Here is a 72,089-nt window from a genome sequence, read left to right as displayed (position 1 = left end):
ATAGATAGGAAAAGCACCTCTGGTACTTGCCAAATCCTAGGAAATATGTTGATTTCATGGTTTTCAAAGAAACAAAATTGTGTTGCATTATCCACCACTGAAGCGAAATACATTTCAGCCGATAGTTGTCGTGCACAAGTTTTATGGATAAAACAACAACTTTTAGATTATGGAATTGAAGTTAGTACCATACCTATCAAGTGTGGCAATACTAGTGCTATTTGTCTCACTAAAAATCCCATCCAACACTCTAGAACTAAGCTCATTGAAAATAGACATCATTTCATTAGAGATCATGTCACTAAAGGAGATATAGTTCTAGAATATGTTGATACTTTACATCAATTAGTGGATATTTTTACAAAACCTTTAGATAAAGAGAGATTTTGGACACTTAGAAGAGAATTAGGTTTAACTAACCTACCTTGACTTAGTGTTTAAAATAATTGTAGCACTTTTAATTAGTTTTGAAAAATGCTTATAAAAATAATATTTTTGATTGCATTCGTTGCTAATAGTTAGGGGAGTTTATGATTCTTAGTGAAAATTAATTGTATGTTCAAATAAAATTTAATGATAGTTTTATTTGATTGAACATTGTTAATTTTCGATCTTTGAGTTGCCAATACCAATAGAGCTAATTAATTTAGCATTTTGAGTGTTTAAAAAAATGGATTTTAACATTTTTGTGCAGTGTGCATCGATACACTATGAAAGTGTACCGATGCATCCCTTGAATATGCATCGATACACTATGAAGGTACATCGATACATTATTTGAAATAAAAAATTTCATCAAAAACATAATATTTTTCAAAAAAATTTGAAAATTTAGAAATAAAAAAAATTTTCTTTTATTTTTATTAATGTTTTTTGATTTAATTATGTTGTTTTCATGAAAAACTATACGTATTATGATGTTTCAAACATTGTTTTCAAAATTATTTTCAAACATTGCCCATTAGGATTCGGTTTAGAGAACCTTGAATATTGCAGACTCTTATTGAGTTTTGGGATTGATTATTTTTTGATTTAATTATGTTGTTTTCATGAAAAACTATACGTATTATGATGTTTCAAACATTGTTTTCAAAATTATTTTCAAACATTGCCCATTAGGATTCGGTTTAGAGAACCTTGAATATTGCAGACTCTTATTGAGTTTTGGGATTGATTATATTGCATACATGTGTTTCAAATTTGTAGGCTACCTTACCCATTCCGATCTTTAACCATGTCTAATCCTAAACGCCCTAGGTCGTCATCGAGTCATTCAACTCAAAACCAACCTCCTATTCCTCCACCCAATCCAAATCTGAATGATCCATAAATGGCTATTCGTAATTCTTGCTTTAACCAACCTCTAACATAGGTACATGAATTCTTTCCAGTCATACAAAATCTGGGAAGAACATATTCCCTCTATGCAAGCAATGGTTGATATGAATTTCGAATATCTTCCTACCCTTATATCCTAGAAATTTGATAAACTTTTTCACCTTAAATCGATTTTCTATCATCAACTAGTACGCATTTTCTACTCCAATGCGGTATGTGTCCGAAATAAGCGTCAAACTGAAACTATAGGGATTCGATTTTATCTTTTAGGTTAATTCCTTTATATTGACTCAGACATAATCACTTCCAACTTTTGGTTAGATAACTCGAGTCTAGATAATGAGAGATAGATTGTGGCTACTCCCTATAAAGCTAAGGCTAGTGTAAGTACCTTAAGAACTCATCACGAGCGATTCCTTCACTTGATCATCTCTTGTTGGTTTAGACCATCCGGAGGTAGGTACTCCTCCCTTAGAGTCTTAGATTTATGGTGGATACATTGTATCCAACATAACAAGAAAATAAATTTACCCCAAATCATTTTCGGTGAATTAGAAGATACTGTAAATGTTGTCCCATCAAAAAATGTCGAAACTTTAGTTTACGATTGTCTCCTTAGTAATCTGTTTATCAAACTTGGGCTCAAGGTTTCGCTTGATATTCCCATTCCTCTCCATAACCAAATAAATCTCACTTCCTTAAAGAAATCAGGATGGTCCCAGGACAAGAAATCGGGATGGTCCCAGGACAAGGGTCAATGGGGTTCGATCCATTGAGAAAACATCGGGAGCTAGCTCTTCCCGAGCTCCTCCGGCACCGACAGTGGAAGATGATCCAGAACTTCAAGAGCTATTTCAAGATATCGACATTCACGTACCTAAGGACGTGCCCGTACAGTGAGACGATCAAATGCATCCATACTTTCGATCATTTTTGAAGTCATTTGATCTGAGGTTTGCATCCATAGAGTCCAATTTAACTGCTATGGGGGCTCAACAATTGGAGAATCAACAAGAGATTCGAGCTAATCGCGAAGCAATGGATAATCGATTCAATGTTATGGACGATAGACTCGATGCGCTTACACGAGATATGGCTAATATATGTGCACATCTATCTCCTCCCGATCCGCCTACGGATACTAAAACTTCGCTTGATAGTTTTCTTAGGTTGAATCATAATGGATCCTAACATTGTTTTAAAACATTTTGATGTTTTTGGATTGATATGGATGTTTGGATGTTTGAACTTAAATGCTTATATTTACATGTTTGGTTTGGTTGAATTTTTAATTTGAGCTTAATGTTCATTAGTTTTTGCATCATTTACATATTAGTTGAAATATGACCAATTACCATTACACATTGTTTATGTATATTGATGGAACTAATGACTAACCTTTCTCTTGATTGTGATCTTAACAGCTTAAGCTTTAATTTTAAATCAATTGGCTAATTTTACAAAATTTTGTTTAAAAACGTTTTATAGAGTCTTTTTGATTTAACAAAGAGGGGGATAATATAGTAAGGGGGAGTAATTTTCAAAATTGATTTCAAAATTATTTTCAAAGATAATTTTCAAAATTGATTTCAAAAAATATTTTAAAAAAATCTTAAAATTACTCAAATATTTTGTTATATCAAAAAGGGGGAGATTGTTGAAAACATTTTGATGTTCCGATATAATAAATTAAGTGTTATTGAATTTTAAGTCAAAATTGATTTCAAAAATGATTTTAAAAAAAATCTTAAAATTACTCAAATATTTTGTTATATCAAAAAGGGGGAGATTGTTGAAAACATTTTGATATTTCGATATAACAAATTAAGTGTTATTGAATTTTAAGATTTTATAATCATTTTGAAAGTATATTTGATTAACTTATTCGAATATCACAAATATTACTCCAAAGTAAAATTCAAACCTTACTAAAGTGTAAAATTCTATTTAAACTTAAAATATTTTTGAAAAAGTTTTTACAAACTATTTCGAACCAAAATCTAGCCAAAAATCAAGTTTATAAAGGGATCTACTTATGCACTCCTTGATGTATCGATGCACACCCTAATTCGAATGCATTTTGTGTACCGATGCACAGACCATGCATCGATGCACTCCTGGCTCTTTTGAAACATCGAATGTAATTAGTGTACCGATGCACCCCAAGTGTATCGATGAACTAAGTTAACTAACGGTCGAAATATCTGAATTTTACACATAGTGTACCGATGCACCCTTGAGAGTGTATCGATGCACCCACGTTCCCATCAGATTTTTAAATGATAATTACTCAATAACGGCTCTATTGACTTCACCAATGATCCCCAACGTTCAGAAGTGATCCAACGTGTATTTAAACAAGCTTATGAGCCATTGATCAACAAAAATTAAAAAGAGAAGCTAGAGAATCAAAGAGAAAGCCTTGAACTTATTGTTTGAGCATTTTCAAGCCTATTTTCATTCAATATTCATTTTGCTTTCAAGAAAACCATTTGTGCTCAATTGTATTCATTCTTGAGTGTTCTTTTTTTGTTCTAGAATTGTGCAAACATCTTGCCTTGTGAGGTTTCTCTGTAAGTTTGCGAGATTTGTATTTTTCTCTTTGGGAGAGAGTGTTCTCAAGAATTTCGATATAATTCTTGAGGGATTTGTAAGGTTACTTTTTGTCCTCAAAATAAAGACAAATTAGTGAATTTATGGAAAATCCTTAGTGTGGATAGCTAAGGTAGTGGACGTAGACTTTGGTTGAGAAAGTCGAACCACTCTAAATCACTGTGCAATTATTTTCTATTTTCTACAAAAGCTTCCACCAAAATTTTTATTACCAATTCACCCCCTCTTGGCTATTTCGTTGACCGATTAACTCAACAGTTTGTCCCTCGTTAGTCGACATTGGTCGTTGCGCCGTCGTTTGGATTGCCTGCCTCCGTCTCCAGTGGAAATGGCCACCAAATTGTACTCGAAGAATCGCCTTGACCCCTCATCTTCGATCTGGGGCCTATTTCTCGTGAAGGGGGCTCTAGTGTCGTGAAAATGGTCGAGACCCTTTGACTTTCTTGGGTTCCAATTTCCGTCGTCGAACATTGGATCGGGCCGATATCGAGATATGTTGGTCTCCTCGCCGCCACATGTCTTCTCACTGTTCTGATCTAGAAGACAACCATATCAACGCCGAAAACGTGCTCGGTCAAATGTAAAACTTATGCTCTTTTTCTTATTTTTTTAACATTTTTTTTAATTTACTCTTGCATTTCGAAACCAAAAAATAAAAAAATATAATTTGAAGCTGATTTTTATTCCTTTTGAAAAACCAAGGGAGGAACCCCCTTTTACAACTATGTAGCTTAGATTTTATAACCCCTGTTACAGTTTTTTCTAAACAAAATAAGGATGATTGTTGTTTGCATGTGTTTGTGGTTTGCTTGTTGCATAGATGGCATTTGGTGTGTTGTAGCAGTAAGCTCCTTGTTTGGGGAAGATCTATGTTGATTTGGATTTCATAAAAATATGACCCGGCTCAGCTTGGTGGCTCTAGCGATCGACACGGCTTGCTTCTCGACTAGACTCGGTGGCGACAGACTCTTCAATTGGTGGCGGCAGTGGCGGGTGGCTAACCCTAGAAGTAGGGTTAGCCAAAGTTTATAAAATAATAAGCCTTTAGGGTTTGGTAGTTGGGCCCGAGTCAGATTAAAATTGGGGCCTGATTCATTGTTGGGCTTTAGGAGTAATTCTGGGCCCGACTGGGTTGTTGTATTTGGGCCTTGACCTGTAAAATAAAATAATAAAATTTTAGTATGATGATGATGATGATGATGATAATAATAATAGCAGGTCGAAAATGGGTGTCGACAAAGATTTTAGGGATATTGAAGTTCTTTTTTGTGATTTTAAAGAAATTTAAGTTTTTTAAAATAAATTATAATTGAGTTTTTATTTTAAAATAAAATTTTATAAGTTTGACACGTGTCAAATAAAGATCATATTTAATGACTATAAAGGATTAGACACCTAAAAGTGTAAGAGAGAAAACGTAAGAGACAAATTTGTAACGAAAAATTCTTTAGAAACCTAAAGTTAACTTAAGGTATAACGTGGGAACTTATTTTTACATTAAGTAATCAGTATAGTTGAGCCTTAATTCTTAGGTAAAGTACACAAATGGTCCATGACTGTGAAGTGTTGCTTTTTTGAGGCCCTCAACTATTAAAAGTTATAAAATAGTCACTCGGTTATACATATGTTTCAAACTCGTCCTTTTTTACTAAAACAATTGACGACGATCTGAGTTAGACGTTAACCTACTGATTTAGATATGATAAAATTATATTTTTACGATGTCTACATGTACTGTCATTGTTTTTAAGTATTGACTCAACATCATAATATTTCAGGCACTAGCTCGATGACATAATTTAAATGAAGACTCGATTTAAAAAATATAGATCAAATGGTTCTAAGATTATATTTTATAATACCTGAGTCACCATGTTAACGACCAACTTAGATGGTCATCAACTTTTTAACAAATGAGAAGTTTAAAACATATAAATAATCATGTGACTTTTTTGTAACTTTTAATAGTTAGAGATTTCAACAAAGCAGTACCCTATAGTTAAAGACCATTTGTGTACTTAACCCTAATTCTTAACGGGTTTGAACTCAATATATATAATGTAATATATAAAATATAAAATATTTATGTTTAATTCAATTAATTAATTAATTTTGAATTGAATTAATTGCTAATCGAACTTTAAAAAAATTCTTAACCGTTAATTGATCTAGCATGAAATTAAACGATTGATTAATTAAATTCAATTTTAATTTAATCGATTAATTTTATTAAAACTGAGAAGTGAACAACCCTGACTCATGGAGAGCCCTTGCCTCGTTGTTTTTCCTTTTGCTTGTTGGCTTGGCGTAGCTCAGGCCAGCGCCCTTGCCTCTTTGCTTTTCATTTTGTTTGTTGGGTTAGTGTGGCTCAGGCCAGCGCCCAACTTTTATATTTGGGCTTTGAGCCATATATCCTTTTAATTTAACCATTAATTTGTATTCTTTTAATTTTAATCTTTAATTTTCAAAGTGCAATTAAAAGTTAATTTTAAATCTAATTAATTAATTAAGCACTGAAATCATTTTAAATTTTCAATTTAGTCTATAAAAAATATTTACTTTTTTCTGCAAAATTTCTAACTCCATTTTTATTACAATTTTTTGTAGCATCTATTTAAGTGATTTTAAAAGCGATAGTAATGTTAATCCAATATTTTTGAGTCATTTATGAATATTCTTTATGAAATAATTAAAATGTTATTTTTTTATTAATATTCTGAAATACGATTATAAGGTGTATATGTTCAGATTTTTAATCTATTGATAACTTACACACACCTTACGAATGTAACATTTAAGTTCATGACCTCTAAGACCGCTTGATGAGTTCAACTACAATGTTATTATATATATATATATATATATATATATATATATATATATATATATATATATATATATATATATATATATATTTTAAATTAAAGAAGACTATTATAATGAAATACTAAGTGCAAATAAAAGCAGGACCATGAAGGTCACGAGCAAATCAAAGGGAAACACCACTTAATATAGGATCGAGAGGCTCGTTTTCAATAATTCTAAACATGGGAACATTTTCCTTTCTACCCTCTTGATTAATTTTAGAATGTTATTGTTTTTTATTGTTTTACTAGAGGGTACTTGTTTATTTTAAATTATCGAATTAAACTACCTAGGTAGATTAGGATAACACTGTTTGATAATTTAAAATAAATGAGCATTTCGTTTTAATTTATTATGGAAAAAGTTGAGCAATGTGGACAGGTTATCATGCTTGAAAAATAAATAAGAGGGTCATGTAATCACAAAGATTTCATAAAATTTATCAATTAATTTACAAGGATGAAAATAATCAAGCTAAGGTTAATATTGAATTGATTAGTCATGCTTGTCAAATAAAAAAAAATCATACGATCATCAAAACACGTGTCTTTCATAGATACTTAAATTAAATAATTAAACATGTTTTACAAAAATTAAACACTACAGTAATAAATAAAAACATGGTATCATAAAAATACTTAATGTAATAAGAATTTAAAATAACAAGAAAGTAAACAAAATATAAAGACACAAGGATTTAATTGTACTAAAAATAAAATTCAGGAGAGAATTAAAAATAAAATAGCCTAAATTGGGAATAATTTTAAACCTAGGAGGATCACGACTCAGATTTACCCAGTAATTTCCAAAAACTTGCAATTCAAGTCCCCTAGAGCGAATTGGTCTACCTGCTGGACCGGCCATATAAAAGCTTCCCTGGCCGGTTTATTGTCATTTGCAACACCCTCCAAAAAAATCCCCATCTCTAGTGCTCTGGAATTCTCTCTAAGCCAACCCCCTTACCGATGACACAAACCCAGAATCTGGCAGCTACTCCGCGAGAAACCTAGCCCGACCACCTTGTTGGCCACCACCTACGATTGCTGGAAAACCTAAATCCTACCTCATTTGAATCCCCATTTTATTCTCAACCTCGATCTAAACTCCAAATCCCCTAAAGCCGCACATGCAAGCACAGATCTACAAGGGAACGCTCGAATTTTTACCTTGTACACAAAAGACATTTGGGTTCCCTAGTGATTGATTATCTCCCCAATGATCACAAACAAGGTAAACGGTCTTGAAAGCTCCCCTTTCTCTATTTTTTCACCATTTTTTATTTCTTTAGAATTCACCTTTTTCTCTTAAAACTCCACTTACTTTACTATTTTTCTTGCAAGAATTATAGGGTTTAGTGGATGGTTTTTTCCCCTTTGATTTCGATTTTTCTTTAAAGAAAGAGATTTTTTTCTCTTGATTTCTAGTTTTGGTTTCCGTTTGTTCGAAAGCTTTCCTCACTGTGCTTTCTTTTTAGGTTTTGTTTCCATACATGTCAATTTATTTCCATTTATCTGTTTTGTTTTGATTTAGGAAAGGATTGTTTCATTTTCACTCTGATTTGTAACTAAATTTGTCTAAGATGGCTCGAAAAGCCTCTGTTCGGTAACTTCGTTGGTGCATGGTCTTCACACGCCGATAATCGGCCACCCGATTACTATTGGACCTCCTAATGAGATCTGGACCATTGGATCAAAGGGTCTGATCCAACGACCCCCGTTCGACTATGCATATGCTTTATATTTTAGGGTTATAAAACCCTAATTTACACGAGATCTGGTCCATTGATGTCAAACCCTAGTTGACCCCAAGGCTTACCGGGTCAAGCTTGCCTTGTGGATTTGGGCTTTGGACTCATTGGGCTTTGTAGATAATTTTGTTGGGTTAGGCGGGCTTACCTACCAGGCTTCCCCAACTTTGGACCTTTGCTGGATGGACTTGAATTGGACTTGAACTATTTTGGTCCCTTTGAATTGGATTTTTAGCACTTGAAATATACTTCGACCTAAAACAAACAAAAATAATAATAAATATATAGTCTAAATATAATATAATATAATATAATATAATATAATATAATATAATATAATATAATATAATATAATATAATATATATATATATATATATATTTATAAACTATATATATATATATATATATAATATTTTTATATATATAATATTAAAGTATAAAATATATATTAATTAATATAAAATAAATACTAATATAAACTCCAAATAGATCTTCTCCCGAAAATATGAGTCTACAGTTATCCTTCTTTGTCTAATAGTGTGTTAACAACATTAGGAAAAAGATAAGACAAATTTTCTTTCAATGTTTAAGATGAATTATTCTAAAAGCAAGTTTGATCATATGATACTGAAGCATTTAGCTTTTCCACATGAAAATGATCAAATTTTGGATGACTCCCCTCCACGGGTCAAGCCAAGAGAAATGTTTATCGGATGACTCCCTTTCGTGGGTCAAGCCAATTGAAAAGCTCTTTGGACGACTCCCCTTCGTAGGTCAAGCCAGGTGAAAGGTTCTTTGGATGACACCCCTTTAAGGGTTCAACCAGGTGAAACGTTCTTCGGATGATTATCCTTTGCAGGTTTAAGCTTGGTAAAATGTTCTTCGGATGACTCCCATTCGCGGGTTAAGCTAGGTGAAATGTTCTTCCAATGACTCCTCTTCGTGGGTTAAGCCAGGTGAAACATTCTTTGAATGAATCCCATTCGTGGGTTAAGCCAGGTGAAATGTTCTACGGATGACTCCCCTTCGCTGGTTAAGCCAAGTGAAATAATCTTCGGATGACTCCCCTTCGCGGGTCAAACCAGGTGAAAGCTACTTCAGATGACTCCCCTTCCGGGTTATGCCAGGTGAAATGTTCTTTGAATGACTTTCCTTTGCGGGTTTATGCATGGTGAAATGTTCTTTAGATGACTCGTCTTCGCGGTTTAAGCCAGGTGAAATGATTTGCAGATGACTCTCTTTACGGGTTAAGCTAGGTGAAACATTTTTTGGATAACTCTCATTCACGAGTTAAACCATGTGAAACATTCTTCGGATGACTCTCTTTCACGGGTTGAGCCAGGTGAAACGTTCATCGAATGATTCCCCTTCGCTGGTTGAGCTAGATGAAATGCTCTTCGGGCTAGATATCCTCCGTCTTGGAGTTGAGATCTGCTTTGAAGATTTTAACTAGAAACTAGTTATTCGCTGCTGAGTTACGATAGATTGCAATTGATTCTAAATTTGTCTTTGAACCCAATATCCTCTTTCGTGGAGTTGAAATTGACTTCGAAAATCTTAACCGCAAGATAGTTCCCTTCTACTGAGTTAAACTAAAATGCGATCAATATGCTCTCGAGTTGAGTAACCTTCATCGTGAAGTCGACACTAAACTCAAAAGTTTTATCTAGAAATTAGCTCTTTGCTATTGAGTTTAACTTGATTGCAGATGACTTGGCAATACTTTTGAATCCAGTATCCTTCACTATGAAGTTGAAATTAGCTGCAAGAAACTTGACTGGAAGATATCTCCTCGCCGCTGAATTGAGCCAAATTACAATGGTTTCTGAATGGGTTTTTGAATTATAATGTATTCTTATGTTGAATTATGAATCCGATGCCCTTAGGTAAGCCTAACATGTATGAAAAATATATTGTTTCATTTTTTTATTTCATGGAAGGAATCTCGTCTTTGTCCATAAATCTAATCATTCTTTACATACGCTTATGAGTAGCACAACCTGGAATCCATCGTGGGTTGTGACGTTAAATAAGGGAGTTCCCTTGAATGGAAGGGCTCATGTGTTTACATTAATTCCAATCCTATATTGAGGATTTAAGGGTAAACAAGTTTCCATCATAACCCTTCAAGATCATTTGGATTTTTCGTTGAACTAATGTTAACTTCGGAATACCTGTATTTTCCAAAATCTTTAGTACAATAATACATAATGATCTCTTTCAAGGTGCATAAATTACTCATACTTAATTTTATTGCAGGATGACATGAGCAGAAAGAGTTCTTTGGAAAGTACATGAAAAACATTTTGAAAAAAGAAAACAATAAGGAACTAATAGGTGCCCTAGATGTCAATGATATGGATTCACTGAATGACTTGTGCATAGCTTCTATGGCAGGTATCTTTAAGGTTGTGTCAATGCATGAGTGGTGTAAAGTACTCCCTTAAATCATCAAGTCTTCTAAGATTTCAGATGTCGCATTCAATTTTGATATAACGATCTTGGCTTAGGATCTTCTAGTGTGCGACTCCTAAATCGTTACTCAGGTTTCCCCTTGTTGGTTTTCAACTTGTGACCCCCATTGGTTTAAAGATGCCCTTTGTGGGTTTTCATCTCGAGCCCTCATTTATTGGTTTCTTTAATTTTTCCAAATCTTACATTAAAGTTTTAGAAAAGTTTTAAAAATAAAGATAAGCCCTGATGTGTGGAATAAAATCTGAAGATAGTCTCTTTCACTTAGAAATTCATGTATGATTAGAAGAGACTTTTTAGACATGTAACGTAAGTCTTGGCTCAGGGTTATGAAAGAAAGGGATATGCAGGCTCAAACAAGTGTTTAAGGGTAATTGAACCAATGATCAATGTGTTCATTCATCTTTTTCTTGAATCTACTTTATCATGTGTTTTTCTTTCTCTTTTTGGATCCTTTTAACAATTTTGATATTTCAACCGGCTTTAATTGACCATCATTTTGGTTTGAAATTGCTTCACTCGTGGGAATCTTTGCATGCACCCCTTTTTGTTCTCTTTATTTATTGAATTTGGAAGCTCAATTTGATTCGGGCTCAATTTACTTCTCGTATTTCAAACATCTCTTTTGATTTGAATCTTCAAATATATCGTTATTTTGGTTAGCCTTGTGGTGTTTTGTTGTTAATCATCTCCATTTATGTGAGCAGATTTTCTCTTTGCTTTGCCCCTAGTGTGGGGAGAGATCCTTGGTTAGGGTTAAATTCAAAGAAAGAAATATTTTTGGCTCAAATAGGGACTACAATGGATTTTTTCCTCCTTTTGAGAAGGGATAATGAAATAAGGTCGTTCCTTATTTCATACAAAAATATTCTCCGTGAAATATGTATCCTTAGGGGGATAGATATTCTAAATTAATCTTCTACTTATTAAAAAGAGTTCATCAATGCATGATGATTCTTTTATTTGATTTTTTCTTCCCCAATTATTCGAGCTCGTCTTCATAAAGTTAATGTGGGATGCCCTGTCTTTTCTTATTTTTTGATGTCATGGATGAAGATAGTTATATTAGGTTGCTTGAAATCAATCTTCAAATCAGAGTTATTGTTATCCATACCATTGATATCTAGAGTCCTAAAGAAATGTGAGAGGAAAGATATATACATATATACATCCGAGAGAAGCTATCTTATATAAGTAGTAAAAACAAATACTATATATATAAAAAATCAAGAAAATGAATAGAGAATGTTTGCCAAATGGAAATATGGAACGCATCCTTTATTAAAATTAAATGTCAATAATTTATTCACCTTGAAAAAAGATCAAATATTACCCCGGGTATGAGTAAATAGAGAGTGTGAGTATTACTGCAAAAAGAATTTGGAAATTACATACATCTCTTCAACAGTCCAATTATTACGCACGAACCCCGGTGGTAACAGACAGATCCTAGACCTATCGATTCCTTTAGCACCATCCTCGGTTAAGGCATTAACTCACACTTCCCCATGATTAGGATTTTGTGTAGCATTGGCATTTTTCAAATCGTTGAAGTGAAAACGGTTTTTGTCTCACAGTTGTTAGACGATCTTCTTAAATGCGGGATATTTTTGATGAAATACCCCGGAACTTCGTTTAGTTCAGAGAAATATTTCGGATGACTGAGTTCAGGAGATCAGAATAGGTTATCTAGTGTGTTCCCAAAAACCATGTAACTTTTCAGATCTTTTTAAATATATATATATATATATATATACCCCCATCCCATCCCAACATAATGTGTAGGTTCCCCAGAACCATACACCCAACCCACACAACTTGTAAGGCCCTGAGCACAAAGCCGAGGAACCTACGGAAATACTTCCTTCAATAATACCCCCAATTAAAACATTTTTCCGTCATTAAACAGAGATATCAGAAATCAAAACAGAATTCAGAACAGATATCATAACAGAATCCATATCAGATATCAGAACAGAATTCAAGTCGAAAATCAGATAAAATATTTATCTGATTAGGGAACACACCAGAGTTTACAGATATTATTCAGAGATACTGGATAATCTTATCGGGTAGAGAGGCATGAATCTTCAGTTTACCGATAGAATGTCGGAAGTTAGAATCACTATTTGAAAAGTTCATTAACTGACAGAATCATCAGTTATTCAGGATACGATTTATCGGGATCATCTTATTCGGACACTTTTCTGAAGCTCTACGAAATCTGAAGGTATTCATAATCTTTACAATCTATGACGATTAATTCGATTATCGAACAACTCCAGAAGAATAGCTCCCAGAATCAATACTTATCAACTTGTCAATTCATGACCTTCCAGGGTATTTACTCTTTAATACCAAATATTATTATCCACAGTTCATCTTCTGAGTCATAACTGAATAGATCTTAAGGAGACAAACAAATATTCTAATGGTCTATGTTTCATTTTCATGTTTCAACTATATCATGAAATACCGACGTGTTTGATTTGTAGTTCATAATCCATAAGAACATTATATCATGTATGTTCATTAACATTTCCAGATTCATTCAGATCACTTATTTAATCCTCAGTCCTTGAGGTTACTTAATTTATTTAGCATTCAAGTCCATTCAAGTTATTTCGGGATTTTCCAGAGTAATTCAAACGTTCCTGAATTTCAGATACATGTTGTACTTTCGTTCCATTCAATTTGGTCTTCGTGGTTGATTTGTCGAACAAACGTCCAATTCTTAATACTGAATGTGATCTAGAGTTGAGCTGAGCTGAATACTTCCAAAATTTATCATCGAGCCAAACTTGAGAAGACGAACACGCATTCCAGTAATATCTATGTCATTCAGGTATTGACATATCTTTAGGGTTGATCTACTCACTTAAATTGTGTTCCATTACTTTTAAAAGTAATCCAACACCTATGCTTATTTGGATTCCTTAATTAATCTAAGACATTTACTTAGTTTAAGCCATAAGGTTGTTTTGGTAATTTTGGTGTTCAGTGTTATTCCATTCATTTCAGAGCTCGATGATATCCAATCATTCCTGAGTTTGGTGATATTCTTGGGTCATTTCCATTACAGGGGTATTTTGGTCATTTTACAAATCTACGGGTTTTCAATCTTTTCTTTCCATTCGGTCTTATTATTTAATTTCAATTTATCATCTATTTCAGTCTCTTCGAACAATACTGGTAAAAGAGCACCCTTCGATAATTGTTCTTTAGGTATTTACTCATAACTTGGATATTTTTGGGTCAAATGTCTTCTTAGATTTTACAAACGGAATATCCAGAATTTTTCTGCACTAAGTTAGGACCTTAACAATCAAATCTGTACTTAATCAAGTTAAGTACGAATCCTCAAAGAACTTTCTCATTTAGGGTCAACTTAGACTATTTTACCTCACAATGACATTTTCGTAATTTCTTAACCAGATAATTTCAGTATTTTCTCTTTAAAAAATAAATATAATTTAGAGATCCTATGGTTAATTTCTTATCGGAACATTCTCAAATCTTGAAATGATTCCTTAACAGACTTCTAGTTTCGCACATAAACCCTCTTGGGGTTAAAAACCGGTTAACCGAATTTTCCAAGCAAAACTAGCATTCCTTATGCACATCTGTAAATTTATCAGATCAATATGCCTTTTCAGAGTTATTAACCAACTTCTAGGGACAATTTTTGTCATTCTACAACATAAGGGTATTTTCGTAATTTTACCATATCAGAATATTCTCATAATTTCCCATCCAAATACCTTTGATGAATTAAATTATATGATACAGATCTAAACTGATTCCTTTATCACTACGCATAGAACTTGTAATTTTAATTCTAACAATTCCCCAATTTCTTATAAAAGTCATCTAAACCATAATCAGTGACCAATATTATCTTATTCATGCATTTACCAATATCAACATATTCCAATAAGCATAAAGAGATAGTAAAGTATTACCTCGATTTCCGTGCCATACTGATCGACCATATAAATTCCATTCGAACGCCCTCTATCTTTTAATTCAACTTACAATATTTTCCTCACGATCCAGGCAAACAAAATTACTAACTCGTATCCAAATAATTTCCCTCGCCATAAAAATAACTTATTAGTATCTAAATAATAATTTGAGGACTCAATTGGTAAAATTGAAAACTAATGTTGCCATCAAAATATTTAATTACTTAAATTAGTGACTAAATTAATCTTGTGAAAACTATTATGTCATAACTATAACCACTTGAAAACTAAGAGACAAGGTAAAGATCTCACCAAACTTGGATGACATACCTTGTGATTTACCCTTTTTTGCATGATATCAATAATTCCCCCACAATCCCACGTGCCTTGCTATACCCATTTACATTTATTTATTATTATTCTCCATTACCAGTTCTCAAAATAGCCAAATGATAAGCACTAAACCAGCTAGGACAAGGAGAAAGCTGGTGTAGAATCCCAGCAGCGAGACCAACCCACGCATAATCGATAAATGGCGATGGCTTCCCTCCTTGCCTCCCTTCTTTCATACTTAATAAACCTTATCATTGTGCTCACATGCACACAAAAACGAAGAGAATTTCATCTTCTCCAAATCACTTCCCAACACTTTGCATTAATTTCAGTTCGAAGCAGCAGCACCAACACTACAAGCTGCTTGATATGTACTGACCACCATATGAGTCACCTTAGCATGGCGATGAAGAAGAGTAGCAGCCATTAAGTAGATAATGGTAGAATAGTTGGGGTTTAAAATCAAAACACCTTTTTTTACCAACTTTAATCCCATCCATTGCTCCCGGATTCACGTCTGGGATAACTAAAGGCACTCCATCAACCATTCGAAACGCCGAGCTATTATCCACCACGATGGCGCCTTTATCCACCGCAATGGGACCGAACTGTTTATTTATAAACCCACCAGCTTTAAAAAGAGTGATGTCAACATTCGTCGAAGCTATCGGCGGTTAGTTCCTGGACGGTAAAGGTGCAATCTTGGAAGGAAACAAACTTACCAGTGGAGCGTTTGGAGACGATGAGCTTGAGGAAATGGTAAGGGAAGTCGGGGTCGAAGATTACTGAACGGTGCCAGTGACGCCTATGACGGTGATGGATGGCCAGGCTCTTGAAGATACATGCGATCCTTGGTGGGGTATTTTCGGGTTTGGAGTTTAGGTTTTGAGGTTGTAGCTGAGAGAAGCCATTTTTGAGTTAGAAGTGATGTGAGATACTGATATGGCAAGGAGTCGTAGGCAAGACGATGAAGAACGGGATGGCATGACGGTTGGATTCTTGCCGAAAGTGAAAGATATAAGAAATGGATTCCAGACATTTCCATTATCATTAATTTAATACCATCTCCCCCAATTTGTCCACTTTTACCTACTCTATTATCCTCATTCACGTTTTTCTTTTAAAAAAATAAATTGCCCATTATTATAAAAGATATATATTATTGAGTGGCCCTTAATATGTTTAATAAAATAATAGTATGATAAAACAATTATTTGTCAATCAAACCTTTTAACATTTCACATATTTTAAACTGAAAAAATCTAACCCCATATTGGGGTGTGACAATTCTCTCCTCCTTAAAAGAATTTCGTCCTCGAAATTCACTCATGTCACATAATTGCATAAATTAAACTTCCATCAGTTCTTTCGTATCTTTCATGTAACTCTTATAGAAAGACGGATCCTCCACTAATCCTTAACCAGTTGAGTATACCTTTTCTTCAAAATTCTCCCTCATTCCAATAAAATAATCATAACAGATTTATCCTTAATAAAATAATCAGAACAAATTTATCCTTGTGGAATCAATTCAGCCTTGGTTACGAGAATATGCTCATAAAACATTAACATATCCCAATTTCATTTCCGGAGTCGGGTCAGAATTTCTCAGATGAGTAACTCTTACATGGCTCGTAAGATACTTTACAGAATTCAGATGAACATTACTGGTATTCCTTTTATGCAATGGTAGAGTCTTAACGGATAAAAACTTTGGTTTTCTCGCTACAGATAGGGACTCAGCCCTGGAGTTTCGACTCAGGGAGGTACGATTGTAGTCTAGGGGCATGTACTGATCAAACATCTTTTGAAATTCGACCGACCGGTCTATCTTGAAAATTTTGACTCAAACCAAAGCTCTGATACCACTAAATATAACCCCCTCAGACTGATGCGAGTAACCCGATCCGATCTGGAGTGTCACATTAAGGCTACCGGAGCGACCCACTGTAAAAATAGCGAAAAATTTAAAATTTTTCTTAAAACTTGTAAACTAATAAAATCATTTATCACTATTAAAAAAATAAAACAGATTTTCAGACTCGTATATAAAACAAAATACAATTGCATGCCCCCTAATCATATGTACCGTACTCTGCAAACAGCACCAGAAGAACTCCCTTACTGAAGTCGATAGCTGCACTGGTACAATTTTTAGCCTGAAAAAATGAGTAACAAAGTGAGCTTTAGAAAGCTCAGTACTACAGAACTACTAGATGATGCTGATGAACTTGCATATACAAATAAACATATATTTCCTTATTGTTTCCGAACATTTACAGATTTTTTATGCTGAGCAGAAATCTTACTGATATTTCAGGTGGTAACGGACAATGAGCTTTCAGTTCAGAGAAATATTTCGGATGACTGAGTTCAGGAGATCAGAATAGGTTATCTAGTGTGTTCCCAAAAACCATGTAACTTCAGATCTTTTTAAAACACACACATATATATATATATACCCCCATCCCAACATAACATAATGTGTAGGTCCCCATAACCATACACCCAACCCACACAACTTGTAAGGCCCTGAGCACAAAGCCGAGGAACCTGCAGAAATACTTCCTTCAACAATACCCCCCAATTAAAACATTTTTCTATCATTAAACGGAGATATCAAAAATCAAAACAGAATTCGGATTAGATATCAGAACAGAATCCAGATCAGAAATCAGAACAAAATTCAAGTTGAAAATAAGATAAAATATTTATATGATTAGGGAACACACCAGAGTTTACAGATATTATTCAAAGATACTGGATAATCTAATCAGGTAGAGAGACATGAATCTTTAGTTTACCGATAGATGTTCGGAAGTTAGAATCATTATTTGAAAAGTTCATTAACTGACAGAATCATCAGTTATTCAGGATATGATTTATCGGGATCATCTTATTCGGACACTTTTTTGAAGCTCTACGAAATCTGAAAGTATTCAGAATCTTTACAATCTATGACGATTAATTCGATTATCGAACAACTCCAGAAGAATAGCTCCCAGAACCAATACTTATCAACTTGTCAATTCATAACCTTCCAGGGTATTTACTCTTTAATACCAAATATTCTTATCCATAGATCATCTTCTTAGTCATCACTGAATAGATCTTAAGGAGACAAACAAATATTCTAATGGTCTTTATTTCATTTCCATGTTTCAACTATATCATGAAATACTGACGTGCTTGATTTGTAGTTCATGATCCATAAGAACATTATATCATGTATGTTCATTAACATTTCCAGATTCATCCAAATCACTTATTTAATCCTCAGTCCTTGAGGTTACTTAATTTATTTAGCATTCAAGTCCATTCCAGTTACTTCGGGATTTTCCAGAGTAATTCAAACGTTCCTGAATTTCAGATACATGTTTTACTTCCGTTCCATTCAATTTGGTCTTCGTGGTTGATTTGTCGAACAAACGTCCAATTCTTAATACTGAATGCGATCAAGAGTTGAGCTAAGCTGAATACTTCCAAAATTTATCATCGAGCCAAACTTGAGAAGACGAACACGTATTCCAGTAATATCTATGTCATTCAGGTATTGACATAGCTTTAGAGTTGATCTACTCACTTAAATTGTCTTCCATTACTTTTAAAGGTAATCCAACACCTATGCTTATTTGGATTCCTTAATTAATCCAAGACATTTACTTAGTTTAAGCCATAAGGTTATTTTGGTAATTTTGGTGTTCAGTTTTATTCCATTTATTTCAGAGCTCGAGGATATCTAATCATTCATGAGCTTGGTGATATTCTTGGGTCATTTCCATTACATGGGTATTTTTTCGTTTTATAGATCTACGGTTTTTCAATCTTTTCCTTCCATCCGGTCTTATTATTTAATTTCGATTTATCATCTATTTCAGTCCCTTCGAACAATACTGGTAAAAGAGCACCCTTCGATAATTGTTCTTTAGGTATTTACTCATAACTCGGATATTTTAGGTTCAAATGTCTTCTCAGATTTTACAAACGAAATATCAAGAATTTTTCTTCACTAAGACAGGACCTTAACAATCAAATCTGTACTTAATCAAGTTAAGTACGAATCCTCAAAGAACTTTCTCATTCAGGGTTAACTCGGACTATTTTACCGAACAATTGCATTTTTGTAATTTCTTAACCAGATAATTTCAGTATTTACTCTTAACAAAAATAAATATAATTTAGAGATCCTATGGTTAATTTCTTTTCGAAACATTCTCAAATCTTGAAATGATTCCTTAACAGACTTCTAGTATCGCACATAAACCCTATTGGGGTTAAAAACCGGTTAACCAAATTTTCCAAGCAAAACTAGCATTCCTTATGCTCATCTGTAAATTTATCAGATCAGTATGCCTTTTCAGAGTTATTAACCAACTTCCAGGGACAATTCTTGACATCTTATAACATAAGGGTATTTTCGTAATTTTATCATATCATAATATTCTCATAATTTCCCATCCAAATACCTTTGATGAATTAAATTATATGATACAGATCTAAACTGATTCCTTTATCACTACGCACAGAACTTGTAATTTTAATTCTAACAATTCCCCAATTTCTTATAAAAGTCATCTAAAACATAATCAGTTACTAAACCTTTTTACCGTATTCAGATCAAGTGTAGAAATTAATCAACTCCACAAAAGTGACCAACATTTTCTTATTCATGCATTTACCAATATCAACATATTCTAATAAGCATAAAGAGGTAGTAAAGTATTACCTCGATTTTTGTGCCATACTGATCGACCATATAAATTCCTTTCGAACGCCCTCGATCTTTTAATTTAACTTCCAATATTTTCCTCACGATCCAGGCCATCAAAATTACTAACTCGTATCCAAAATTAATATCTAAATAATAATTTGATGACTCAATTGGTAAAATTGAAAATTATTGTTGCCATCAAAATATTTAATTACTTAAATTAGTGACTAAATTAATCTTGTGAAAACTATTATGTCATAACTATAACCACTTGGAAACTAAGAGACAAGGTAAATATCTCACCAAACTTGGATGACATACCTTGTGATTTACCCTTTTTTGCATGATATCAATAATTCCCCCACAATCCCACGTGCCTTACTATACCCATTTACATTTATTTATATTATTCTCCATTACCAGTGCTCAAAATAGCCAAATGATAAGCACTAAACCAGCTAGGACAAGGAGAAAGCTGGTGTAGAATCCCAACAGCGAGACCAACCCACGCATAATCGATAAATGGCGATGGCTTCCCTCCTTGTCTCCCTTCTTTCATACTTAATAAACCTTATCATTGTGCTCACATGCACACAAAAATGAAGAGCGTTTCATCTTCTCCAAATCACTTCCCAACACTTTGCATTAATTTCAATTCAAAGCAGCAACACCAGCACTACTAGCTGCCTGATATGTACTGACCACCATACGAGTCACCTTAGCATGGCGATGAAGAGGAGTAGCAGCCATTAAGTAGATAATGGTAGAACAGTTGGGGTTTGAAATAAAAACACTTTTTTTCACCAACTTTAATCCAATCCATTGCTCCCGGATTCACGTCCGGGATAACTAAAGGCACTCCATCAACCATTCGAAACGCCGAGCTATTATCCACCATGATGGCACCTTTATCCACCGCAATGGGATCGAACTATTTACTTATAAACCCACCAGCATTAAAAAGAGCGATGTCAACATTCGTCGAAGCTGTCGGCGGTTAGTTCCTGGACGGTAAAGGTGCTGTCTTGGAAGGTGTTGAGTTAATCGGTCGATAGAATTGGCCAAGAGGGGGGTGAATTGGCAATAAAAATTTTGGTGGAAGCTTTTGCAGAAAATTGAAAGTAATTGCACAACGATTTAGAGTGGTTCGACTTTATCAACCAAAGTCTACGTCCACTACCTTAGCTATCCACACTAAGGATTTTCCAACAAATTCACTAATTTTTTCTTTCTTTTGAGGCCAAAGAATTAACCTTACAACTCCCTCAAGAATATACCACAATTCTTGAGAACACTCTTTTCTCAAAGAGAAGATTACAAATTTGCAAACTTACAAGAAAAACCTCACAAGGCAAATATGTTTGCACAATTCTAGAACAAAGAAAGAAAAGTCAAGAATAAATACAATTGAGCACAATAAGTGTTCTTGAAAGCAAAATGAATATTGAATGAAAAATATACTTGAAATGCTCAAACTTGAGGTTTGATGCTTTCTCTTTGATTATTTCTTGATTCTAGTTGCTTATTGTTTCTTATTATTGATCAAAGGCTTCTAAGTTTGTTTAAATACACCTTGAATCACTTCTGAACGTTGGGGATGTTTAGTGGAGTCAATATAGCTATTTAAGTGTGAAAACAATTAATTAAAGCAGTTGGGAGCGTCAGTGCATCGATGCATACCCATGGTGCATAGGTGCATCAATGTAAAATTCAAATATTTTGACCGTTGGACTCTTAGTGCATCGGTGCACTAAGAGTGAAACGATGCATCAAGTGCATTCGATGTTTCAAAATAGCCAGAGTGCATCGATGCATGGCTGGTGCATCGATGTTTTCATAAAATCCTCAGTGCATCGGTGCATGGTAAGTGCATCGGTGCATGGTAAGTGTATCGGTGCATGGTAAGTGCATCGATACATGAAATGCATTCGATGTTCAATTTAATTCATGGTGCATCGATGCATGGATTGGTGCATTGGTGCATCACTCTGAAAAATTGATTTTAGGCTTGATTTTGGTTCAAAATACTTTGTGAAAATTGTTTCAAAAATATATTAAGTATAAAACACAATTTTACAGATTTAGTAAGGTTTGAAATTGATCTTAAAAGACTTGGAGTAATATTTTGATATTCGATTAATTGAATCAAATATACTTAGAAAATCATTTGTAAAATCTTAAAATTCTTTTAAACTAATTTGTTATATCGAAATATCAAAAATGTTTTCAACAATCTCTCCCTCTTTGATATAACAAAACATTTGTGTTATTTTAAGATTTTCTAAAAAAAAAATTGAAATCAATTTTGAAAAATTACTCCTTCTTACTTAAACACTTCTCCCTTTTTTTTCTTAACATTTCTCCCCTTTTTTGTTAAATCAAAAAGTCTTAAAACCCGATTTAAACAAGGTTTTGAAAAACATAGCCAATTGATTAAATATATATATATATAGCTTAAGCTGCTAAGATCATAATCAAAAGAGAAATTAGCCATTAGTTTCATAATCAATATTCATAATAGAATGAGAAATGGTAAATTGGTCATATTTCAACTAAAAAGTAAATGATGCATATATTGAAACAAACCAAAATATATATGAAATAAAAGTTCAAATATCCATCAAACAAATATCCAAAAATCAAAGAAAGACAATCCAAAATGTTTTAACAATTTAAATTCAAGTTCAAACCCAAAAACTATCAAAGCAAGATAAATCTATTCATCCATCGAAGGATCAGGAAGAGGAGGAGGGTAACGAGCTCTCATATCAAGCGTAAGTACATCTAAACGATCATTCATATCTTGTTGTCGAGCTCCCAAGGTAGAGAGCTGTGACTTAATTAATCTGAAGCGTGAATCCATGGCCGCATACCGTAAATCAAATGTCTCCAAAAACGAACGAAAATATGGAGGCATTTGATCTTCTTGTGAAACTGGTTCCGGTGCAGGCTCGTCATCAGGTACGTGATCATCGATGTCTTGCATAAGTTGTTGAAATTCAGGATCATCGTCAGAAGCCGGAGCCGGAGGAGGAGGAGGAGCACGAGAGGAGCTAGGAGCAGCTCGTGAGGAACTAGCTCCCGGAGTTTGCTTTCCGGGTCTAAAAACCCATTGTCCGGTTACCTCGTCTTGTTTCCAATCCACTTTCTTCAAGGATGTGAGATTGATTTGATTTTGGAGTGGGATAGGATTGTCTAGAGAGACGTCTAGACCAAGTTTGATAAAGAGGTTACTAAGAAGACATCCATAAATCAATGTTTCAATATGTTTTGAAGGAACAATGTTTATGATGTCCACTAATTGACTGAATATAATACGGGCAGATTTATTTGATTTTATTTTTAATACAATACATCCACCATAAATCCCTAGCACGAAGTGTGGAGTACCTACCTCCGGATGGTCTAAACCACCAAGAGATCATCAAATGAAGAAAACGATCGTGATGAGATCGTAGAGTACTAACACTGGAGTTTGGAACATAGGGATATTCCACATTTTCACTCATTAAATACACCACTATCATCTAACCCAAATCAAAAAGCTATAGTCTCGGGGTCAATATTAATATATTGGCCTAAAAGATAGGATATAATGCCTATAGTTCCACATTGAGTTTCATTTTGAATACACACCGCATTGGAATAGAAGATGCGGACCAATTATTGATAGACGATCGGTTTAAGCTGAAACAATTTATCAAACTTCCAAGCTTTAAGAATCGGAAGGTATTCGAATTCAATGTCAACCATGGCTTGGGAATACGCTCTTCACGGATTCTATAAGTTTGGAAATAATTTCTTTACCTAGAGTACAATTCGTCTCTATGACGCTCATGCATGTTAAAACAAGATCCTAATAGAGATGAAGGTTGAGGAGGAATGAGATTAGGAGGTTGGTTTGAACGAGAACGACTCGACGAAGTCCTAGGGCGTTTGGGATTAGACATGGTTTAAGAATCGAAAAAAGAAATATAACCTGCAAATTGAAACACATGTATGCACAATAATCAATCCCAAAACTCAACTGAGTCCTCAATAATTCAAGGTTCTCTAAACTAAATCCTAATGGGCAATGTTTTGAAAAACTATTTGAAAATAATATTTGTAAATAATATGTATAGTTTTTCATGAAAACAACATAATTAAATCAAAAACATCAAATTTAGAAATTAAATTTAGATTTTTGATTTTTTTTATTTCGAAAATTCACAAATTCATTGAAATTTTGTGAGTTTTTTATGAAATTAGTTGTAAAAACTAGTTTGTAATCATCAAACTATCAATGCCCGATATAATGTTCATCCTAGAACTAATTAAAACTAGTCCTAAGATCAAAAATCAATAAAATAAGCTTTTTGAAATATTACCTTGAAAATTTCAGATTTGAGAGGAATGTGATGTTGTTTTGCTAGATTTGATGATAAATGTAGGATTAGGAGTTGAAAAACTCGAAGATTCCAACAATATTTTGTTGATTTTAAGCAAAAGTAGATTTTAGAAAGAGAGAGAGGCGAACGGTGTGAGTGTTTTAGAGTTAGGAGTTTGAGAATATAAAGAAAATCAGGGTTTTTATCTAAAAACCCGACGGATGCATCGATGCATGACCCCGTGCATCGATGCACATTCAAGGAGTGCATCGGTGCATCAACATGATGAATCGATGCACATTCAAAGGGATGCATCGATGCATTGTTAAGTGTATCGATGCATGAAGCACATAAATGTTAAAAACATCCGTTTTGAACACTTAAAATGCTAAATTAATTAGCTCTAGTGGTATTGGCAACTCATTTATTGAAAATTAATCATGTTCAATCAATCAAATTAGTCTTTAAACAATATTTGAACATAAACTTAATTTTCACCAAATAACATAAACTCCCCCTAACTAATACCAATGAATGCAATAAAAAATTACCATAATAAGCATTTTTCATTTATTCTTAAAAGTGCTAAAATTATTTTAAGCACTAAGTGAAGATATGTCAGTTAAACCTAATTCTCTCCTAAGTGTCCAAAATCTTTCATTGTCTAAAGGTTTTGTAAAGATATCCGCTAATTGATGCAAAGTATCAACAAATTATAGAACTACATCTTCCTCAGTGACATGGTCTATAATGAAGTGATGTCTTATTTCAATGTGCTTAGTTCTAGAGTGTTGGATGGAATTTTTAGTGAGACAAATAGCAATAGTATTGTCACACTTGATAGGAATAGTACCTACTTCAAATCCATAATAAAAAAATTGTTGTTTCATCCATAAAACTTGTGCACAGCAACTACCGGCTAAAATGTATTCCGCTTCAGTGGTAGATAATGCAACACAATTTTGTTTCTTTGAAAACCAAGAAATCAACATATTTCCAAGGAATTGGCAAGTACCGGAGGTGCTTTTCCTATCTAATTTGCATCCTCCATAATCCGCGCATGCAAGCTAAAGCTAGAGTCTCTAGGATACCAAAGTCCTAAACTAGGAGTGTCCTTAAGGTATCTAAAGATTCTCTTAACATCTAGTAAATGTGATTCCTTAGGTCATGATTGAAATCTAGCACATAAGCAAACACTAAACATAATATTCGGTCTACTTACAGTTAGATACAGTAAAGATCCAATCATTGACCTATATAATTTAACATCTACATATTTACCTCATTCATCTAAGTCAAGCTTTGTCGATGAGCTCATTGGAGTGTTGTGTGGCTTTCCATTTTCCAGTCCAAAATTCTTGAGCATATCTTTGACATACTTAGCTTGATTGATGAAGATGCCATCTTTTCTTTGCTTGATTTGGAGTCCCAAGAAAAATGAGAGCTCCCCCATCATGCTCATCTTGAATTCACTTTGAATTAGCTTAGAAAATTCTTGGCAAAGAACATCATTAGTAGAACCAAATATTATATCATCAACATAAATTTGAACTACTAATAAATCTTTACCTTTATGCTTTAAAAACAATGTAGTGTCAACCTTCCCTTTTGAAAAATCTTTTTCAATTAAAAAGATTGACAATCTTTCATACCAAGCTCTAGGAGCTTGTTTTAAACCATAAAGTGCTTTTGTCAATTTAAGAACATGATTTAGAAATTTTGAATCTTCAAAACCTGGAGGTTGTTCCACATACACTTATTCTTTTATAAAACCATTTAGAAATGTACTTTTAACATCCATTTGATATAATTTAAATTCATGAAAACAGGCAAATGCTAATAACATTCTAATTGCTTCCATCCTAGCTACGGGAGCGTATGTTTCATCATAGTCTATACCCTCTTCTTGAGTATACCCTTGAGCAACAAGTCTAACCTTGTTTCTCACTATATTACCACTCTCAACAAGCTTATTCCTAAATACCCATCTAGTACCTACAGTAGATTTATTATTAGGCCTTTCAATTAATGTCCATACTTTACTTCTCTCAAATTGATTTAACTCTTCTTGCATAGCCATGATCCAATGTTCATCATTTAATGCTTCTTTAATATTCTTAGGCTCTATGCATGAGATAAATGCAACATATTTACAAATATTTCTAAGAGAAGATCGAGTTGTTACCCCTTTTGATGGATCACCTATAATCTCACCATCCTTGACATAGTTGTATTCTCTTGGATAAGATACTTCCCTTTCTTCAATGGTTGGATTCTCGAGAGGATCATGAGTTTCCTCATCTTTCGTTTCTTCCTTTGATGATGATTCTCCAACGTCATGTCTAACGTCATTTGCTTGTACAATACCTACATCATCATTAACACAAGAATCCTTCCTTGGAAGGAGATTATCATCGAAAACAACATGTATAGACTCTTATACAACTAAAGTTCTTTTATTAAATACTCGATAAGCTTTAGAATTTAAGGAATAACCCAAAAAAATTCTTTTATCACTTTTAGCATCAAATTTGCCAAGGTTTTCTTTACCGTTGTTTAAAACAAAACATTTACATCCAAAAGGATGAAAATAACTAATGTTAGGCTTTTTATTTTTGAAAATTTCATATTGAGTTTTCTTTAAAATTGGCCTAATCACTACTCGATTTACAACATAACAAGCGGTATTTATGGCTTCAGCCTAAAAATATTTTGGCAAATTATTTTCACAAAGCATGGTTCTAGCCATTTCTTCTAAAGTTTGATTTTTCCTTTCAACAACTCCATTTTGTTGAGGGGTTCTAGGTGCTGAAAAATTATGGCTAATACCATTAGAATTACAAAACTCATTAAATCCAAGATTTTCAAATTCAGTGCTATGATAACTTCTAACACTAGTGATAGAGTAACCTTTTTCGTTTTGGATTACTTTTGAAAATGTGATGAAATTTTCTAATGCTTCATCTTTAGTACTTAAGAATATAACCCAAGTATATCTAGAATAGTCATCTACCAAGACAAATGCATATTGTTTTCCACCCAAGCTAGTAGTCCTAGTTGGCCCAAAAAGATCTATATGGATCAATTGTAATTCTCTACTAGTTGATACATCATTAATGGATTTAAAAGAAATTCGCTTTTGTTTTCCTTTAGCACAAGCATCACAGATTTTATCATTATCAAATTTAAGCTTAGGCAACCCTCTTACTAAGTCTCCTTGAATTAGCTATTGTAAAACACTCATACTAGCATGTCCTAGTCTCCTATGTCATAACCAACTATCATGCTCATCCTTAGCAACTAGGCATAAATTAGTCACATTAATAGAATCTAAATGCACCATGTATATATTTCCTATTCTATGACCAACAAGCATAATCCGATTAGATGCAATGTCAATGACTTTACAACCATTATTTCAAGCATGACATTGAATCTCTTATCGCATAATTGACTAATACTCAATAGATTATGCTTTAATCCATTCACATATAACATATTTTTAATTTGTATAGAAGAGGTATTCCCTATAGTACCAATACCTTCAATGTGACCTTTTGAATTATCACCAAAAGTCACTTCTCCATTTTTGGCGTTAAGTTCTATGAACCGGCTTTTATCTCCGGTCATGTGTCTCGAGCATCCACTATCAAGGTACCATGAATTTGGATTTGTTTCCCGTGCCTTGTAGCAATGCTCATTTGCCTACAAACATAGATTAATTTCTAATTTTTGGTACCCAAATTCTTAGAATCTTCCCCGATAGCCATTAAGCACAAGTTTGCAACTTCTTGTTCCTCTTCATCAGAAGCTTCTTCATCGCTCCATGTAGCTACATGAGCCTTGTGCTTCATTTTGGATTAACCCTTTTTCTTTAATTATGGGCAATCATATTTGACATGCCCCGACTTTTTGCATTCATAGCAAATAATTGAGTCTTTCTCATTCGATTCAGTTTTGAAGCCTTCATTGCGTTTGAATTTTCTTCCTCGGGTGGGCATCATCAACTTTCTGAATCGTTTGGCAAATAATGCCATTTCCTCGTCATCATCATCGTCATTTGAATCAGTCTCATCTTTTATGGATTTGAGAGAAACTCCAATGTTTTTCTTCTTTTCCTTATCCTTTGGTGTCTCGTCAATCTTATCGAGGTCCACTTCATCTTCAAGTATCATTTCATGAGTGATAAGGGAACCGATTAGCTCTTCAAGAGTTAAGGACGTTAGATCCTTAGACTCGATGATTGTCATCTTCTTTGATTTCCATGATTTTGGAAGAGAGTAGACTAACTTTCTCACAATCTTTTCATTTGAAATGATCTCTCCATATGATTTGAGACCATTGACAATCGTTGAAAATCTATCCGTCATAGCTTTGATATCTTCATTTGATTTCATCCTGAAATTTTCATAGCTATGCGTTAGAATGCTAATTTTAGATTTCTTTACCTCATCGGTACCTTCATGAGTGACTTGAAGCTTATCCCATATTTCTTTGGCGGTTGTACAAGATGAAACTCTTCCGTATTCATCTGGTCCAAGAGCACAAAATATGATATGGATGGCTTTGGAGTTGAGCTGGAACATTCTTGTCTCTCCTTCACTCCACAACCTTGGATGAGTGAGAGGCTTGATGTATCCTTCTTCTACGGCATTCCATGCTCCCATATCACTTGCTTGAATGAAGTACATCATCCTATTTTTCCAATAGGCATAGTTAACTCCATTGAAGAAATGAGGCTTGTTGACGGGCATCGAATCGAGACTGGAGTCGTAATTTGAAGCGGAGGCCATTAATGACTTGATAATCGATGTAACTCTTCCCGAATCGACTCAAGAGGCGATTAAACCTTCAAATGAGTGAGGTTCTGATACCAATTGCTGAGTTAATCGATCGATGGAATTGGCTAAGAGGGGGTAAATTGGAAATAAAAATTTTAGTGGAAGCTTTTGCAGAAAATTGAAAGTAATTGCACAACGATTTAGAGTGGTACGACTTTATCAACCAAAGTCTACGTCCACTACCTTAGCTATTCACACTAAGGATTTTCCAACAAATTCACTAATTTGTTCTTTCTTTTGAGGCCAAAGAGATAACCTTACAACTCCCTCAAGAATATACCCCAATTCTTGAGAACACTCTTTTCTCAAAGAGAAGATTAAAATTTGCAAACTTACAAGAAAAATCTCACAAGGAAATATATGTTTGCACAATTCTAGAACAAAGAAAGAACACTCAAGAATAAATACAATTGAGCACAATAAGTGTTCTTGAAAGCAAAATGAATATTGAATGAAAAATAGGCTTGAAATGCTCAAACTTGAGGTTTGATGCTTTCTCTTTGATTCTTTCTTGATTCTAGTTGCTTGTTGTTTCTTATTATTGATCAATGGCTTCTAAGCTTGTTTAAATACACCTTGAATCGCTTCTAAACGCTGGGATGATTAGTGGAGTCAATAGAGCCGTTTAAGTGTTAAAACAATTAATTAAAGCAGTTGGGAGCGTCAGTGCATCGATGCATACCCATGGTGCATCGGTGCATCAGTGTAAAATTCAAATATTTTGACCGTTGGACCCTTAGTGCATCACTGCACTAAGGGTGCATCGATGCATCAAGTGCATTCGATGTTTCAAAATAGCCAGAGTGCATCGATGCATGGTTGGTGCATCGATGCATCAAATGCATTCGATGTTTTCATAAAATCCTCAGTGCATCGATGCATGGTAAGTGCATCGATGCATGAAATGCATTAGATGTTTAATTTAATTCATGGTGCATCGATGCATGGATTGGTGCATCGGTGCATCACTCTGAAAAATTGATTTTAGGCTTGATTTTGGTTCAAAATACTTTGTGAAAATTGTTTCAAAAATATATTAAGTATAAAACACAATTTTACACATTTAGTAAGGTTTGAAATTGATCTTAAAAGACTTGGAGTAATATTTTGATATTCGATTAATTGAATCGAATATACTTTGAAAATCATTTGTAAAATCTTAAAATTCTTTTAAACTAATTTGTTATATCGAAATATCAAAAATGTTTTCAACAGAAGGAAACGGACTTACCAGCGGAGCGTTTGGAGGCGAGGAGCTTGAGGAAATGATAAGGGAAGTCGGGATCGAAGAATACGGAAAGAAATTCTTGGCCAACAGTGCCAGTGACGCCTATGACAGCGATGGATGGCCAGACTCTTAAAGATACATGCGAACCTTGGTGGGGTATTTTTGGGTTTGGAGTTTAGGTTTTGAGGTTGTAGCTGAGAGAAGCCATTTTTGAGTTAGAAGTGATGTGAGATACTGATATGGCAAGGAGTCGTAGGCAAGGCGATGAAGAACGGGATGACATGGCGGTCGGATTCTAGCCAAAAGTGAAAGATATAAGAAATGGATTCCACACATTGCCATTATCATTAATTTAATACCATCTCACCCAATTTGTCCACTTCTACCTACTCTATTATCCTCATTCACGTTTTTCTTTTAAAAAAATAAATTGCCCATTATTATAAAAGATATCTATTATTGAGTGGCCCTTAATATGTTTAATAAAATAATTGTATGATAAAATAATTATTTTTCAATCAAACCTTATAACATTTCACATATTTTAAACTGAAAAAATCGGACCCCATATTGGGGTGTGATATTTGGGGCTGGCCTCCTATGTGATTCACTTCCTTCAATATTTCCTTGTTTAATGGCCATATAAACCATCTCTTCGACCATCACGACATCAATGAAGCTCCCAAAAGTGATTGCAACTAAGTTTCCGAAGAAAGGAGCTTTGAGAGTGTGCACAAAGAGTTTCCTTGCCTCCTCGTCAAAGTTCGGGATGCAGTAGTCTTCTAGATTGTTTAAAGGGTTGGTCACGGAATCTTGTGCCTTCATAGTAGAAGAGTCTCCTGGATACCCTTCAAATTTTTGAGTGTGATTACAAATTTCGATGGTGGTGGTGACGCCACTACTTCTTCACACCCCCTACTCCAGGGACGTTTGTAAAGTTCAATTCTGCGAAGTTGTCCTCTATTTCCTTAAGTCTAGCCTCTATTTTCCTTGCTTGAAAGCAAATGTTGTGAATATGTATAATAGTATCGGCCAATATCTCTTATGTTACACTATATTTCATTTATTATTGATTAATCTTTTAATATGTGTGTATGCTATAGTTTAAAAACATATAAATAAAGTTAATTCAAAGCAAAACTATCTCTATGCTCATGTTGTGTTGCTTCTGACCAAGCACACCTTTGAATATGAAGCTAGATGCTTTTGGGACTCTTGATTCATTTGTGAAAGCTTTCTAATTTTATGGGATACACACAATTCAACACCTCTTATAACACAATAATGTGATGCAATGGACAAAATAAAATCAAAGAAAACAAAAAGAAAATGAGTCAGTAAAATAATAAATAAAATATAAAGGTGGTAAATCCTACCCCACAAGTTATCTACCCTTGTCATGGTAAAGATAAAATCCTACCCACACATGATTTCTGCACCCATGTTTTATTTAGAAAAAAAATATAAATCCTAATCACATGATTTCTAGTTCGCATTTTTTTACTTATAAAAATAATAGAAAAATGATAGGGGTTGATTTCTCCTTTTTGTATAATTATTCAAGATTTCCCTATGGTTTTGGAATGGTTTTGATCCTAGTAGATTTCTTGGGTATATTACATGCATGGTTTCGGTTGTAATGGTTAAAGGTACTCAAATTATCCTCTTTGGTTCCCCTTTGGGCTTACCAGACCGTCGATCCTAAACCCATCAAAGGTTATATAGATCAAGTTAAATTTGAGAGGATATACTTCTCCATATGCATGACACGGAGAAACATATCCCACGAAGGCATAAGGTATGGACCTCAAAGGCTAATTGCTAGGCCTGACATGAGGAAATATTTCAAAAGAAAGCATCGCTTTCACCCTCACCTAAAAGGGATAGCCCGGGTATAGGGTTCATGTCATGCAAATGCAATGAGTATGTGTGGAGAAATCTACCAACCTTTACAAAACATTAACATACATTCTCTACCAATCAATTCAAAACATATTATCTAAAAATATGTTATCCATGAATAAACACATCAGTACAAACAATCACAAGTATGTCAATGCTATTAGGGTTTTAAGAATGAATGCATACAACCAAGCACAACCAAAGGAATCAAAAATTAAATCAACTTGAATCCATAATTTATGTTGCAAAGACAGTAATTAATCGATTATTGGTTTGACTCTCTAAAGTCCCCAGCGAAGTTACCAAGTTGTCTTAACATATTAAAAATTAAAAATAGTTTTAGGGTTCATTTTGACTAAAGTTGGGTTTTTCTTTAAAAATAAAAAAATGGTTAGAGGAGCCACCACCAATCTTTGTTTAGGGTGTTATTGGATCACCCAAAATATTTTTCTATTTTAATAAGATCTTAAATTTAAAATTTATTAAAATAACTTTTGTTCTTTTTTTCTAGAAAATGAGTTCAGGAGTCGATTAAGTGTGGGGAAAGATTAGCACCCCCACAACACTTGGAAATTGGTACCTAGTTGATTAATTATTGTCTTTGCAATGGAACTTATGAATTCAAATTTTATTTTAACTAATGGTCTTCTTTTTATTTAAATAAATACAATGTTATTTAACCTATTAAAATTTAAGAGATAAAATTAACAATTTGTGTATTTAACTTGAGAAAGTCAAACACCTAATATAACGTATAGTGACATTCCTCTCATTTCCAACTAAAGTCACGAATTACTAATTTTTTTCTTGAAAATTTTAAATTAAATTGTTAACATTTTAATATTTCAAGCCAAAGGGAAACACTACCTAATATAAGGTAGAGTGGTGATTTTCCTTATTTGGAAAGAAATAAGAAATACTATAATTATTGTATTTATTTTTCTAAGTTTATGCAACAAACAAAATTTCTATTTATAAAAATTATCAGGCCTTTAAGATAGATAGAGAATGTTCAAATATTTATAAATATCGAAATTAAACCTTAGAATAGGATCGAGAGGCTCATTTTCAATGATTCTAAATATGAGAACATTTCTCTTTCTACCCTCCGATTAATTTTAAAATGTTATTATTTTTTATGGTTTCACTAGAGGGTACTTATTTATTTTAAATTATCAAATTAAACTACCCATATGGATTAGGAGAACTCTCTTCGATAATTTAAAATGAAAGAGCATTGGCTTTTAATTTATTATGGAAAAAGTTGAGTGATGTGGATGAGATCACCATGCATGAAAAATAAATAAATCACAAATATTTCATAAAATTTATCAATTACAAGGATGAAAATAATCATGCTAAGGTTAAATATTGAATTGATTAGTCATGCTTGTCAAATAACAAAAAAATATCATATGATCAACAAAACATTTGTCACTGATAGATACTTAAATTAAATAATTAAGCATGTTTTTAAAAAAATTAAACATTACACTAATAAATAAAAATATGGTATCATAAAAATAATTAATGTAATAAGACTTTCAAATAACAAGAAAGTAAAAAAATTATAAAGACACAAGGATTTAATTGTATTAAAAATAAAATTCAGGGGCCAAATAAAAAATAAAATAGCCTAAATTAAGGGATAATGATTAAATAATAAGTTTTTAACCTAGAACGATCACACATCAAATTTACCCAGTATGTTCAAAAAATGTGTCGTTCAAGTCCCATGGACCTAACCAATATACTTGCTCGATCAACCATATAAAATCTTCCATGTTCGATTTATTTTCATTTGCAACACCCTCAAAAAATCCCCCTTAAAAACCTAGCCCGACCACCAACTAAGGTGGTTGAAAGAACTAGAACATATCTCATTCAAATCCCTATTTTATACTCAACCCTAATCTAAACTCCAAATTCCCTAAAATCACACATGCAAGAACTGGGGAACTCAGTTATAGGATCAACTCAACATAGTTTATAGAAATCGCTTAGTGTATGAGTTCAAGAGGATTTTTCTTCAGTTGAGTCGTTATGCTCCAAAGTTGGTTGCTATCGAGCCCTTGAGGTGAAAGAGATTCCTCAAGGAGCTTCATATTGATATTCATGTGCAGTTGGCGGTAGACTCGCCCAAAGTGCTTTCAAAGTTGGCACGTCAAGCTAAGGCTATGAAAACGGTGAAAAGTATGAGGGAGAATTTGTTGGGTAAGGGACCCCAAGTGAGAGGGATTGTGTATTATTAAATCTATATCAGCTAGTGACCAATAGGTACAAGGATCATAATGAGCAGAGGGGAGTGTTGTCAGATCAATCACTCCAATTGAGTCAAAGGTCAGACGCAAGGTCTCGTAGGAGACCGTCAAAGCTTTCATTTGCGGAAAGATTTGGAAGCGCCCTAGAGTATTGGGATTTTTAGAGTGCGAACAATATGTCAATAAGCATCAAGGAATATGCTTTATACTCTATAGAAAGTGTTATAGATGCAGATCCTTAGAATTAGGGTGAAGGATTGCCCTAATTCATACAACGATGTCCCAGCTCGAATAAGGGGAGTGAATCCCAATAGCTTAGCATGACAGAGGATAAGCGTAAAGAAGTGTCAACGATGTGATCAGGTAGGAGAGTGAGAGAATATATCAACATGTTCCTAATATAGTTTCATACGCCCTAGATTGCTAGATCATCGTGAGGTACTTAGAGGATGTTAAAGGCGCAATTTGGGTGCCATGATCTAAATGCCTAACTCAGTGGGTCTAAGTAGGTTGTTAGTGTGAGTGTTACTATAACTTTGGGGTTGCGAGTATGGGGTTGTAAGATCATTGTAATCATTTAAGAACCTTTGATTGCTCCTTGTTAAGTTGAGGGTTAGCTTTAATTAGACGTTGGTAGCAGATTCATACACTCGAGAGTATTCCATAAGAGAGTAACTAAGTGGCTTTTCAAGGATAATACTAAGACCATGAGAGCTTGTGTTTCCACTGAGAGTCTAAGGTTTGTGTGACCATTTCAACAAAGCTTGAGGTAATTATATGTTTGAATTTTGAGGTATATGTCCCCAAGAAAATGTTTAAAGTGTTGAGGTACTACTTGTGTAGGGATGTTGGATGTATATTCTAGATGTAAGTGAGTCCTAGGTATCATCTAACATACCTATGTTAGTAGACTAGTGAGGGTGTAAGTTTTACGATGTTGTGTGATCTTAGACTACACCAAAATGTTTGTATGTGTGTGTTGGATCAGTGTTGAGCTTTACTACCAAACTTCTTCTTTGATGTATTCATATGGATATATGAGTGTGAGTTATATACAACTCATAATGTTATGTGAGGTTGAGTAGCATTGTGGATTATAGTGCTTGAGGTTAGAGGAGACCGAGTACCTTAAGTGTCGTTTGACTAGCATTAACTGACATTGAATAGCAAACTTGTGGTAAGCGATCGTGTGTACAAAATGTAGAGTCATAGAATTCTAAAGTCAGAGTACAATTGCAAATGATCTCTTCTATGTGGTGTGTTCTCTCTAAGAGAGCTAGATGTTGGTAGTTTCTCTAAACAAGTAATTGATTCTCAATTTTGATTACCATAGATAAACAATTTGGTGAGTATTGTATGTGTGAACTGTAAAGAAAATGAGAATCGGTCGAGTGTCATGGATGAATATTGAATCATATTTGCACAGTGAAAACGTTACATTGATATGCAGAAAGTTAAGAATCATCATCATATCATCAGTGGTCAATATCAAGACAGTGTGTGACAAGTGCTTGTATAACCTCAATGAGTAGTACGATGAGTTACCTAAGTTCTAGATGCTCTAGAGTTGTGCGCTATGTTAACTTCATTATGTAGAGTTAGCAAGTGAACGGTTTAACGAGTGCAAACGAGTCGTGGAGAAGTGTTTGTTCTTATGAAACATTCTGAGCATTTAGTGTTAGACATCGAGATTAGATTATTTGGATTTGTTCCTCTCGAAGGTTTTTACTTAAGGTTCGACGTGGGTAACGTCCCTTGGGAAATCATAAATCAATTTTGTGAGTTTTTGAGTTTCATCCCGTATTGAGGGGGCTTTTTCCTTAAGGATCAAACTAGATGAGAGTTTGGATGCTTTAACGTTTCTAAGCGTTTGATCGAAGGGTAGCTTTTTATTCAATCCAAGTAAATTTTGATGACCAAATTTATTTTTAGGAGGGGAGAGTTGTAACATCCTAAATCCCATGTTAGTATTTTCATTTTTACTTGAGAGGTATGTGGACCTCATGGAGTTCGTAATTAAAGTCGTTAGGCTGAGTGGCAATTTAATTAGGTTGGAATTGGGACCAAATGGTTATGAAAAGGGGATTTTTGAATAAAATGAAAAATGTAAAGGACCAAAAGAGTAATTATACCATTGAAGAAAAAACATGAAGGATATTAGGGGTTTTATTTTATTTTGGGCGTGGATTTTTTTGTCTAAAAGCCTTTTATTTGTCTTCTTCTTTTATCTTCTTCTTATTTTCCTTTGAGCTCAATTGCTCACATGGAAGGTAAGAACCTCCTTTCTCACCTTTTTAGACTTTAAACTCATCCTTAATCCGTCCTATAACCTTATTTGTGCTAAGGAATTCTTGGGTTTTTTGTTAGCTAGAGAAAGTGGGTTTAGAGTGCTCAAACACAAATAGAGAAGAGAGAAAAAGAGTAATTGAAGAAATGAGCTTCATTTTCGATTCCTAAACTAAGGTAGTGTATTTCTAAACTTTTGTGATTTTATGGCTTTCATAATCATGATGCTTTGTTAAGATTTAGGGGTTTAATTCACTACAGCAAAAATGGTTTTTAACGGCGGATGTAGCGGCGTTTTTACTAAAAACGCCGGTAATTGTTTACATATAGCGGTGTTTTTGAACAAACGTCGCAAAATATTATACTTTAGTGACGTTTGTATAAAAACGCCGCTAAATAATTGTAATATAGTGGCGTTTTTATACAAACACCGCTATAAACTAGTATTTTAGTGGCGTTTTTATACAAACGCCGCTATAGACACATACTTTTGTGGCGTTTTAATACCAAACGCCGCTATAGACTCGTACTTTAGTGGCATTTTTACACAAACGCCGCTATAGACACGTACTTTTATGGCATTTTAATACCAAACGCCGCTATAGACTCGTACTTTAGTGGCATTTTTACACAAACGCCGCTATAGACACGTACTTTTGTGGCGTTTTAATACCAAACGCCACTATAGATTCGTACATTAGTGGCGTTTTTACACAAACACCGCGATAGACTCATACTTTAGTGGCGTTTTAATACCAAACGCCGCAATTGTCATATTACCTAGTGGCGTTTACGTAAAAAAATGTTGCTACTGAACACTACTTTAACATATTGAAACAAAACCCTAATTCCATAGATTTAGTCTGGGCATCGAAAAGAAAGCATTGCTTTAAAGGTCTTTGGGGTCTCGCACATCCAATTCAAAAAAATTTCTCTTCAAAATAGGGTTCATCATAACACCCCATTCTATTCCCACATAAACGATTCTTTAATTCTTCAGCAACCTTTTGTTTCCATTTATTAACGTCATTATATTCTTTTGGGATCCTAAGTTCCCCCAACAGCTTTGTTTCTGTGCACTTTCATCTTGTCGATGTTCTAAAATGACAGCTCCGAGGAATATGTTGAAGGACGAGGAGAGTGCTGCGACGGCGTTGTTGAGCATCAGCAGCAAGGAAGATGACGATTCTCCGTCGGGGAAGAGGTTAAAATCGGAGAGGTTCCCCGTTTCAAGGTGGGAATTGGCTTCCTTTTTCGGGGTTTTCTTGATTTTTTCTACCGGCTTGTTCTGCATCTACCTGACCATGCCCGCTACCGAGTACGGGAAACTCAAGATCCCTCGTTCCATCTCTGATCTACGATTGCTCAAGTAGGATCCCCCCCCTTTATAATAAAAATTGGTGTTCTCTCTCTCAATTGATGAAGAAATAAGCTTAATTTGTGTGCCAAATCCTTGGATTTCATCATTGCTGTTGATTTTGGAAATGCCCATTTTAGATTTCTTGTGGTTTATATAGGATTTTGAGCTAGAGAGAACTATTGGGAATATTTTAACTTATAATTGTAGTTAATTTTTTTTAAATTGAAATATGCCTCCTTTTTTGTGTTATATTGTAGGTGAAGATAGTTGTGGATGAGAACTCTTATCATTTATATTCTGCTCGGAATGAATCCTTTGATTTGTTTTGTCCTTAATGTGTAGCACTAGGGAGTTTAAAAGGAATCTATGACTAATGATGAGTTTAGTTCATATGTGGATCATGTGAGGGCATAGAATAATGCAAATTGTAGGGAGAATATTGCATACCGAGTATATCCAGCTATGTATTAATAATGCATTGTTGCTGAAATTACCATTCCTAATTTATTTCTATCATGTACTTTAGTTTACTTGTTTATTTACTACTTTCTTGTTGCCGGGTGCTTCTACTTTGTCGTGAAACTTCTTTCTGTGATGTTTTAGGTGCAACTTATTTTACTGAAGTCCTTGTTTTTCTGTTCTTTTTCAGAGATAATATTGCAACATATGCAAAGGATTACCCAACACAATTCATTTTGGGTTACTGCTCAACTTATATCTTCATGCAAACTTTTATGATTCCTGGAACGATTTTCATGTCTTTGCTAGCTGGAGCTCTCTTTGGTGTTAAAGGCCTTTTCTTAGTTGTCTTCAATGCCACGGCTGGAGCATGCTCCTGCTTTTTTCTATCAAAGCTGATTGGCAGACCTTTGGTCAGTTGTTTGTGGCCTGATAAATTAAGGTTTTTTCAAGCTGAGGTACCTTCAATTTTCATCTTGTTACTGTCTTTGGAACTATTCGTTCGTTCGTGTTTTCCCTCTTAATTTAGCATCTTTCACTTGTTTTACCCTATCTTCTTTTCTGTTATTGTTGGTATTGTCGCCTGAAAATGTCCGTTGAAAGAAAAAAGATGCTTGTGTCATATCCAATTTATTGATATGCCTTGTTTGTGAAGGTTTTATATTAATTGATGTGTATTCTTAACAATTTGGAATAAGAAAAGTTTCTACAAGATCACTATACATATCCATCTACATCAGTTTTCTACTTTTAGCCAAATATTGAGTTGTTCAACCATAGAGACTAACTAGGGAGATTTCTATAAAAAAAAAGTTTGAAGTAGGTGCTTGTTGATAAAGAATCGGTTCTTATTGTAATAGGGTTCTTACTTCATATATTACTGAATTTCCCTGGATACATTTTCCTAATGTCAGGTTGGGTTCAATGGATGTCATTTGGGTATATTTATTTGGCAACATCTAATGGATCATTCGTTGTAATGGAATCGAGTCTCTAACTTTGTGTTGAGACTTAATTCATTTCAATCCGTTGGTGTTGTATGCAAGTCAAATGATAGAAAAAGATGGCAACCATATATATTCAGATAACTTATCTGATTTAAGACCACCATTGTATCTTCTTTCAGGCTGGCCTCGCACTTGGGGATCTCAGGTCTGTTAAGGACCTCTATGATTTCAAGACCTTGTCTGTGCTTTTCCTTATCGGGATGGTCTCCATATTTCCTACCCTTCTGAAGAAAAAGAAGATATATGAATAAGGCTATGTTGGTGAAGCTTGTGGCATCCTCCTGACTGACAATGGGGGATCAAGAATACAAAATTTTACAATCTCCAAATTAGGATCTGAGAAACAATAGCGCATAATTGAAGATCCTCATTTCTGCAGCTGAATATCAAAAAGATCTAGGCATTGTCACAAAATATGAAAAGCACAGGGCATGTAACTTTTATTCTTATTTTCAATGTTATGTTAAAGTCATCTCCCAATTAGATTATTTAGAACATTTGGGAGCCAAACTTTTCTTTTTGCTAGAAATGCTTTGTACGCCATCATCTCCAGTTTTACTTTTACCGACAGCACTACATGATAATGTTGCTGTAGAATATGTAAAAACTGTACTCATATGTAGTGTATTCAGTAATAATAGTTTGTCATTTTAGATATAGCTGACATGTGCCGTTCTTTTTTTGGGTTCAACATTCACTATAAGCAGATAAAGCTTTCATGGTTCCTGACTTCCTGTTTTTGTTGTTTGTTGCAACATCTTTTTTCAGTTCTCAATCACTCACATGTAGGTTATGAATGCAAGTTCTGTTGGTTGTTTCCTTCTCTTCTTAGTCTCATCTAAATTATTGTAATTGCAGTAATCTTGAAGAACAAACTTCAACAAAAAGCGGCTTCTTCAATAGACTGGCATAACGTTTCCCATTTGTTTTTAATCTATTGAGGAGAGATCATTCACTGTCAAATGATACTTTCAAATAAGATGTCAAGACGATGAATTTGACAAATTCCAATGAAGTGGGAAACAAAGTAGCTTTAGAAGGCATATCTGGAGGTTATGATGATGACGCTAGTGAAATTGAGGATGTATCGAACAACAAATCCATGTATATCTACACTTTGAGGTTCATTTGTAACTCATTTGTACTTTAATGTCTTTTAAGGTTCTCTCTCCATAAAAAAAACTTTAATTTATTTTGTTGTTAAGTATTTTTCTTTATGTTTTTTGTCTTAATTAAAATGTATGGTTGTTGTTAATTAGATAAAGCTAGATATAAATTTAGGTGATGTATAGCAGAAATGAAATATGCAAAATAAATTATTAATATTAGCTAAAGAAAGGTAATTAGCGGCGTTTGTATCCAAAAACGCCGTTATAGGTCTGACTTTTTGCGGCGTTTGTGTTTAAAAACGCCGTTATAGGTCTGACCTTTTGCAGCGTTTGTGTCCAAAAACGCCGCTATAGGTCTGACCTTTTGCGGCGTTTGTTCTAAAAATGCCAGTATAGGTCTGCTCTTTTGCGGTGTTTGTATCCAAAAACGCCGCTATAGATCTGACCTTTTGCGGCGTTTTTTCTAGAAACGCCGCTATATATCATAACTTTTTGCGGCGTTTGTTCCAAAAATGCCGCTATAGATATCGACCTTTTACGGCGTTTGTTCAAAAAACACCGTAATATATATTGACCTATTGCGGCGTTTTTTGTTCTCAAACGCCGTTAACTTTAGCGGCGTTGGTATTGCTGGCGCTTCTTGCGGCGTTTTTACTTGATTTATTCCCTAGATGATGTTATTGTTGTAAAGAATATGTTTTATGTGTTAAATGATCCCATAAGACTCCCTTAAGGTTTATTTGTTGATTTGGGGTTCAAATAGAGTGTTTGGAAGAGTTTTTAGGTGATTCCTGAGCCTTATTTAAGGTTTTCTAGGTTGTAGTAATGAAATTGTTCTTGTAGTATTAATACTATTATTCTAGTATTGATACTTGTATCGATACTATTATATTACCAATACTCGTATCAATACCAGTATCAATACTATTTTAGTATCAATACTCGTATTAATATCAATATCAATATTGTTGTAATATATATATTACTTAGTATATCAATACTATCTAATTCCAAAAGATTCAAAACATCACTTGTTGCACCCAAATGGTTATAGGTTGTTTTAAAATGTATAAATACACTTAGAAAAGGGTCCTAAATTATGAAATAACCCAAATGCCCCCTAGGTGGCATAAATTACCAAAATACCCTTAATAAGAAAGAAACCTGAAAAGTACCCTTAAAGGAGTATGTTTAAATATTCACGAACCACAGATAGTTTTAAAAGATATACTTGTAAGTTAGGTGGTGTAGTATATGAATAATGGGATAGAAAAATGTGTGCCATGTAAAATTACCAAATTACCCTTATGACCCTAAGTGAATAAGCTAACATATACTACTAGTAAGAGTTTTAGTTGCATATTGGTTAACTAATGATAAGAGACGTTTAGCTCTATAATGAATGCTTCATGAAGACTTATTAAGAATATTATAAATGACTAAAACTAGGGTTTTTGTTTAATAGTATCGATATTTTTTATCAGGTATCGGTACCAAAGAGTGAGGTATACATACCATCATTAAGATATAAATTATAGTAGTCAAATTTGGTATTGATACCCAAGGTAAGTATCGATACTGAGGGAAGGTATCGATACTAAGGTGCTTAGTATCGATACCATCGTACTAAATTGGGCAAGAAACCTAACTTTAGTTTAAAGGTTTGGAAAAGGGTTTAGGACCACCAATACTTCTCTAATAAGCTACTTTACCCTATTGTGATGAATTATGTTAGTGAATAGCCGAGCTACCTTAAATTCCTTTGTACGACATTGATTAATGTGTTATCTTATAGGTACCCTTGAATATTGTGTGTATACGAAAATCGTCTTATTTGCTAAAAGTTTCCAGATATGTCTGAGTCAGTGTTAAGAAACTTAAAACGCTAGTTGGACATAGACTCTGATGTTATGTGTCCCTAGAGGCGTCCCAAGTACTCTAAGGAGTATACTAGAAGGACGTAGGCTCTGGTTCTATGTGATTGTAATACCCCAAATATCAGGTCAGAGACTATATTGAAAAGATTTCAAAATTTGAAGATTTATTTGAATAAATGGTAAAAGATGAGAAAATGATTTGGAATAGTGTTTTGAACTAAATTGTATCAATAGATGAGTTAAAAGGGAAAATTGGTCTTTTAAGAGGAAAAATGAATTTAAAAATATATTAGGGATTATAAATAGGAGGAAAGAGGAAAGTAAAGCATTTCATATTCGTCTTCACGTTGGCATTGCTCTCCTCTCTAGCATAAGGTAATCTTCCCTTAACTAGTTCTTTCTTTAAATTATAGGTTGCTTTGGTAACATTAGGTGTTATGTGAGCTTAAGAAAGGATTAAAGAAGATTAAAATTAAGTGATGGATGTTTCATAAGAGATTTAAAGAAATGGGTTTTGAAATGATATGTTATGATAGGAGTGTTTATTGATGTTTAATAGTAGATTTGACTTGTCAATGAAGTAAATAAGAGATTAGAAGCATTGGATGAGTTTAAAAACATATTAGAAAAAGTGGTGTGATTATTAGAATTGAATGTTCTTGGAAGATTTTAGATGTTTTAAGAAACTAAATGAAGGAAAGTTAGTATGAATAAGTAAAGAAGAGTTTAATAGTATTGTATGGTGTAATCATAACGAAATTTGACCCTATTTGGGTGATAATCGGGTTAAAAACTAGAAATTATGGCCACATGTATCGATATTGATAGAACATTACCGATACTATAGGCTTAAAATCAGTAGAATCTGTTGAGTAGTATCGATACCGATTCAAAGTGGTATCGATACCAAGAGGAGAGTATCGATACCATAATGATGGTATCGATACCATTGATCACAGAATGCAAAAATGGTATCAGTACCGTAATAGAGTATCGATACCATAGTATAGTAGTATCGATACCATGGTGGGGGTATCGATACTATTAAGCCAAAAATGTTAAAAATAGGTTGATATTGTTATAGAAAGTTAATAATATGTACTATTGAGTAACGTTTAAGTATAATTGTTAGGAAATATACTAATAATTGATATTGTATGTGTCTTTATTGGATTCTTGAGTAGATCGAAATCAAGCTCCTGAGTCAAGCAAAACTAAAGACAAAGTAAAGTACCAGAGTGATCAACTTTGCATTTTGAATATTATAGCTAGAGAATCCAAGTGAGTGCATTTATTATGTATGTATATGTTATGGTAGTTGTAGGTATATTATTGATTGATATATGTATGGTGATTACCAAATGGCACTATGTGTGCAAAACTAAGGAATTCATACTAAGTGTATGAATTTTCGTATGGGCACTATGTGTGCAAAACTAAGAAATCCATACTAAGTGTATAAATTTCTGTATGGGAAATATATGTATAAATATAAGAAGTTCATAATAAGTAGGTGAATTTTCGTATTGGTAGTGGGTATGCAACTCACGTAAATTATAGTAAGAGTTAATAAATGACGGTATTAGCACTACCAATGTAAACTATAGAGTTTATACTGAGTTGAGAGAGTTCATTGATATTATAAACAACTATTAAAGTAGAAACTATTCTAAGTTTAAAAGACTAATGGCCTAGATGTGCATTTGATAGAAATGTGTCAATTATGCCAGTTAGATGAACGATTCAATACCATTGAGTAAAAGATAAATGGCCCAGCTGTGCATTTGGCAGAAAAGTTTCAATTATGCCAGTTAGATGAATGGTTCAATATCGTTGAGTAAAATATAAATGGCCTAGCTGTGCATTTGGTAGAAAGATTATGCCAGTTAGATGAACGGTTGAATACCGTTGAGTGAAAGATAAATGGCCTAGTTGTGCATTTGGCAGAAAGATTCAATTATGCCAGTTAGATGAATGGTTCAATACCGTTGAGTAAAATATAAATGGCCTAGTTGTGCATTTGGCAGAAAGGTGTCAATTGTGCCAGTTAGATGAACGATTCAATGTCGTTGAGTAAAAGATAAATGGCCTAGCTGTGCATTTTGCAGAAAGGTGTCAATTATGCCATTTAGATGAACGGTTTAATACTGTTGAGTAAAAGATAAATGGCCTAGTTGTGCATTTGGCAGAAAAGTGTCAATTATGCCAGTTAGATGAACGGTTTAATACCGTTGAGTAAAAGATAAATGGCCTAGATGTGCATTTGGCAGAAACATGTCAATCATGCAAGTTAGATGAAAGGTTAAATGCCTTTGGGTAAAAGACTGAAGGAATTATAATGCATTTTGAAATAAACGGTGCATAAGTGGTATGAAAGGATGCAATATAGATATAAAATGTACAACAATGCATAATGGGTATTAAGGAATGTCATAAAGAAAATCGTAAACAGTACATAATGGGTAAGAAATGATACTCAAATGAAAATACAAAATGGTGTGTTAACAGTATTTAAGGTGCCGCCCATAATGATTATAAAAGATATATGATTAATTGGCAGTTTCGTACAATACATGTATAATACGTTCTAATTTAATGTACACCGTGGAAAGAAAGAATAATTGGGGGAAAATATATATAGAATAATATATAGGTTGGGTCTACTAAGAATAATTTAGATGACTTATTGAAAGAATTATGGTCTTTATGGATTTTGCAATTTAAATCGTCATTCAGTATGCATAAGATATTTATGTATAAAGTTTGATATCTTTGTAGTATTATGTCTCACTAAGTAAATACTTAACGTGTGTTGATTTCACACGTAGGTAAAGGCAAAGATTAGTTGTGTAAGGAGTGCGGCAATAGCAACGGCGATCATCAATTAAGTTTGACCTGTCACTAACGTTAGGACAATCTTATTCCTTTTGAAAACTTAGCTAGCATGTAATGGAACTAAATTGAATATTTTTTAATGTATTTAAATTGATAGTTTTAGTATTTTGCTTCTATGAATATCATACCTTGAGGTTGTTAAAAATTTAAACAAAATTCTACAAATTTTCAAATGACAAAATATTTTAAAGGTGATGTGACATCCGTATCTCGTGTAAGGAAAGGTATATGGGAGATGGGTGTTACAGTGACCCTGGAGCCACTCTAGGTATTGGTCAATGAGGGCCTTTCTAGATGAAGATTTCGATGCTAAGTGAATCAAGTTTTATTTAGCATACCTTGGGTAGGATAGAGTGTTGTGAGTTCTGATATGCTAAGTGACCCTTTAACTACATCATGTTGCCTACCCTTGTTTATGTGTTTGATGATTGTGTGTAGAATAATGATGCATTGTAGTATGATACTGAGGTTAGAGACCTAGTATACGTTTGTTCATGGCGAGGCCCTTAGCATAGACTAAGGGAAGTGTGAGACTTACACTATAGTGATATAACGGTTGAACCTTAAGTAGGTAGCACTCAATATTGATCATGTATGTACCTACTGCTTAGTATCATGTCTTTAGCATGTTTGTGTTTATGAGACTCATAATATTACTCTAGATTAGCGATTATACTATTGGGTTTTGTAAGCTCAATGTTCAGATGTTTTCATTCGTATGTTATTGGCTTGAGCCTATTGAGGGGTACTATCATAGTAGGATTTCCAGCATCTCTTCCATATAATTATACCGTAACTTTGTAGGCATGTATATTCATATGATCCTTACTTATGTATTCGATTTGTAAACTTCGAGTTGTATTATTTGATTTAAGCTATGTCACAAAGCTCTAATTTGTAAAAATATTTTGCAACTATTTTGGTATGCCATTTTTGGTACCACATAGTATGTTTTTAAAATGGAAATGAACATGCTTTGAAATTTTGGGTTAGCCACTTCGGTGGTCCCGTGTAATGCCTTAGTCTTATCTTCGAGTTGTATAGGATTAGGGTGTTATATAGCAAGAATGTGAATGCATTAAACCTCTTTAAACTCGCTCTTGCGATTGAATTATTTTATTTACTTAAGGACAATCAAACATACAAGTGTGAGGGTATGATAATACTGAAAATAGCATAAAAATCTGTCAATATTCTAAGCTTATTTTGTCCCTAAGTCGTGCATGATATGTCATTTTTCATTGCATTCATTGTCATCATATTCCATTTAGAGTAATGTTGTCGTTGCATTGCATATTTATATTCTATTGCATTTTATCTCTATTTTCTCCTTGATTGCACTTTAAATGTTAAAAAAAAATTGTACTGATGTCTTCGCCCTTGATCAGATAGGAACTTGTCGCCACTGTAGCCAAAGAGTTGGTCATCACCGCAACATACATGAATGAGCTGGTGGCTGCGATCATTTAATGAGAGCTTGTCATTCTAGAATTCAGATGGTTATGCTGAGCTAGTTCATATTCTAGAACCTGTACGAACAATCATACAAATTTTTGTGAAAGGACAATTGTATCATTTGGAGAACATATATAAAGAGGAAATGTGCACCTTGAGAAGTGTCTTCTGACCGCCATCCGTTTCCTTCATTCCATTTGCTAGTCCCAATCATCCTTTTATCAGCACCGCCATGGCCATGGCGTGCTAAACCTCCCACAGAGCAAATCAAACATTCAATCACCACCGGCGTGGACTGCGAGAGCAGCATCACCGAGTAGCCAAGATCTAAGGATCTTCTCTTTAAATTTATATAGAAATATCATTTGCTTTGATTTGATCTTGTTGAACTCTGCTTATATTTTGATTGCAAATTATTTATGTTTTTATGGATAGGAATTGTTATACCTAAATTTTGCCCGGGTCAACATTGGTCCCCTCTCCTCTACGTGAGCAGTCCCAACTGGTCCCACCAAGCCTCGTCACCAAACCGTATACCAGCTAACAGCAAGGTCCCACCAGCAACCGATTCACCTAGCTGGGACCTATCCTTCACGCCAATTGTGCAATACTAATTGGGCTGATTCTCTCAACAACGGATTGTGTAACAAACTCAAGCCATCAAAGGCTTAGTCATCAACCGATACTAAGGAAAAACAGTGAGAAAAAGAGATAAAAATGTAATTTTTTTATATTCCTTTTGTAACAGAAAAATAAGGATATAAAAATCACACAGAGGGATGTAATCGGGGTTCTTCTTCCCCTATTTTCGAGAATCAAGAAATATAACGAGGGTATTCTCTCCCTCCGATTCGGAGGCAGTAGTAAAAGGATTCCCCATTTTTTTACAAGCAACACACCATTTCCATTAACGATCCAACAACAGAAGCAAAATCAAGCAATACACATTAACAGAGAGAACGTTTTCAAAAGTTTTTTTATTTTCTTTCTTCAATGTTTCTAGCATTTATTTTGTTTTTTCTTTCGAAACTAAAGTAGGAAATGGAAGAGGGAAGGATTCAAAACGTTACCGGCGTGGTTTGGTTCCTCATCCGAGCTGATTTTCGCCAGAGAGAGGAGCCGAGAGTCCTTAGGTTCCCAAAGTTTTACATGTCAGCCTTGGGGTTATTTAAAAGTTTAGAGAATAGGAGAGAGGTAAAGGTTCGTTTACCTGGGTCCTTAGTCGTCGGTCGTCGGTCGCCGGTCGCTGGAAGGTGAGCAGTCGGGCTTTAGTTTCGAGAGGTTAAGGGTCGCTTTGGGCCCCCTTAGGCGTTGATTTATAGCTTTTCGGTCAGAGAAGAGTGAGGCCTTTACCTCGTCGGTTCAGGTCCTTCATCGGAGGTAACCACCACGGTGGTGAACGGAGAGGTGAATCGCGCCCATGTAGGGCATTTAGGGGCATCGGCCGTGGTCTTTGTGGCCGTGGTCGAGTGAAAGGTGAGCTAGTCTGTTTGGGTAGGTTCAGATTTCATTAGGCGGTTTTCACGTCGATTTAGGGTGTCTTTGGGGTTTGGATTATGAAGAGGATGAGGGTATTAGGCTGTTGGCCCCTCATCGGAGCCCTTATCGACCGCGGTCACGGTGGCCGTGTGGTTTGAGAAGAGGAATGAAGGAAAAAAAAAAGAAAGGGAAAGAGAAGGAGCGGAGCGGCTGATAAAATGAGGGTTAGGCTATTTGTTATCTGAAATATTAAATATATCAACATGCCAAAACGTCAGCGTTTTAGGGGGTAAGGGAAATTTATTTCAGCGCCTTGGGTGGGTTATTTTCCGTGTAAACACTGTCAATGTTTGTTTTAATGCATTTTAGTCCAAGTTTCATATTTTTTACAGTTTCGGATTTCTCCATCAAGTTATACAGGTGTTATATTTTAGTCCTGGGCTATGTTGTTTTGAGTTTTCGTGACTTTGCATATTTGGCATAAAATTTTCATGGTTTTCATTTTAGTCTAGTGTAGTTTCTTGGATTTATTACAATTTAATTCCTAGAATGTGATATTTTTTAGTTTTATGGCCTTCGTTTGTTTAACTAGCTGCTTCGGTCCCCTAATTATCTTTAACTTCTTGCTGTTTTTATTTTTTAACTTGTAATTTTGCCGGATTGTGTCTTAGTCCCCAAATTTAATCATTTTAATTTCTCACTTATCAGTACGTTTGAAATATCATTTTAGATTTTATTTTTTTATTTAAATCCTATGTATGGGTTTATATTAACACTAACGTTTGGGAATATGGTTATTGTTATGTTTCGTGGTTCAATGTGGGCATAGTTTCAAATTTTAACCCCCAAATTTGCTCCCTTTGTATTTTAATCACCATATGATACCCTTCCTCTTGCGTAAATATGTGTGTTCTTAGTTTTGTATGTCTTCATGTTTCATACATATATTCCATCTAGAATAGGTTGCATTTGTGTTCCTGTAGATATATACATACGTGTATATATATATGTATGTATTTTATAATTAGGCTTAATTTTGTCTTTAATATTTTTGCTTAAATATCAATTGTAACATGTTGAATATTTCCTTTTAATAATTATGTGAATTTGCATTGGGGGTATTTATTACATGCTATATTTAGATGTTATGGTTACACACTTAAACTTCACATATTTAATTTCGATGGGATAGTGTAGTGCCTAATTTAATTTCCATTTTATTTATCCACTGTTTTCATTTGTGTGCATGTAGGACTAGTGTCATTTATCTTGATCGAATGCAATGTATGATATTTTCATATGCATAACTTGACTCATATTAAATAATTGGATTAAAGGTAATATCCTTTTATTTTAAAACTATTATGAGGTGCTTGTCTTAACTTATTAGAGAGTCACTTCCGATGATTTTAAACTAAAAGTGTATCCCAACGGTGAAACAATAAAAAATGATTCCTCACCTAAAAATTGGGAATGAGAGAATAAGAAATATTAGTTCATTTAAATTCTTTGAGAAAAGATTGGTAAGTTTTAATTTAATTTGTTTTTGTGCATTTGAATATTACGATGGAACTGTAATATTTCTATATTTCGATTGGAGTAAGAATAGATTACCTCAAGGTATGAGGGGTCGTCTTTTCTCGATAGGAAATAATTAAATATTATTAAGATCCATTTTAAAATTCATAAAATTGTTGCTTTATGGGATCATAGGCTAAATTAAATTCGAACTTGTAAATTTCAATGCAAAGACAATTAATTAATCGACTAGGTATCGATTTATGTCGCAATGAGGGTGCTAATCATTCCCCCACGCGTAACCGACTCCTGAACTCGAATTTTGGTAACACAAACCTCAAATTTGTTGTTTTAATTATAATTAATATTTTATTAAAATGACAAAATATGTTTTGGGTGCCCAATCACACCTTAATCAAAAGATTGGTGGTGACTTCTCGAACCATACGTTTTTATTTTTAAAAAGGAATCCCAAAATTTTCAAAACAAGAGATTTTTTAAATCACATTACTTTTTAATTAAAAATTAACCGAAAGAGATAAATTAAAAATTGTGGTGTGGTTTTTAAAATCATATTTTTTTTAAAAAACTTTTTGACAGCTGGGCGACTCCGCTGAGGACTTTTTAGAGAGTCAAGCCGGTAGTAAATTAATTAATTGTCTTCGCAAATAAAAGTTATAAGTTCATTCTAATTTGGTTTTTGATCCCTTGTTTGGTTTTAAATAAATTGTTGTTTTTAATTTGATTAACCACTAAATAGTTGTATTGACTTGTTTGCTAATGTTTTCAGATTAATTGTGTATTTTTGGATTTGAGAAATGAGTTTGTGTGTTGTGTATTGTTTTTCGCTTTTCCTCACACACTGCACACAATTGCATTATCATAATATGAGCTAAAACCCCGCTCCGTCCAATTTAAGTAGGAGTGAGAAACTACTCTCTCGTGTGGTTTTCACCTCCGCATGGGATAGTGAATCGCTCTTGGAGCTTACGCCTTATAGTCCTCGTGATGCTATTCACCTATGCATAGATATAAAGAGGTGTGTTCCCTCGAATTGAACTCGATCCAAAAGCCTGTGATGGGCTAGGATTGAGGGTTTGGCAGCCCAATGGGGCACCAACAAGGATAATTTGAGAACCTTATACTTTAGAGCCAAACCCAACATATAGTGAACCTAGAACCCGAAACCAAGGTAGAGCCTAATCCAAACCTTAAAAATCTTTGAGGGAGAGTACACAAGGAAAAGCTTTTTTAGTCATTTAATTTCACTTTCCAAATAAATGTATGAGAACTAGAGATCATGCAGTTAGGTTTATTTTTCAAACAAACATACAAATTAGATATCATGTGGTTAGGATTTTTTTTTAAATAACAAAGTATGTGGGTAGATATCATGTCTGGGTAGGATCTGCTAAAGCATGATTGGGTAGGCAGCATGTGAGGGTAGACTTTACTTAATGATTACGGTACTTATTATCTTGTTGTTTATCTTATGTGTACTAACCCATTTTTGTTTTTTGTATATTTAATTTTTATGTTATTGCATTTGCATATTCATGTCCTATAAAGGTGTTAATTCACAAGTGATTGACTAAATAAGAAGGTTGGTCATAATGAGACAAGAAATTCTTAACCATGTAGTCAAAACCAGGAGATCCAAAGATGTTCAAATGATCCATGAAGAAAGACATCCGATGAATGAAGAAATTTGAAGTTGATTGAAGACTTCCTTTAAAGGCGTAAAGGTCAAGATGTTCCCTCAGGAGATAGATTCAATCATACCAAAGACGAGAAGACCCTTCACAAAGACACGAAGATCACTTTTCATTAGAAGTAAAAATGGAGATCTTTTGCATTGCATGTATTTATTTAAGCATTTCACATGCATTAGTTATGAAAACATGGAAATAACTTATGGAGGGTTATGTGACAGTAATACCAAGATCATTCATTCATACTACTCCATTGTCATCATGAATACACAAATGGAAATAATGGAGCAATCTCATGAGAAATCACAAGATCGGTTGCAAGAGCAGTTGGCCGAGTTACAACAAGATATGAAGAATCGAGCATCGGGTTCTCTGCAAGGTGTATCGAACTAAATGATCCAGGTGTTGGCAACCAAGGTGGGTGATAGAGAGGAAATCACTGATAAAGGATACCAATCTCATCAGACTAATACGTCGAGAATGGTAAACTACCCTGGAGCATCCCACTCAAACCTATGGAAGAGCCTTATCAATTATAAGCAATTTGAAGACAAATTCAAGTGGTTGAATGAAGCCATTGGAGCTATGAAAAATGTTAATGCCTCTCACTAAGAGTTAGAAGCAAGAGAACTCAGTCTGGTCCCTGATTTGGTCATACCACATGAATTTAGGGTGTCTAATTTTGAGAAATATGATGTCACCAGTTATCCTCTAATTCATCTGAAAATGTTTTGCAGAAACATGGAAGGGTACTTAAATGATGATAATCTGTTGATTCATTACTTCCATGATAGTCTTTCTAGGCCGACTGTAGTATGGTATAACCATTTGAACTGAGAGCAGATCAAGAGATGGGTCAATCTAGCTGATACATTTTTGGGGCAATATCGATATGTTAAAGGCTTAGCCTTAAAACGTCAAGACCTTCAAAGAATAATGATGAAAGCTACTGAAAGCTTTAAAGAATATGCCCTAAGATGGAGAGGAGTGGCAACATAAGTTCAACCTCCCTTGTTAGAATAATAAATATCATATATATTTCACGATTCTCTTCCAGCTCCTTTATTTGATTTAATGCTGGTAAATTCGACGAATGACTTTGAGGATCTTGTGACAAATGGGGAGTTAACTGAAAATGCAATCAGCAAAGGAAACTTGAAAGTCACTTTCAAAAGCCCAACCAATCAAGAAGCGAAAGCTGATGAGGTGAATAAATGTCATGTCTAGAGCCCTCACAGCCGTAAAAGAAAAGGAGCAGGTAGTCGCTCGAAACGACCAAAGAGAGGCTCACGATCAAGAAATACTCTGAAAGTGTTCCAAACTTCTATCTTAGATCTATATCCCCATTTGATTAAAGGTCAATACCTTACACCGAGGCCAGTGAAAGTGCCACCAAACCCTTCTGCCCACAGCTATGATCAAGACATTGTCTGTGATTTCCACTTGGGGGCATCTAGGCATTCTATGGGGAATTGTAGACCGTTGTTAAAGGAAATAGAGATGCTTGTGGAAAATGAGACGTTGACACAAGAAATGGTGGAATAGTGGATGACGAACTCGATTGGGACATCAAAGCACAATATGAGGCATCCTAATTATTAATAGATCATTTCATCCATCATAAATCTTTATTTCACTTGTATTGTCTTGTTTGAGTGTATTTTTGTTCTCTATTTATTTACCTAATTATTTCGTAAAAAAAATTGTTTGATGATTGAACTTATGCTACTTTTAAGGTCATGAGTAATGAATCAAATTTTTAATCTTAAAGCTCTTTGAGTATCAAATTAATTAAAGATTCTTTTATTTTTTTCAAGAATTATAGATCTTTGGCAAGTGGCAAAATTAGACCTTTCATATCTCTTTCAAAGCCAAAAACACTATTACTCGATCTCTTTTACCTTACATAATTCATGGTCATTACCAAAACCAAATTATGACACTACATTTATTTGAGACTCTAAAGTTATACCTTTACCTTTTTGTTCAAGATACCAAATTCATACTTTTACCCTTTCGGGTAGAGCCGATCTGTTTATAACACTACATTTCTCCATATACATGACTTCAAAGTCACACATTTGTATTTTCAGACATAAAACCATTATTTTTCTTTATACCAGTAAAACCAGAAGGCTTCAAGTGCAAAACTTTCATTTTTCCATGAATTTTTCTACAAAAAGAGACGAGATGGGGCGTCATGGATCAACTTTTTGAAGAGGAGTTAGAATAATTGGGGCATGATTGAAGCAAGAAGAAGAAGAAATAAAGGGAATGATTTAAATAATTCTATCATGTATTAATTACATTATTTTCATGTAAATAAAAGTTAATTCTAAATGTTCATCCCCCTGATAATACCTCTTTTGCAAGAACTTCTGAGTATGAAATGATGAACAACCTTCTTTCATTTATCCCTTCACAAAAAGAGAAAATATATCCTTTGTCGTCCCTATTTGAGCCTGAATTATTTTCCTTCTAATTCAACTCTAACCAAGGATCACCCTCCACACTTGGGGGCAAGTTGAAGGATATCTGCTTGTAGGAGTAAAAACCGTCAATCCATGATTTATTACAGGGGCAAGCCTCCGTGAAATAAAGAGGAATAACAAAGAACCACTACGCATATCAAATACAACGTGCTTGAAGATCAAATTCAGTCAAGAATAACGAAATAATTTTTGAAATGCTAGAAATAAAGAGGACATGAAGGTGCTCAAAGTAATTGGAGTCATATACTCATCTAATAAATTCATAAAAATATAGAGATAAAGAGGAGAGAGAAGAAGAAAAGAGAAAAGAGAGAAAAAGAAGAAGGAAAAAAGAGAAAAAAGAAAAAATAGAAAAAAAGAAAAAATAGAAAAAAAAGAAAAAAAATAGAAAAATAGAAAAAAAATAAAAAAAGACAATAAATCAAGTATTTCAAGATGAGTGACTCATTGAGCCTCAAGCCACAAAGTTGATTAAGTGCAATCGTTTCAAAGATTCGGATTCAACAATAAGAGCGAGAAATGCTGAAGATATAAGAAAATGGAGATGAACTCTAGGGTGAAAACCCAAAAATGGGCAGTCTAGAGGAATCCGAAAAAAGAAAAGGAAGATAAAAAATAGGTACCAGGCAGATCCAAGCCAAGCAAGGCAAGATTGAAGGCATCAGAACGAATTGGTCCTTGGTTCAATTATCCTTAAACCCTTGTTTGGGCCTATTTATCTATTTCTTTCATAACTGTGAGCCCTGGCCTATGTTACTTGTCTGAAAAGTCCATTCTAATCATACATGGATTTCTAAGTGAAAAAGACTATCTTCAGATTTCATTCCACTTCTCAGGATTAATTTTTATTTGCAAAAATTGGTTTTCTAAAATCTTTAATGCATGATAGGAAAAATAATAAAGGGGGTTCAAGAAATAAAATTTTGAATAATGTCTTGAAGCCAAAGGATGATTCGAGTTGAAAACCTAAAAGAGCAGCTCGAATATTAAATTGTGCAACGATGACATAAGAGTCGGTCTTACAAAGCTCTTGATGAAGTACCACACATCCTAAAGGTGTTTCTGAGAGTTCGGAACCAATAAGTATCTATAGAAGATGAGCATAACAACCAATTCTTCAAGTCAGTAGACGCCCAAAGAGACAGATATGTTGTAATAAAAAGGCAAACTTGAGAGATCTTACCTTTTCAGAATCAACCTATACCTTAAATTTGTCAGTAATTTTGACACTTGCTAATGGGTTATGATTTTTTGAAAGATTAAAAGAGTAGTTGACTTGTTTGATATTCATTAAACTCTTGCTTTATGATTTGTCTCAATTGTGAAACCTATAAAGGGGATATATTTTTCAAAAAAAAATTTGATTAAACATTTTTCAAAATTATTTTAATTGATATTTTTTAATTTTTTGGAAATAAAAAGAAGAAGAAAAATATTTTCAAACAAGACAATCTCAAGTGAAAAGGTCCTTGAAGCTGGTGAGGCTCATTCTGTCTCTATTAGAGAAAATAATAATAAATGATGTCATAATAATGAAGCTTGTAACAATTCCTTGTGAATTTGTCAGTAATCCGTCAAGAAGAAGATAATTGTATTATTTGGAATGGGCATATATCCCAACTCATATAAAAAAATGCAAGATATTTTTGTTAAAAGAATGCAAGATATTTTTGTTAAAAGAATTGATCACTACTTAAATGGACATAATGTCCATGGAATCATGAAGAGAAACCCTCAAGCTATTCAACAACATTGTTGTTTAGTGACACCAGATTGAGACCATTCAAGATTAAGATATTTTGGCATGAAGGGAGCTATGAGTACCCACTTTGGGGCATGACCAGAAACTCAGATCTTGTTGAGATGACGAGATTCAAACCAAGAAGACATTGAGAATGAGTCTCACAACTTGGAGTGTCCTAGGAAGATCATGAATTTGACTAGAGCTTAACTTGTAGAGGAAACCAGTCGAGCATTAATCAACAGCAGAGTCCCAGAAAAACAACTCTGATAACGCATTTGAGCCAAGGACAAAAAGGGGCATCAATGTCCTATTTCTGACCATAGCAAGAATTCGAGAGAGAAAACACTTTCTCTGAAATGAAGACAAAAAACAAATACTACAAGATGATCGAGCAGATCTTCAGAAGAATGCAAGCTTGAAATCATAAGTTGTTACGCTGATATCGAGCTAAACCCTAGAGAATAGTGATCAAGTGAAAGAAGACTGAGTTCCCCATTTTGGAGTCAAAGAAAATTGAATCACCATTTATGCATTCATGAGACCATCATTTGCATAAATGAAAATGCATTACTTTGATACATTTAATTGCATTCGCGTTTCACATATAAACACATGTCTTTTACAGATCTTCCAGTGAAAAGAGAAGATTCATGATGTCAAAATCCCAACAAGTGAAAGCTAGAATTCAAACCTCAAGTACAGGGAATCATATTTAGAGAGGCAAAACTTGAGGAACAGAGTGGGCCAATTAACAGAAGAAGCATTACTTTGAAGGTGGCATGTTACCCGACCATTAAGTGATTTTCGAGAAAAAAATTAAGAAAACAATTTCCAAAGTTTCTTACTTAGTAAGTCCTTGGGGCCATCAGTAAGTCTTTCGAGCAAGAATGATAAGTCCTTCGGGTAGGTTGTTTTCACATTAATTTTTTTAAAAAAATGATAAGAAAGTGATTTCCAAAGTTTCTCATTAAGTGTTTTCAGAAAATGAAATTTTTGAAAAGTAAGAAAGCGATTTCCAAAGTTTCTTACCAGTAGACTATTTCCAAAATTGATAAATCCTTCGGGCTATCAGTAAGTCTTTCGAGCATGTTGATTAAATCCATCGGGTCATCTGTAAGTCTTTCGAGCAAGATGATAAGTCCTTCGGGCCATCTGTAAGACCTTCGGGTAGGATGTTTTCACATGAATTTTAAAAAAATAAGAAAGTAATTTCCAAAGTTTCTTACCCAACAGACTATTTCCAAAATTTATAAGTCCTTCAGGGTATTAGTAAGTCTTTCGAGCACGATGATTAAATCCTTCGGGTCATCCATAAGTCTTTCGAGCAAGATGATAAGTCTTTCGGGCCATCCGTAAGACCTTCGGGTAGGATGTTTTGACATGAATTTTTAAAAAATGAGAAAGCGATTTCCAATGTTTCTCATTCAATGTTTTCAGAAAATGAAATTTTTGAAAAGTAAGAAAGTGATTTCCGAAGTTTCTTACCCAGTCGACTATTTCAAATATGATAAGTCCTTCGGGCCATCCATAACACCTTCGGGTAGGATGTTTTCACATGAATTTTAAAAAAACTGAGAAAGCGATTTCCAAAGTTTCTCATTCAGTGTTTTTAGAAAATTTAATTTTTGACAAGTATGAAAGCGATTTCCAAAGTTTCTTACAAGTAGACTATTTCCAAAATCTGCAAGTCCTTCGGGCCATCAGTAAGCCTTTCGAGCATGATGATTAAATCCTTCGAGTCATCTGTTAGGCTTTCAAGCAAGATGATAAGTCCTTCGGGCCATCTATAAGACATTCGGGGAAGATGCTTTCATATGGTATTTGTAAGAAAATGAGAAAGCGATTTTCAAAGTTTCTCATTTAAAATATTTTTTAAAAAAAATAAATGAAATGAAATAATAATAAAAAGATAAAGAGAAAGAATAAACAACTAAATAAACCCTCAGACATGCTAGTTACTAACATATGTGTCTTTTGCAGGACCATCAGATGTAAGAGGAAATAAAATATTCTCGGGTATGATGAAGTGGATCAATCGATTAAAAGGACTTGCACACATGAGATTGGGGCAACTCAAATAGATTCAGAAAGCAAATCATTTTGTTGAAAGATGATGGAACAAATTGATAAGGATTCAATCTTTAGTGTTGCCTTCTTTGACTTTCTCTCGAAGAAGAGTCGATCTTTTAGTGGTGTCATTCTTGACTTTCTCGTGAAGAGGAGTCAACCTTTTAGTGATGTCATTCTTGACTTTCTCGTAAAGAGAAGTTAATCTTTCAGTGTTTTGATTTTTGACTTTCTCATAAAGAGGAGTCAACCTTTTAGTGATGTCATTCTCAATTTGACTTTCTCACGGAGAGGAATCAACTTTTCAGTAGTATAATTTTTAACTAGACTATCTTGAGAAGAGAAGTCAACTTTTCAGTATTATAATTTCTCAACGCGACTTTCTCGTGTAGAGGAGTTAACCAGTCTGTAATGTTGCATTTAGTCTTAACTCTCTTAAGACTTGTGTCATAGAAAGTTCAGTTTAGTCTTCCCAAATATTTTTTGATAATGAACCTTCTCATTGAGATTTTTAGGCTTGTTTCTCTAGAAGTCTCAATTTAGTGTTTCTTGAGATCGTTTCCCTAAAATCCTCAACCTCTTCTTCAATAAGATTGTGTCTCTAAAAAGTAACCTTGTCTATTTTGTGTAGTTTCTGTGAAAGTTCTAATTTTGTATTTCTTAAAGACCTATTCAATTTCTCAAAAGATTAATGATAAATGAATTGCATTACCACATTTAGATATGTTGCACTTTCAAGAAGAATATTTTATAGGTTTTTCAAGAAAACTAAAGATTTATAACAAGCAGGAGTCGTTAACCAATTCAAATCCCAAGAGGGGAGATGTTCAAATGGCACTCGAGTCAAGACAGATTATCATATCGGGTGGCTACGAGACAAGTTCCCATAAGAGAAATTGATTTCAAAGATTCTCTCAAATTCTAAACCTTCAGGTATAATGTTTTCAAATTATCGAACATACACTAATGATTGGTAATGTTTGATTTTCATATTCGATCTTCGTGGAGATACGAGAAGAAAATCACATTCGATTCAATATTCCCTGAAGAGTAGCGAAGTGGATCAAAAGATTTTTTGAGTCTTATCTCCCTGAAAGAAAATGGAGCAGACCCATATTCCAAAGATTTTTTGAGTCTTATCTCCCTGAAATAAAGTGGAGCAAACCCTTCTTTTAAAGATTTTTCGAGTCTTATCTCCCTGAAAGAATAGTGGAGCAGACTTATCTTACAAAGATTTTTCGAGCCTTATCTCCCTGGAAGAAGAGTGGAGTAGACTAGTCTTCCAAAGATTTCTCCAGTCTTATTTCCCTGAAAGAATAGTGGAGTAGACCCATCTTCCAAAGATTTATTAAGTTCGATCTCCCCTAAAAGAAGAGTGGAGTAGAACCGTCTTCAATCTGACTACCCAAAAAAGTGTAACAGATCAAATTCAACTACCCTGAAGTTGCAGTGGAGATGACTAACCTTTTGAATTCCTTACAACTGAACCCAATAAAAATTAGGCTATCTTTTGTCTTTGCTTTGTTATTGTTTCACAACAAGAAGCAAAGAACAACAAGAAGCAAAGAGGGGCAGTTGTTATACCTAAATTTTGCCCGGGTTAACATTGGTCCCTCTCCTCCATGTGAGCAGTCCCAACTGGTCCCACCAATCATCGTCACCAAACTGTCTACCAGCTAACAACAAGGTCCCACCAGCAACCGATTCACATATCTGACACCTATCCTTCACGCCAGTTGTGCAAAACCAATTGGGTTGATTCTCTCAGCAACATATTCTGTAACAAGCTCACACCAGCAAAGGCTTAGTCAACAACCGACACCAAGGAAAAATAGTGTGAAAATAGATAAAAATGTAATTTTTTTAGATTCATTTTGTAACAGAAAAATAAGGATATAAAAATAACATAGAGGGATGTAATCAGGGTTCTTCTTCCCCTATTTTCGAGAATCAAGCAATATAACATGGGTATTTTTCTCCTTCCAATTCGGAGGTAGTAATGAAAGGATTCAAAATATTTTTACAAGCAACATACCATTTTGATTAACGATCCAACAACAGAAGCAAAATCAAGCAATACACATTAACAGAGAGAACGTTTTCAAAAGGTTTTTTTTATTTTCTTTCTTCAATGTTTTTAGCATTTATTTTATTTTTTTCCCGTAACTAAAGTAGGAAATGAAAGTGGGAAGGATTCAAAATGTTACCGGCGTGGTTTGGTTCCTCATCGGAGCTGATTTTCGCCAAAGAGAGGAGCTGAGAGTCCTTAGGTTCCCAAAGTTTTATAAGTCAACCATGGGGTTATTTAAAAGTTTAGAGAATATGAGAGAGGTGAATGTTCGTTTACCTAGGTCCTTAGTCATCGGGCGTCGGTCGCTGGAAGGTGAGCAGTTGGGGTTTAGTTTTGAGAGGTTAAGGGTTACTTTGGACCCCTTAGGAGTTGATTTATAGCTTTCGGTCAGAGAGAATAGTGAGGCGTTTACCTCATCGGTTCAGGTCCTTCATAGTAGGTAACCACCACGGCGGTGGTCAAAGAGGTGAATCGTACCCATGTAAAGCATTTAGGGATATTGGTCGTGGTCTTTGGGGTCATGTTCGAGTGAAAGGTGAGCTAGTCTATTTGGGTAGGTTCAGATTTCATTATATAGTTTTCACGTTGATTTACGGTGTCTTTGGGGTTTGGATTATGAAGAGGATGAGGGTGTTAGGTTGTTGGCCCCTCATCGGAGCCCTTAGTTGCCACGGTCACAGTGGTCGCGTGCTTTGAGAAGAGGAATGAAAGAAGAAAAAGAAAGGGAAAAAGAAGAAAGAGCGGTTGATAAAATGAGGGTTAGGCTATTTGTTACCTGAAATATTAAATATATGAGCATGCCAAAACGTCAGCGTTTTAGGGGTAAGGGAGATCTATTTCAGCTCCTTGGGTGGGTTATTTACAGTGTAAACCCTGTCAATGTTTGTTTTAATACATTTTAGTCCATGTTTCATGAATTTTTACAGTTTCAAATTTCGTCATCAAGTTATATGCTTGTTATATTTTAGTCCTGGGCTATGTTGTTTTAAGTTTTCGTTACTTTGCATATCTGGAATAACGTTTTCATGGTTTTCATTTTAGTCTAGTGTAGTTTCTTGGATTTATTACAATTTTAATGCCTAGAATGTGATATTTTAATGTTATATGGCCTTTGTTTATTTAACTAGTTTCTTCGGTCCCCTAATTATCTTTAACTTCTTCTTGTTTTTATTTTTTAACTTGTAATTTTGCCGGATTGTGTCTTAGACCCCAAATTTAATCATTTTAATTTCTCACTTATCAGTACATTTGAAATATCATTTTAGATTTTATTTATTTTTTATTTAAATCCTATGTATGGGTTTATATTAACACTAATGTTTGGGAATATGGTTATTATTATGTTTCGTGGTTTAATGTGGGCATAGATTCAAATTTTAATCCCCAAATTTGTTCCCTTTGTGTTTTAATCACCATATGATACCCTTCCTCTTGCGTAAATATGTGTTCTTAGTTTTGCATGTCTCATACATATATTCCATCTAGAATAGGTTGCATTTGTATTCCTGTAGATATATACATACATACATATATATGTATTTTATAAGTAGGCTTAATTTTGACTTTAATATTCTTGCGTAAATATCAATTTTAACATGTTGAATATTTCCTTTTAATAATTATGTGAATTTGCATTGGGGGTATTTATTACATGCTATATTTAGATGCTATGGTTACACATGCTTAAACTTCACGTATTTGATTTCGATGGGATAGTGTAGTGCCTAATTTAATTTCCATTTTATTTATTCATTGTTTTCATTTGTGTGCATGTAGGACTAGTGTCATTTATCTTGATGGAATGTAATGTATGATATCCTCATATGCATAACTTGACTCATATCAAATAATTGGATTAAGGGTAATACCCTTTCATTTTAAAATTATTATGAGGTGCTTGTCTTAACTTATTAGAGAGTCACTTCCAATGATTCTAAACCAAAAGTGTATCCCAACAGTGAAACCAAAAAAATAATTCCTCACCAAAAAATTGGGAATGAGAGAATAAGAAATATTTGTTTATTTAAATTCTTCGAGAAAAGATTGTTAGAACTTATCTAAGGTCTGATCTCGATGCTTTTAAATAATCGAATATTCTTCTTCTTTCTAAAAAAGATTGGTAATTTTTAATTTAATTTGTTTTTGTGCATTTGAATATTACAATGGAACTGTAATATTTCTTTATTTAGATTGGAGTAAGAATAGATTGCCTCAAGGTATGAGGGGTCGTCTCTTCTCGACAAAAAATAATTAAATATTATTAGGTTCCATTTTAAAATTCATAAATTGTTGTTTTATGGGATCATAGGCTAAATTAAATTTGAACTTGTAAATTTCAATGCAAAGACAATTAATTAATCGACTAGGTACCAATTTAGGGCGCTGTGGAGGTGTTAATCCTTCCCCACACGTAACCGACTCCCGAACTCAAATTTTGGAAAAACAAACCTCAAATTTGTTGTTTTAATTAAAATTAATTTTTTTTATTAAAATGAAAAAATACGTTTTGGGTGCCCAATCACACCCTAATCAAAGATTGGTGGCGACTCCTAGAACCATACGTTTTTATTTTTAAAAAGGAATCCCAAATTTTTCGAAACGAGAGATTTTTTAAATCACATTACTTTTTAATTAAAAATTAACCGAAAGAGATGAATTAAAAAATGTGGTGTGGGTTTTAAAATTATAATTTTAAAGAAAAAAATCGTTTCGACAAGAATCCTTTAAACATATTTTAGATCTGCAATATATATTAAATATCATTTGTTGTTTAATCTATTGAATCTGGGTGTGTAGTTCTTACGAGAGTAACATCGTGGTGACAATTTTAGAAGCAGCCTTGACAATGAGACTCGCTTTAACCACAACAAGAAATGGGTAGGTTGTGAGCGCATTAAACTAGGAGTAGAGCCCGAGAGGGAACGACACTTGGTTTAGTGGGTTTCTTTAGGTATCAACAAAATTTATGCTTAGTATATTTGCTAGTGCTTAGCTTATAAACAATCAAAAATACTTTGCCTTATGGTTTGCTTACTCTGGTGGTGTGAGATCTAATGAGGGCTCCATTCTTCCCATTCATTTGGTTTTTTACTTATTACACTATCGACGGAATTTCCGCATTCACAATCAACTCATGCAACTCTTATTTTTCTTTTTCCTTTTACAAAGATAGATATAGCAACAATAAAACCCTTAACTCAATTCACTATAGGTTCAACATCCATAACCAAAAGGCTATCACTATTCTGCAATCGACGGGAATGCACTTGCACTTATTGATATCAAATATACATGTTCGATTAAGCCCTCTACTTCCTTCTCATGGAGAGGAACTCTAGTTCCATGCATACTTGGAGGTTTCAAACCAGACCATATTATCTTATTATTTGACACATTTCTTGGAAGCTAAGGTGATTTGCTGCATTGAATGAAATATCAAAATCATAATAAAATCTTGCAATTGCCCTACAAGATTTCTCCCTTAATTTTTTTTTATCACAAGCTTCAAGCACACCTCCATCTTAGTTTGGATTAGCTTTAAGAGTGACAATTAATTCCATTGGACCCTTGGCTCTTGGTTTTTTGGGTAAGTGTCTACTAGTATTTTGACTTTAGTTACCCCCTCTTGAGTCCAATATATCAAGTTATTCTTCTTCATCATTCTCATCAATACCATGAGAAAACACTTAGGGTAACACTAAATTTGCAACCTTTAACTCTTCCTTTTTAATCATGAAGGCCTTCATTTCTTCCCTTACATGTTCAGGGCAATTAAGACACTTGGTCACATTACTAAATCCTCCAGCCAAATGTTGTTTCATTTGATATATTCTTCCCTTACAAACTTTTTTCACAAAAATTGCAGACCTAATTGTTCTTATTCGTCAACTGTCTTTTCATATTTTCTTGTCGAATCCATAGTGGTTGATGATCTAGTTGAAATTGATCTCAACTCTATTATTTATTTTTAACAACCTGAAATGCAAACGAAATTATGCTATGAAAATAATTAACTTGAACTTCATGCGAATCATTCTATTAGAAATCAAACCAAACAAATGATAAAGTAGATTGAAGGATTTAGTATGGAAGAAAGTTATTTATGAAGATTTCTGATTCTGTTTTCTATCAAGGGGAACATGCAACATAGTATGAAATCAAGAAATTCAAAGTTGGTTCCAGTTCATTTTTAATTCTAGAAACACCTTCAGAACCGTTGTTCTTAAATATTTTTTTGTTTCTTCAAATCCACCACTTTGTAGAATATACTAGGATAAACAACCTTGTCACTGACTGTTTTATAGGTAATTTTTTCAATTATATTTTATTGTTGAAAAAATCTCATGTGGATGGAGTTCTTACATATATATTTAGGGGTTTTCCTCATACTTTGATTTCTAATTTACTACAAGGCTATTATTAATTTTGTTAACCTAAAAGCATAATATTTTAATATACCGTTACTCTTATTCTATATGTTTTCCTTTATGTCATTCCTCTCGAGTACTACATCCCTTTTACATAGTACCAACTGTGATAACTATTTTTTGAAAAATAATTAAATATTATTTAAAAAAAAACAGTTATGACATTATTATCTGAAAATTTTGGTGATTTTTGAATTGATTTAAATTAATTTGGATGGGATCGCTATCGACCTTTGAGCTAGGTAGGTCAAATACCTAAAAACCCTTTTAAAAACAATTTTAAGGAAAAAACGTTTTTTAAGATAAAAAAAATGGTATGCGTTTATCAAAGATTTGATTTGATGGGTTATGGAGTCGATTACGCGTGGGGAAAGATTAGCACCACCACATCGCCCAAAATTAGTACTATGTCGCTTACACTTTGTCGTACTAGTAGGGAAAATCCTTTAATATGAAAAGAAATCTCGAGATTAACAATCTTCCATTGGGAAAGCTATCTCGTCTATTTCTTTGTCTAAAATAATATTCTCTCATCGATATAAAAAAGCGAATTAAATATAAATTGGCTATCAACGTTTGCATAAAATAAAAAATGCATTGAATCATTCACATAAAAATATTTATTTAATAAAATAAGCTAGATTTATTTCAAGTTCCCATCTCGTTAAAATGACATATTGGATTGCATCACTTCGACCAAGTAATGCTTTCCACGCTCATTCTACAAATTGGTGGCCTTGAAAAACATTCGAGTGATCTCATTAATAGATAGAAAAATACAAATGGAAATAAATGTAGCTGAAAATATATAAAAATAAAATATTTACATTAAATGGAGCTAAACATATTTATTAAATATAATAAGAATAACTACATAATAAGTAAAATAAATATTCAATATAAAGGATGAAAATACAAATTAGAAAATATTACATATTAAAATAAAAATAATACAAATAAGCTCATTTAGTGATTTAAGGGACAAAAATAAAACTAACAGAAACTTGAAAAACCTAATAACAATTATGAACAAATGACCCATAAAAAATGGTATGGGTTTATCAAAGATTTGTTCTACAAGTGCTAGAAACGAAAATAACCCATAAATAATGTTTAAGGACTAACATAAATTAGAAACATGAAGGACTATATAATAATTAAACCAAATGTAAACCAGTGACTAAAATAAAAATACATAAATCACAGGTTCAAATTAGAATATCATCAAAAATATAGCATAATATATAAATCAGGGACCTAAATGAACAAATTGAAAAATAAAGGTTCGAAATAAAACCTCGCAAATTTCATTAATGGCCAAAACATGATATTACACATGAGAAAGGACCTATAATACAATTAGCCCTTGAAAAATCAGACACATGGGTGATATTTCAAAACAACAAGGACCATAACAGCAACTAAACCCAAACCTAAAAAACACATTAAATTTCTTGCTAGAATGACGTCGTTTTATGCGTCATATATAAGGCCAACACAAGGCCAAAAACCCATCATTTGCTTCCTTCCAAACCAAGAGAAAAGAGAGAGAAAGAGAGACTCTCTCAACTTCCCCTCAACGGGGAAGAAAGGTTCACCGTCGTCGACAGTGCTCATTGTGGCGCACGGCGACCGAAGAGACCCAAATACCCCAAAAGTTTCCCCCTTTCTTCCTCAACCCAAATCTTAGCCCATTATAGCCTAAAATCGACCATATGAACCTATATCTAAAATATACCTTTCGAATGTTTTAAAGAACGGCGACCGCCGGGCTTCTAAATCTCTGAACTGAGGTATGATTCTCTCATTCTCTCTTTTTTTTCTCTTTCTTTTTAGGTTCAATTAGGGTGGTATTGTTTGGTTTTTTCTAGCTTTTTCCCTCCCTTTTTTATTGTTCTGTTCGAATCTCTCTCTTCGCCCCGATTTTTCTTTTTTTCACTTGTGTGTTCATTCCCCCTTTTTAATATGCTTCCCCTTGCTTTTATATGATGTTATGTGACTTCTCCTTGGTCTTTGATTTGGATTTCATTTAATTTTTTATTGGGATTTTTATTGATTCGATCACGGTAGATGAAAGCAGGGACGTTAGAGGTGGTCGGTGCTGGCAGCAACAACAGACGACGGCGGCAGAAGCTACCTAGGGTTATGATGAAACCCTAGGTGAGTCGAGTCAGGTCAGCTGCATAAGGTCAGCTCTGGATCCGGGTCTGCTTGGTCTCCTGTTGGGCTTGGACTGGGTTTCAATTGGGTTACTGAATAGGCTTTGATGTAATCAGGGTTTAGGGCTTATACAGTTGGGTTTCAGGTAGGTGTTGGGCTTGTGTTGTAATTGGGCTACATTTGGGCTGCAAAATATGTAAAAAAAATAATTATTAATAATAGTAATAATAATAATAATATTTTTTTAAGACTAAAAAACACTGGTATCTATAGTTGCCCTTCTTTGCACATTCTTGTGTTAACAAGAATAGGGCAAAGACGAAAAAGACAACAAATTTTTGTCAAGTTCTCTATTTCTATCCTGGAAATTTGATATGGTTGTTGCTGAGGACGACACTGCTCATACGTGATGAAGAGCTCTGGTCATCTAAGGGTGACATGGCTCCTACATGATGAGGAGATCTAGTCGGTGGATGACATGGTTCCTACGTGATGAGGATGGCAAGCCATCTTTAGGGATGGTGATAACACAGTTCCTACGCGATAAGGACGTCTAGTTATCTAGGGGTGACACGGCTCCTACGTGATGAGGAGGTCTAGTTGGTGGATGCTACGGTTCCTACATGATGAGGATAGCTAGCCATATTTTGGGATGATAACACGGTTCCTATGTGATGAGGACGACTGATTATGTAAGAGTGACACGGCTCCTACATGATGAGGAGATTTGGTCGATGGATGACACGGTTCCTAGGAAATGAGGACGGCTGGGCATCTTTAGGGATTTGTTTCAAGAGAAACTGTCTCAAGAGAGATTTGTTTCAAAGGAAACGATCTCAAAGATTTTATATTTCAATTGAAATAATTTCCAAATTTGGTGTTTTGAGGGAAAACTGTCTCAAGTGAGACGAATCTATTTTGAAAAAATAATCTCAAGTGTTCGTGTCTTAAGGAAGACTGTTTCAAGTGAGACAAAGTTTGTTTTGGGAAAAACAATCTCAAGTGAGATCAACTTTGTTTCAAATATTTAAAATTTGTGGAAAAATGTCCCAAGAGAGATGAAGTTTTTTTAGAGAGGGAATCTTAAAGGATTATAGACTACCCACTCCTACATGTTGAGGAGATCTTATCGTTGACTTCAAGATGTCAAAATTTTCCTTCATGTTGAGGACATTTAATCATAACAAAATTTTTGATTTCTTGAAAGATCAATATAAAATGATACATTTATTAATGACTATCATGGATGTTTATGGGTGTCATGATGAAGTTTATATTTGATTTGATGAATTTTTTGAACTTGTCCTAATGAGAGGGGAAAATGTCTTTATTGCGTGATTATGAAAGTATGATGCAAAGAAGCAAACTCATGTAACATGTATGTATATGTTGATGTATATTTTCTCTATCTGTGTGGGGAATGATTGCGTGAGCAGTCTTCATTCTATCCCCGATTCAACTGTCTTCATTTTCCACCAAGGTGTACTCTTGCAAACTTCGACCTGAAACATTTTGTTTTTGTTGCTCCATCAAATTTTACCCCAAAAATTTGGCTTTCCTTGCCCCAACTTCGATGATGAGCTTCAGAGTGATATTTGTTGAATTCCAAGATATACTTCCAGAGATATTATCTTGTTTGAAAATATTTTTCTTCCTTTGAAAACAACTTAACGAAGAAAAAATATGTTAATTTTCATTGTCAAATGAACTAAAAAAATGCCCCTTCTTTGACCTCACAATTGGAGTAAATCACAAAACATGAGTTCATTGAATATCAAAAGAATCAACTGCTCTTTTAATCTTTGATAAATGAACTAAAAAAATGCCCCTTCTTTGACCTCACAATTGGAGTAAATCACAAAACATGAGTTCATTGAATATCAAAAGAATCAACTGCTCTTTTAATCTTTGATAGCTGCAAATCTTTGACAAATATCAAGATCGACATGTTGGTTTTGAGGTTGCCTACCCACATTTTCAGGTTTGTTTCATTGATTCGTCCTTTTTCCTTTTTCTCATTCATCATAAAAATTAGGACATACCATTCTTTCTTGGTTTGGCATTTTGATCAGAGGCAGACAAAATGACGCAACTAGCATAGTCAATTTCTAGACTTCTTAGAACACTTCTATTTTAGTTCTATGAAATCTTCCATTTGTTCAACCATCGTAGACTCCTCCAACCAAGGCAGTGCAGAAATATCGGTCTTAAAATGAGATTTCTGAGTGCTCATGTGAAGTTGACTATAACAGGTGCTCCTCAACTCCCTTAGTCCATATTCACTGAAACTCCTTGTTTAGTAAATTTGATTTAATTTGTCATTGTTTAGCTAGCTAAATTCAACTTTATTGTACATATATATTTTATAATAATTTCCTTTATCGCCAAACTGAATTTAATTTGTCGTTGTTTGACTTGACAATCACAGTGGAGCAAACACCAAATTGACAAGTACCCGATCAATGTCATGGTTTGAATGTAATCTATTCATAAAGCCAGAGCTGTCGAGTTTCCTCTTTAACCAATTGCTTTAGCGGATAGCTCATCTTTATTGTGTGTGTGTGTGTGTGTGTGTGTATATATATATATTATATATATATATATATATATATATAATATATATATATATATATATTCTGGGTATACAGATTCAATTTCTTAAGCTTGTCAAGGAGAACATGTTATAGTCCCAGTATTGTTGAAGGTCAGCAAATCTCATCGTTAGAGTTCAACTTCCAAGAAACTGACCTAAAATAGATTCATCTACTCGACCATTCCATCTATGAAGATCATGATCATCATTGAACGTCATTAACAGAAATAGAAATAAATTAACTTTCCAACATTATGTGCTAGATGCCCCATTTTGTCTGCTCTTAACACATACATGAATGCCAAGCCCATTGACTGCCTCTTCGTAGTAGTAGATGGTGTATATTATGGGTAGGATTAGGATCAAGGGGTCTTTATTTTGTAGGGGTTCAATCTTGTCATTTGTCAAAGATTTACAACCTCAATTATTAAAGAGCATTTAATTAAGATGATATTCAAGGAATTTCAAGAATAAAATTTATTCATTGCTCATTTTCTCAGAAGGAAGAATTTTATTTACAATGTTCTAATGTCAAGTGACTTACAAAAATTTAAACGTAGGAAGAAAAAGGAAAAACAAATTCAAACAAGATGGATTGCTTTGATAAGAATGCAACAAAATTCTTGATGGATGCCCCAGCCTACTCCTGATCAGAATGCCCCATTACACATTGAATGTCCATGCCCTTGAATCAATCAAATCTTAGACCTTCCGTTCAATGCTCCACAATTCTCAGTGGTGTGACTTGAGCTCCCAATATGATAGTTGCATATGGAGTTAACATCATGGCCTTTAGGATATGGGGCATCTCTTGTTTTGGATTGAACTCTTATCTGGCTATTCTTGACAGCTCTATCAATCATTTTATCCACACATGATGATGTTAGAGAAAATCTTAGTGGCAGCTCTTATCATGTAGTTGATATATGGATATTTTAATGTATCGATGAATAAAGTGATGAACTCTCTTTCAATCATCGGTGGATGCACTTGAGATGTAACATCCCTCTATCATTGAGCATATTATCGGAAGCTCTCATCACTCTTCATCTTCATATTTTGCAACGTTGTTTGATCTGGGGCCATATCAGTCATGTGTTTGTATTGACCCAAAAAGGCACGAGCCAAATCCTTCCAGGAACAGATTGGAGTACGAATCAATTGATTATACCACTTAGAAGTTGGTCCAGTTAGACTGTCTTGAAAGGAATGGATCAACATCTAATCATTGTCGATGTATCCAAGCATCATTTGAACAAACATCGTGAGATGGGCATTAGGGCAACTAGTTCCACTGTACTTTTCAAGCTTGAACATTTTGAATTTGGACGGGAACACCAAGTCAGGAACTAAAACTAGTTCTCTTGCATCCATTTCATTATGATATCTTTGTCCTCTCATTCCCTTGAAGGTCTCTCTGTACCACTGTTTTAAGTTCTCTGAGATCTCATTGTTGGCTCGTTTTATCGCATCAGGAGAAGAGATGTTGTGATCAGTAGAATTATTCCGAGGATATAACAAAATTGCATGAGTTTTAGTGACGGAGAAGCCTACTTGGTGTCTTTGAAGCTTGTCGAGAGAAAGGGGCATTTGTGGATTTGCATGTGCACTCATACATTAAGAGGTTTCACAGGTCGAGGAACTCTTCTCTTTGCCTCTTTCTTGGTTAAGCCCAATCAGTTTGGCTATAATTTGATCAACCAGGTCATTTTGGTTTTGCAAGATAGGATCCATGGTGTCTTTTTGCGCCTACTCCATTTTAGCTTCCCAATATATTTGCATCATTCGCAAATTTTCTTCTATCTCTTTCTTCAGTTTCTCAAATTTTGTATCCATTCTCAGTACTGTGTGAATGAAGTTGCATGGTTAGAAATACATCCTCAGAGTCCTCTTCGAGATAAACTCATATGTCCATGATTAATGCATGTAAAAATGCTTGAATGAATTCCATACAGAATGCAATGATGCAAAATGCAATTGCAAAAATGTTGATCCCAACGGTGAATATCATAGAATAATTTTCATTAGAAATAAAAACCTTCACATTACAAGACAATCTATTTTACAGACTTGCTTTCATTTATATGCAAAGTCTGAAATGGGTCACTGCTTCATCTCAGATCTTCGTCCTTGAAAATGATACCCCTCAAGCGCTCTATAACCTAACTCTGTTGATGCCCCGTCCAGTGCTGAAGTTAGGGCTTTGCTCCTTGATGACTAGCAATGCAATAATCATAGATAAGAATCTACTGTTGAATTACTCCTTAGATCAATGGATCATCTTTCCAATCTTGAATGTTGCATGAGCTGCAAGCAAGTTTCATTTTTGGACTTTGAATTTCTTTTAGCTCTCAGTGCATATATGTGTACGTGACCGCTTGATTGAAAACTTTTATCTCTTCTTGTGAAAATTTTCTTTATAATAGCCACTTGCTGATCAACACTTTCGCATTATGTTATGACAATGCAAATGCAATGCAAAAAAGGTAAAAATGACACAAATAAAAGAGAAAAAATGAGTTAGTACGGGCAAGATAATTAATAAACTTAAAATATACTATTTAAAATAAATATTACACCTACCCAATCATGATATCTACCCGAACATGCTTTTATTATATAGTAATCCTACCCGAACATGTTTTCTACCCAAAATGATTTGTTTTCAAGAAATTGAACCTAACCGCATGGTATCTAGTTCACATGCTTTTATTCAACAAAATTTAAAGCA

At 34.0% G+C, this 72,089-nt stretch overlaps 2 long non-coding RNA genes and 2 pseudogenes across 3 annotated transcripts; 2 read left to right on the top strand and 2 right to left on the bottom strand.

Moving 5' to 3' along the window:
- Positions 1-20,696: 20,696 nt before the first annotated feature.
- LOC120173989 lies at positions 20,697-31,309 on the bottom strand (annotated as a pseudogene).
- Positions 31,310-38,036: 6,727 nt separating this feature from the next.
- On the top strand, positions 38,037-40,185 carry LOC120173975 (annotated as a pseudogene).
- Positions 40,186-40,214: 29 nt separating this feature from the next.
- Positions 40,215-53,782, top strand: LOC120174013. Its single transcript, XR_005521119.1, has 3 exons — positions 40,215-40,311; positions 48,368-48,376; positions 53,771-53,782. It is a non-coding gene; the product is annotated as an uncharacterized LOC120174013 (long non-coding RNA).
- LOC120174012 lies at positions 46,795-48,777 on the bottom strand. 2 transcript variants are annotated; one of them, XR_005521117.1, is made up of 5 exons: positions 48,306-48,777; positions 48,166-48,223; positions 47,543-47,780; positions 47,249-47,390; positions 46,795-47,169 (listed from the first exon to the last, which is right to left on the bottom strand). It is a non-coding gene; the product is annotated as an uncharacterized LOC120174012 (long non-coding RNA). The 2 variants fall into 2 exon arrangements; XR_005521118.1 differs by having other exon boundaries at positions 47,249-47,341.
- Positions 53,783-72,089: the final 18,307 nt, after the last annotated feature.

Source organism: Hibiscus syriacus, unplaced genomic scaffold, assembly GCF_006381635.1.
Source record: "Hibiscus syriacus cultivar Baekdansim isolate YM2019G1 unplaced genomic scaffold, ASM638163v2 tig00111996_pilon, whole genome shotgun sequence".
Taxonomy (NCBI): domain Eukaryota; kingdom Viridiplantae; phylum Streptophyta; class Magnoliopsida; order Malvales; family Malvaceae; genus Hibiscus; species Hibiscus syriacus.
This window is presented reverse-complemented; position numbering and strand designations above follow the sequence as displayed.